Source organism: Bombina bombina, chromosome 8, assembly GCF_027579735.1.
Source record: "Bombina bombina isolate aBomBom1 chromosome 8, aBomBom1.pri, whole genome shotgun sequence".
In the NCBI taxonomy this organism is placed as follows: domain Eukaryota; kingdom Metazoa; phylum Chordata; class Amphibia; order Anura; family Bombinatoridae; genus Bombina; species Bombina bombina.
Genome location: NC_069506.1, coordinates 325,984,755 through 326,056,843, shown reverse-complemented (window position 1 = coordinate 326,056,843; position 72,089 = coordinate 325,984,755). Strand labels below are relative to the sequence as shown.

General features: G+C 41.4%; 1 protein-coding gene across 1 annotated transcript; it reads left to right on the top strand.

Annotated features, from left to right (window-relative positions):
- The first annotated feature begins 15,451 nt into the window (after positions 1-15,451).
- On the top strand, positions 15,452-62,449 carry LOC128639028 (uncharacterized). Its single transcript, XM_053691168.1, has 4 exons — positions 15,452-15,467; positions 16,366-16,922; positions 17,226-17,550; positions 62,304-62,449. The coding sequence occupies exons 1-4, from the start codon at positions 15,452-15,454 to the stop codon at positions 62,447-62,449; spliced, it is 1,044 nt and encodes a 347-aa protein (XP_053547143.1).
- The last annotated feature ends 9,640 nt before the right edge of the window (positions 62,450-72,089 follow it).

The following is a 72,089-nucleotide window of genomic DNA, read 5'->3' as shown; positions in this document are numbered from 1 at the left end:
CTGAGATCAGGGTGCCTCCATAACAAGAGAGACATGCTGAGATCAGGGTGCCTCCATAACAAGAGAGACATGCTGAGATCAGGGTGCCTCCATAACAAGAGAGACATGCTGAGATCAGGGTGCCTCCATAACAAGAGAGACATGCTGAGATCAGGGTGCCTCCATAACAAGAGAGACATGCTGAAATCAGGGTTCCTCTATAACAAGAGAGACATGCTGAGATCAGGGTGCCTCCATAACAAGAGAGACATGCTGAGATCAGGGTGCCTCTATAACAAGAGAGACATGCTGATATCAGGGTGCCTCTATAACAAGAGAGACATGCTGAGATCAGGGTGCCTCTATAACAAGAAAGACATGCTGAGATCAGGGTGCCTCCACAACAAGAGAGACATGCTGAGATCAGGGTGTCTACATAACAAGAGAGACATGCTGAGATCAGGGTGCCTCCATAACAAGAGAGACATGCTGAGATCAGGGTGCCTTCATAACGAGACATGCTGAGATCAGGGTGCCTCCATAACAAGAGAGACATGCTGAGATCAGGGTGTCTCCATAACAAGAGAGACATGCTGAGATCAGGGTGCCTCCATAACAAGAGAGACATGCTGAGATCAGCGTGCCTCCATAACAAGAGAGACATGCTGAGGTCAGGGTGCCTCTATAACAAGAGAGACATGCTGAGATCAGGTTGCCTCTATAACAAGAGAGACATGCTAAGATCAGGGTGCCTCCATAACAAGAGAGACATGCTGAGATCAGGTTGCGTCCATAACAAGAGAGAAATGCTGAGATCAGGGTGCCTCCATAACAAGAGAGACATGCTGAGATCAGGGTGTCTCCATAACAAGAGAGACATGCTGAGATCAGGGTGTCTTCATAACAAGAGAGACATGCTGAGATCAGGGTGCTTTCATAACAAGAGAGACATGCTGAGATCAGGGTGCCTCTATAACAAGAGAGACATGCTGAGATCAGGGTGTCTCCATAACAAGAGAGACATGCTGAGATCAGGGTGCTTTCATAACAAGAGAGACATGCTGAGATCAGGGTGCCTCTATAACAAGAGAGACATGCTGAGATCAGGGTGCCTCTATAACAAAAGAGACATGCTGAGAACAGGTTGCCTCTATAACAAGAGAGACATGCTGAGATCAGGGTGCCTCCATAACAAGAGAGACATGAAGAGATCAGGGTGCCTCCATAACAAGAGAGACATGAAGAGATCAGGGTGCCTCCATAACAAGAGAGACATGCTGAGATCAGGGTGCCTCCATAACAAGAGAGACATGAAGAGATCAGGGTGCCTCCATAACAAGAGAGACATGCTGAGATCAGGGTGCCTCCATAACAAGAGAGAAATGCTGAGATAAGGGTGCCTCCATAACAAGAGAGACATGCTGAGATGAGGGTGCCTCCATAACAAGAGAGACATGCTGAGATCAGGGTGCCTCCATAACAAGAGAGACATGCTGAGATCAGGGTGCCTCCATAACAAGAGAGACATGCTGAGATCGGGGTGCCTCCATAACAAGAGAGACATGCTGAGATCAGGCTGCCTCCATAACAAGAGAGACATGCTGAGATCAGGGTGCCTCCATAACAAGAGAGACATGCTGAGATCAGGGTGCCTCCATAACAAGAGAGACATGCTGAGATCAGGGTGCCTCTATAACAAGAGAGACATGCTGAGATCAGGTTGCCTCCATAACAAGAGAGACATGCTGAGATCAGGTTGCCTCTATAACAAGAGAGACATGCTGAGATCAGGTTGCCTCTATAACAAGAGAGACATGCTGAGATCAGGGTGCCTCCATAACAAGAGAGACATGCTGAGATCGGGGTGCCTCCAAAACAAGAGAGACATGCTGAGATCAGGGTGTCTCCATAACAAGAGAGACATGCTGAGATCAGGGTGTCTCCATAACAAGAGAGACATGCTGAGATCAGGGTGCCTCCATAACAAGAGAGACATGCTGAGATCAGGGTGCCTCCATAACAAGAGAGAAATGCTGAGAGCAGTGTTCCTCCATAACAAGAGAGACATGCTGAGATCAGGGTGCCTCCATAACAAGAGAGACATGCTGAGATCAGGATGCCTCCATAACAAGAGAGACATGCTGAGATCGGGGTGCCTCCATAACAAGAGAGACATGCTGAGATCAGGCTGCCTCCATAACAAGAGAGACATGCTGAGATCAGGGTGCCTCCATAACAAGAGAGAAATGCTGAGATCAGGGTGCCTCCATAACAAGAGAGACATGCTGAGATCAGGGTGCCTCCATAACAAGAGAGACATGCTGAGATCAGGGTGCCTCTATAACAAGAGAGACATGCTGAGATCAGGTTGCCTCCATAACAAGAGAGACATGCTGAGATCAGGTTGCCTCTATAACAAGAGAGACATGCTGAGATCAGGTTGCCTCTATAACAAGAGAGACATGCTGAGATCAGGGTGCCTCTATAACAAGAGAGACATGCTGAGATCAGGTTGCCTCTATAACAAGAGAGACATGCTGAGATCAGGGTGCCTCCATAACAAGAGAGACATGCTAAGATCAGGGTGCCTCCATAACAAGAGAGACATGCTGAGATCAGGTTGCCTCCATAACAAGAGAGAAATGCTGAGATCAGGGTGCCTCCATAACAAGAGAGACATGCTGAGATCAGGGTGTCTCCATAACAAGAGAGACATGCTGAGATCAGGGTGCTTTCATAACAAGAGAGACATGCTGAGATCAGGGTGCCTCTATAACAAGAGTGACATGCTGAGATCAGGGTGCCTCTATAACAAGAGAGACATGCTGATATCAGGGTGCCTCTATAACAAAAGAGACATGCTGAGAACAGGTTGCCTCTATAACAAGAGAGACATGCTGAGATCAGGGTGCCTCCATAACAAGAGAGACATGAAGAGATCAGGGTGCCTCTATAACAAGAGAGACATGCTGAGATCAGGGTGTCTCCATAACAAGAGAGACATGAAGAGATCAGGGTGCCTCCATAACAAGAGAGAAATGCTGAGATCGGTGTTCCTCCATAACAAGAGAGAAATGCTGAGATCAGGGTGCCTCCATAACAAGAGAGACATGCTGAGATCAGGGTGCCTCCATAACAAGAGAGACATGCTGAGATCAGGGTGCCTCCATAACAAGAGAGAAATGCTGAGATCAGGGTGCCTCCATAACAAGAGAGACATGCTGAGATCAGGGTGCCTCCATAACAAGAGAGACATGCTGAGATAAGGGTGCCTCCATAACAAGAGAGACATGCTGAGATGAGGGTGCCTCCATAACAAGAGAGACATGCTGAGATCAGGGTGCCTCCATAACAAGAGAGACATGCTGAGATCAGGGTGTCTCCATAACAAGAGAGACATGCTGAGATCAGGGTGTCTCAATAACAAGAGAGACATGCTGAGATCAGGGTGCCTCCATAACAAGAGAGACATGCTGAGATCAGGGTGCCTCCATAACAAGAGAGAAATGCTGAGAGCAGTGTTCCTCCATAACAAGAGAGACATGCTGAGATCAGGGTGCCTCCATAACAAGAGAGACATGCTGAGATCAGGGTGCCTCCATAACAAGAGAGACATGCTGAGATCGGGGTGCCTCCATAACAAGAGAGACATGCTGAGATCAGGCTGCCTCCATAACAAGAGAGACATGCTGAGATCAGGGTGCCTCCATAACAAGAGAGAAATGCTGAGATCAGGGTGCCTCCATAACAAGAGAGACATGCTGAGATCAGGGTGCCTCCATAACAAAAGAGACATGCTGAGATCAGGTTGCCTCCATAACAAGAGAGACATGCTGAGATCAGGTTGCCTCTATAACAAGAGAGACATGCTGAGATCAGGTTGCCTCTATAACAAGAGACATGCTGAGATCAGGGTGCCTCCATAACAAGAGACATGCTGAGATCAGGGTGCCTCCATAACAAGAGAGACATGCTGAGATCGGGGTGCCTCCAAAGCAAGAGAGACATGCTGAGATCAGGGTGCCTCTATAACAAGAGAGACATGCTGAGATCAGGCTGCCTCTATAACAATAGAGACATGCTGAGATCAGGTTGCCTCTATAACAAGAGAGACATGCTGAGATCAGGGTGCCTCCATAACACGAGAGACATGCTGAGATCGGGGTGCCTCCATAACAAGAGAGACATGCTGAGATCAGGTTGCCTCTATAACAAGAGAGACATGCTAAGATCAGGTTGCCTCTATAACAAGAGAGACATGCTGAGATCAGGTTGCCTCTATAACAAGAGAGACATGCTTGACAATAGGAGCACTATTTATTTAACCTAAGTTCATTGAGCACTCAACAGCACTAATATTTTTGCGCTCCACTTGTAACCTAGGCCATAGTACATTAAACAAGTGCACACTCCTGAGCCTACCTCAGCATAGAATAACATTAGATCAGGGTGCCTCCATAACTAGAGAGACATGCTGAGATCAGGGTGCCTCCATAACAAGAGAGACATGCTGAGATCAGGGTGCCTCCATAACAAGAGAGACATGCTGAGATCAGGGTGCCTCTATAACAAGAGAGACATGCTGAGATCAGGGTGCCTCTATAACATGAGAGACATGCTGAGATCAGGTTGCCTCTATAACAAGAGAGACATGCTGAGATCAGGGTGCCTCTATAACAAGAGAGACATGCTGAGATCAGGGTGCCTCTATAACATGAGAGACATGCTGAGATCAGGTTGCCTCTATAACAAGAGAGACATGCTTGACAATAGGAGCACTATTGATTTAACCTAAGTGCATTGAGCACTCAATAGCACTAATATTTTTGCGCTCCACTTGTAACCTAGGCCATAGTACATTAAACAAGTGCACACTCCTGAGCCTACCTCAGTATTCTGTAATGGAAGGTTGCAACAATTGATATCAAGAGAATGAGGTACATTTGACAAAAAAAAATCATTTTATGCTATTTTAATGCATCAAGTTTAATTTTGACTCCTATCACACTCCACTCTAGCTACACCGTGATCTCTAGTTATTCTTATGATATTCCAGGGATCCATGAAAAGGGTTGCATAGAATAACATAAGATCAGGGTGCCTCCATAACAAGAGAGACATGCTGAGATCAGGGTGCCTCCATAACAAGAGAGACATGCTGAGATCAGGGTGCCTCCATAACAAGAGAGACATGCTGAGATCAGGGTGCCTCCATAACAAGAGAGACATGCTGAGATCAGGGTGCCTCCATAACAAGAGAGACATGCTGAGATCAGGGTGCCTCCATAACAAGAGAGACATGCTGATATAAGGGTGCCTCTATAACAAGAGAGACATGCTGAGATCAGGGTGCCTCTATAACAAGAGAGACATGCTGAGATCAGGGTGCCTCTATAACAAGAGAGACATGCTGAGAACAGGGTGCCTCTATAACAAGAGAGACATGCTGAGATCAGGTGGCCTCCATAACAAGAGAGACATGCTGAGATCAGGTTGCCTCCATAACAAGAGAGACATGCTGAGATCAGGGTGCCTCCATAACAAGAGAGACATGCTGAGATCAGGGTGCCTCCATAACAAGAGAGAAATGCTGAGATCAGGGTGCCTCCATAACAAGAGAGACATGCTGAGATCGGGGTGCCTCCATAACAAGAGAGACATGCTGAGATCGGGGTGCCTCCATAACAAGAGAGACATGCTGAGATCGGTGTGCCTCCATAACAAGAGAGACATGCTGAGATCAGGGTGCCTCCATAACAAGAGAGACATGCTGAGATCAGGGTGTCTCCATAACAAGAGAGACATGCTGAGATCAGGATGCCTCCATAACAAGAGAAAAATGCTGAGATCAGGGTGTCTCCATAACAAGAGAGACATGCTGAGATCAGGATGCCTCCATAACAAGAGAGAAATGCTGAGATCAGGGTGCCTCCATAGCAAGAGAGACATGCTGAGATCAGGGTGCCTCCATAACAAGAGAGACATGCTGAGATCAGGGTGCCTCCATAACAAGAGAGGCATGCTGAGATCAGGGTGCCTCCATAACAAGAGTGACATGCTGAGATCAGGGTGCCTCCATAACAAGAGAGACATGCTGAGATCAGGGTGCCTCCATAACAAAGAGACATGCTGAGATCAGGGTGTCTCCATAACAAGAGAGACATGCTGAGATCAGGGTGTCTCCATAACAAGAGAGACATGCTGAGATCAGGGTGCCTCCATAACAAGAGAGACATGCGGAGATCAGGGTGCCTCTATAACAAGAGAGACATGCTGAGATCAGGGTGTCTCCATAACAAGAGAGACATGCTGAGATCAGGGTGCCTCCATAACAAGAGAGACATACTGAGATCAGGGTGCCTCAATAAGAAGAGAGACAGGCTGAGATCAGGGTGCCTCCATAACAAGAGAGACATGAAGAGATCAGGGTGCCTCCATAACAAGAGAGACATGCTGAGATCAGGGTGCCTCCATAACAAGAGAGACATGAAGAGATCAGGGTGTCTCCATAACAAGAGAGACATGCTGAGATCAGGGTGCCTCCATAACAAGAGAGACATGCTGAGATCAGGGTGCCTCTATAACAAGAGAGACATGCTGAGATCAGGGTGTCTCCATAACAAGAGAGACATGCTGAGATCAGGGTGTCTCCATAACAAGAGAGACATGCTGAGATCAGGGTGTCTCCATAACAAGAGAGAAATGCTGAGATCAGGGTGCCTCTATAACAAGAGAGACATGCTGAGATCAGGGTGCCTCCATAACAAGAGAGACATGCTGAGATCAGGGTGTCTCCATAACAAGAGAGAAATGCTGAGATCAGGGTGCCTCTATAACAAGAGAGACATGCTGAGATCAGGGTGCCTCCATAACAAGAGAGACATGAAGAGATCAGGGTGCCTCCATAACAAGAGAGACATGCTGAGATCGGGGTGCCTCCATAACAAGAGAGACATGCTGAGATCAGGGTGTCTCCATAACAAGAGATACATGCTGAGATCAGGGTGCCTCCATAACAAGAGAGACATGCTGAGATCAGGGTGCCTCCATAACAAGAGAGACATGCTGAGATCGGGGTGTCTCCATAACAAGAGAGACATGCTGAGATCAGGGTGTCTCCATAACAAGAGAGACATGCTGAGATCAGGGTGTCTCCATAACAAGAGAGACATGCTGAGATCGGGGTGTCTCCATAACAAGAGAGACATGCTGAGATCGGGGTGTCTCCATAACAAGAGAGACATGCTGAGATCAGGGTGTCTACATAACAAGAGAGACATGCTGAGATCGGGGTGCCTCCAAAACAAGAGAGACATGCTGAGATCAGGGTGCCTCCATAACAAGAGAGACATGCTGAGATCGGGGTGCCTCCATAACAAGAGAGACATGCTGAGATCAGGGTGCCTCCATAACAAGAGAGACATGCTGAGATCGGGGTGCCTCCATAACAAGAGAGACATGAAGAGATCAGGGTGCCTCCATAACAAGAGAGACATGCTGAGATCAGGGTGTCTCCATAACAAGAGAGACATGCTGAGATCAGGGTGCCTCTACAAGAAGAGAGACATGCTGAGATCAGGGTGTCTCCATAACAAGAGAGACATGCTGAGATCAGGGTGTCCCCATAACAAGAGAGACATGCTGAGATCAGGGTGTCTCCATAACAAGAGAGACATGCTGAGATCAGGGTGCCTCCATAACAAGAGAGACATGCTGAGATCAGGGTGCCTCCATAACAAGAGAGACATGCTGAGATCGGGGTGTCTCCATAACAAGAGAGACATGCTGAGATCGGGGTGCCTCCATAACAAGAGAGACATGCTGAGATCAGGGTGCCTCTATAACAAGAGAGACATGCTGAGATCAGGGTGTCTCCATAACAAGAGAGACATGCTGAGATAAGGGTGCCTCCATAACAAGAGAGACATGCTGAGATCAGGGTGTCTCCATAACAAGAGAGACATGCTGAGATCAGGGTGTCTCCATAACAAGAGAGAAATGCTGAGATCAGGGTGCCTCCATAACAAGAGAGACATGCCCGTTTCGGGGTGCCTCCATAACAAGAGAGATATGCTGAGATCGGGGTGCCTCCATAACAAGAGAGACATGCTGAGATCAGGGTGCCTCCATAACAAGTGAGACATGCTGAGATCAGGGTGCCTCCATAACAAGAGAGACATGCTGAGATCAGGTTGCCTCTCTATCAAGAGAGACATGCTGAGATCAGGGCGCCTCTATAACAAGAGAGACATGCTGAGATCAGGGCGCCTCTATAACAAGAGAGACATGCTGAGATCAGGGTGCCTCCATAACAAGAGAGACATGCTGAGATCAGGGTGCCTCTATAACAAGAGAGACATGCTGAGATCGGGGTGTCTCCATAACAAGAGAGAAATGCTGAGATCAGGTTGCCTCCATAACAAGAGAGACATGCTGAGATCAGGTTGCCTCCATAACAAGAGAGACATGCTGAGATCAGGGTGCCTGCATAACAAGAGAGACATGCTGAGATCAGGGTGCCTCCATAACAAGAGAGACATGCTGAGATCAGGGTGCCTCTATAACAAGAGAGACATGCTAAGATCAGGGTGCTTTCATAACAAGAGAGAAATGCTGAGATCAGGGTGTCTCCATAACAAGAGAGACATGCTGAGATCAGGGTGCCTCCATAACAAGAGAGACATGCTGAGATCAGGGTGCCTCTATAACAAGAGAGACATGCTGAGATCAGGGTGCTTTCACATCAAGAGAGAAATGCTGAGATCAGGGTGCCTCCATAACAAGAGAGACATGCTGAGATCAGGGTGCCTCCATAACAAGAGAGACATGCTGAGATCAGGGTGCCTCTATAACAAGAGAGACATGCTGAGATCGGGGTGCCTCCATAACTAGAGAGACATGCTGAGATCAGGGTGCCTCCATAACAAGAGAGAACTGCTGAGATCAGGATGCCTCCATAACAAGAGAGACATGCTGAGATCAGGGTGCCTCCATAACAAGAGAGACATGCTGAGATCAGGGTGTCTCCATAACAAGAGAGACATGCTGAGATCAGGGTGCCTCCATAACAAGAGAGACATGCTGAGATCAGGGTGCCTCCATAACAAGAGAGACATGCTGAGATCAGGGTGCCTCCATAACAAGAGAGACATGCTGAGATCAGGGTGCCTCCATAACAAGAGAGACATGCTGAGATCAGGGTGCCTCCATAACAAGAGAGGCATGCTGAGATCAGGGTGCCTCCATAACAAGAGAGACATGCTGAGATCAAGGTGTCTCCATAACAAGAGAGACATGCTGAGATCAGGGTGCCTCTATAACAAGAGAGACATGCTGAGATCAGGGTGCCTCCATAACAAGAGAGACATGCTGAGATCAGGGTGCCTCCATAACAAGAGAGACATGCTGAGATCAAGGTGCCTCTATAACAAGAGAGACATGCTGAGATCAGGGTGCCTCTATAACAAGAGAGACATGCTGAGATCAGGGTGCCTCTATAACAAGAGAGACATGCTAAGATCGGGGTGCCTCCATAACAAGAGACATGCTGAGATCGGGGTGCCTCCATAACAAGATAGACATGCTGAGATCGGGGTGCCTCCATAACATGAGAGACATGCTGAGATCAGGTTGCCTCTATAACAAGAGAGACATGCTGAGATCAGGGTGCCTCTATAACAAGAGAGACATGCTGAGATCAGGGTGCCTCTATAACATGAGAGACATGCTGAGATCAGGTTGCCTCTATAACAAGAGAGACATGCTTGACAATAGGAGCACTATTGATTTAACCTAAGTTCATTGAGCACTCAATAGCACTAATATTTTTGCGCTCCACTTGTAACCTAGGCCATAGTACATTAAACAAGTGCACACTCCTGAGCCTACCTCAGTATTCTGTAATGGAAGGTTCCAACAATTGATATCAAGAGAATGAGGTACATTTGACAAAAAAAAATCATTTTATTCTATTTTAAAGCATCAAATTAAATTTTGACTCCTATCACACTCCACTCTAGCTACACTTGATCACACTCCACTCTAGCTACTCCGTGATCTCTAGTTATTCTTATGATATTCCAGGGATCCATGAAAAGGATTGCATAGAATAACATAAGAGCTAAGGAAATTCCAGAGACTAAATAGGACTTAGTGAATCATCTCCACTGTATGTAACACAACACAGCCCATGAAAGAAAGTGTTCCCTCCTCTAACCATAACAACATCCATCCTATCAGGTACAGGGGTTTATGGTTATAAGCTACACCACACAATGGTCTATAATGCTCACATTCACTAATTCCCACTCCAAGAACCTATCATTGCCCCTATTCCTAAAACTCCCAACCCTCAATCACACACTACATCTTCCCAACCACAGTGTTGTAAAACAAACTCATAGGCCTAGATTTGGAGTTTGGCGGTAGCCGTGAAAACCAGCGTTAGAGGCTCCTAAAACTGGTTTTAGGCTACCTCCGGTATTTGGAGTCAGTCAAAAAAGGGTCTAACGCTCACTTTTCAGCCGCGACTTTTCCATACCGCAGATCCCCTTACGTAAATTGCGTATCCTATCTTTTCAATGGGATCTTTCTAACTCCGGTATTTAGAGTCGTGTCTGAAGTGAGCGTTAGAAATCTAACGACAAAACTCCAGCCGCAGGAAAAAGTCAGGAGTTAAGAGCTTTTTGGGCTAACGCCGGTTCATAAAGCTCTTAACTACTGTACTCTAAAGTACACTAACACCCATAAACTACCTATGTACCCCTAAACCGAGGTCCCTCCACATCGCCGCCACTCGATTAAATTTTTTTAACCCCTAATCTGCCGACCGCCACCTACGTTATACTTATGTACCCCTAATCTGCTGCCCCTAACACCGCCGACCCCTGTATTATATTTATTAACCCCTAATCTGCCCCCCACAACGTCGCCGCCAGCTACCTACAATAATTAACCCCTAATCTGCCGACCGCAAAGCGCAGCCACCTACATTATAGCTATGTACCCCTAATCTGCTGCCCCTAACACCGCCGACCCCTATATTATATTTATTAACCCCTAATCTGCCCCCCACAACGTCGCCTCCACCTGCCTACACTTATTAACCCCTAATCTGCCGAGCGGACCGCACCGCTATTATAATAAAGTTATTAACCCCTAATCCGCCTCACTAACCCTATAATAGTATTAACCCCTAATCTGCCCTCCCTAACATCGCCGACACCTAACTTCAAACATTAATCCCTAATCTGCCGACCGGAGCTCACCGCTATTCTAATAAATGTATTAACCCCTAAAGCTAAATCTAACCCTAACACTAACACCCCCCTAAATTAAATATAATTTTAATCTAACGAAATTAATTAACTCTTATTAAATAAATTATTCCTATTTAAAGCTAAATACTTACCTGTAAAATAAATCCTAATATAGCTACAATATAAATTATAATTACATTGTAGCTATTTTAGGATTAATATTTATTTTACAGGCAACTTTGTAATTATTTTAACCATGTACAATAGCTATTAAATAGTTAAGAACTATTTAATAGTTACCTAGTTAAACTAATTACAAAATTACCTGTAAAATAAATCCTAACCTAAGTTACAATTAAACCTAACACTATACTATCATTAAATTAATTAAATAAAATACCTACAATTACCTACAATTAAACCTAACACTACACTATCAATAAATTAATTAAATACAATATGTACAAATAACTACAATGAAATAAACTAACTAAAGTACAAAAAATAAAAAAGAACTAAGTTACAAAAAATAAAAAAATATTTACAAACATAAGAAAAATATTACAACAATTTTAAACTAATTACACCTACTCTAAGCCCCCTAATAAAATAACAAAGACCCCCAAAATAAAAAATGCCCTACCCTATTCTAAATTACTAAAGTTCAAAGCTCTTTTACCTTACCAGCCCTGAACAGGGCACCTTTGCGGGGCATGCCCCAAGAAGTTCAGATCTTTTTCCTGTAAAAAAAAAACATACAATACCCCCCCAACATTACAACCCACCACCCACATACCCCTAATCTAACCCAAACCCCCCTTAAATAAACCTAACACTAAGCCCCTGAAGATCATCCTACCTTGTCTTCACCTCACCAGGTATCACCGATCCGTCCTGGCTCCAAAATCTTCATCCAACCCAAGCGGGGGCTGGCGATCCATCATCCGGTGGCTGAAGAGGTCCAGAAGAGGCTCCAAAGTCTTCATCCTATCCGGGAAGAAGAGTAGATCCGGACCGGCAACCATTATCTTCCAAGCGGCATCTTCTATCTTCATCCGATGAGGACCGGCTCCATCCTGAAGACCTCCGACGCGGACCCATCTTCATCCGGCGACGTCCAACTGAAGAATGACGGTTCCTTTAAGGGACGTCATCCAAGATGGCGTCCCTCGAATTCCGATTGGCTGATAGGATTCTATCAGCCAATCGGAATTAAGGTAGGAATATTCTGATTGGCTGATGGAATCAGCCAATCAGAATCAAGTTCAATCCGATTGGCTGATCCGATCAGCCAATCAGATTGAGCTCGCATTCTATTGGCTGATCGGAACAGCCAATAGAATGCGAGCTCAATCTGATTGGCTGATCGGATCAGCCAATCGGATTGAACTTGATTCTGATTGGCTGATTCCATCAGCCAATCAGAATTTTCCTACCTTAATTCCGATTGGCTGATAGAATCCTATCAGCCAATCGGAATTCGAGGGACGCCATCTTGGATGACGTCCCTTAAAGGAACCTTCATTCGGCTAGTAGGCGTCGGGAGAAGAGGATGTTCCGCGTCGGATGGAAGATGATGGCTCCCGAAGAAAGAAGATTGAAGATGCCGTTGATAGAAGACTTCATCCGGATCATGGACCTCTTCAGCTCCCGCTTGGATGAAGACTTCAGCCGGATCATGGACCTCTTCAGCTCCCGCTTGGATGATGACTTCAGCCGGATCATGGACCTCTTCAGCCCCCCGCTTGGGCTTGGATCAGGACATCGGAGGAGCTCTTCTGGACCGATCGGTGAACCTGGTATGGTGAAGATAAGGTAGGAAGATCTTCAGGGGCTTAGTGTTAGGTTTATTTAAGGGGGGTTTGGGTTAGATTAGGGGTATGTGGGTGGTGGGTTGTAATGTTGGGGGGGGGGTATTGTATGTTTTTTTTTACAGGCAAAAGAGCTGAACTTCTTGGGGCATGCCCCGCAAAGGGCCCTGTTCAGGGCTGGTAAGGTAAAAGAGCTTTGAACTTTAGTAATTTAGAATAGGGTAGGGCATTTTTTTATTTTGGGGGACTTTGTTATTTTATTAGGGGGCTTAGAGTAGGTGAAATTAGTTTAAAATTGTTGTAATATTTTTCTTATGTTTGTAAATATTTTTTTATTTTTTGTAACTTAGTTCTTTTTTATTTTTTGTACTTTAGTTAGTTTATTTCATTGTAGTTATTTGTAGGTATTTTATTTAATTAATTTAATGATAGTATAGTGTTAGGTTTAATTGTAACTTAGGTTAGGATTTATTTTACAGGTAATTTTGTAATTATTTTAACTAGGTAACTATTAAATAGTTCTTAACTATTTAAAAGCTATTGTACCTGGTTAAAATAATTACAAAGTTGCCTGTAAAATAAATATTAATCCTAAAATAGCTACAATGTAATTATAATTTATATTGTAGCTATATTAGGATTTATTTTACAGGTAAGTATTTAGCTTTAAATAGGAATAATTTATTTAATAAGAGTTAATTAATTTCGTTAGATTTAAATTATATTTAATTTAGGGGGGTGTTAGTGTTAGGGTTAGACTTAGCTTTAGGGGTTAATCCATTTATTAGAATAGCGGTGAGCTCCGGTCGGCAGATTAGGGGTTAATAATTGAAGTTAGGTGTCGGCGATGTTAGGGAGGGCAGATTAGGGGTTAATACTATTTATTATAGGGTTAGTGAGGCGGATTAGGGGTTAATAACTTTATTATAGTAGCAGTGCGGTCCGCTCGGCAGATTAGGGGTTAATAAGTGTAGGCAGGTGGAGGCGACGTTGTGGGGGGCAGATTAGGGGTTAATAAATATAATATAGGGGTCGGCGGTGTTAGGGGCAGCAGATTAGGGGTACATAAGGATAATGTAAGTAGCAGCGGTTTACGGAGCAGCAGATTAGGGGTTAAAAATAATATGCAGGGGTCAGCGATAGCGGGGACGGCAGATTAGGGGTTAATAAGTGTAAGGTTAGTGGTGTTTAGACTCGGGGTACATGTTAGGGTGTTAGGTGCAGACGTAGGAAGTGTTTCCGCATAGCAAACAATGGGGCTGCGTTAGGAGCTGAACGCGGCTTTTTTGCAGGTGTTAGGTTTTTTTTCAGCTCAAACAGCCCCATTGTTTTCTATGGGGGAATCGTGCACGAGCACGTTTTTGAGGCTGGCCGCGTCCGTAAGCAACTCTGGTATCGAGAGTTGGAGTGGCGTTAAAAATGCTCTACGCTCCTTTTTTTGGAGCCTAACGCTGACATTATATGGACTCTCAATACCAGAGTTATTTTAAAGGTGCGGCCAGAAAAAAGCTGGCGTTAGCTACACGGGTCGTTACCGACAAAACTCTAAATCTAGCCGATAGTTTCCCCCAGGTCATTGATTACAAAATGTATTTGATACTGCAGCCATTGACTTCCATAGGAAGGCAAAGGGGGTAAATTACTCCACCAGGTTTGAGCATCTGATCCTGGTGATGGGCAATAAAAACCCATGTAACTCAGGGAAGCATGTGACCTTTAATTGCAAAGAGGAATCTGGTCTTTCAGCTGATCACAGGTTGTGTAGCTTGTTAAACAATAGGCTTAAATGAAAGAATATGGAAGGGATGTGATAACTGTACAACTGTGTCTCTCAGCCAGAAACAAATCCCTGTGCTCAGTCATGAGACTACTCTTTCTTCTCTTGGCCCTCTCTATATTACTTGCACAGTAAGAAAATGGCATCTCCCTAACATGTTAGACAGCGTGGTTAAAGTCATAAACGTGCAAGTGCTAATAAACTGTATCTCAGCTAAAAGTAAAGCCAATTACTTAGAATCGAAAACAAATCTGAATTTGTTAAAAAAAACTCTGACCTTCTAGCGAGCACATTGACAAATTGCAATTTCTTAACCCTTTGTGTACCCGGTTTAAAAATAATTAATGAGGGGCAGTGCTGAAATTGTCTCTTTCCAGCAAAAAAATAAAATAGTTAAATGAAATCTTACTACAAAAGAAAATACACTATTGGTAAATGTACTCTATAGATAATATCATATGGATTAGCAAAATGGTGAATATTTAATCTACTAGACACTAAATTTATACTAATAAAATAAAGTGAGGAAACTGCATCACCGTGTTTATCAAACATAAACCAGCACATTGATAGTTCCTCATATGCTTGCAGTAGTAGCAGTAATCATACCATAGGCAAAACCCTGAATGGCCTGTAGATGTGGTAAGGGTGTGACCTTGACAGTGTTGTGTGTGCCAATTGTAGGACTGGGGCATGGCTAGAGAGTCCCTTGTTCCACATATAGAAAGAGCTGCGGTAGTAACATTGGGGAACTGCCAAACTGTGAAAATCTTGCAACATGGAGCATGTTTGATGTAAAAATAACAGTTACTTATATTAATAAATAATTACCAATATTATGTTTCAACATTTTATTGTTTGCTTGTCCCTGGGAGAATTTATGCGGTCACCCAGAGCTGTAATGCTGGCAAACGATAAACTTGAGAAATAATGAGTATAAGAAAGGGATACATCTGCAGATTTATCAACACATTTTCTCCGTGTGTATGTATGCTTATTGCTCATGTTGCTTACTTTTTTTTAATGGAGATGATGTATCAATGTGATTTTATTTTCCCAAATGGAAGATAATAATGAAGCTGCTATGAAGTAATGCTTGCATGTGCTGCCTGTTATGTATAAAACAATAAATAAATCAATACAATTAAATATTTGGTTTAATGTAGATGATGTATCAATGTGATTTTATTTTCCCTAATGTAGTATAATAATGATTCTGCATGAAGTAATGCTTGTATATGCTGCATGTTATTTATAAAACAATAAAATTAAATGTTTGTAGAAGAAATGTTGGTTTAGAGATGTTTTTATCCCCTGCTTATGACAATACATTGTCTATAGAGATTTGCTAGAAGTACAAAATGCCAACTGTCAAGGGTGCAACCATGATTCGACATATTTTGTGATTTACCACAGTTGGCTGCTGTTAATGAACATACTGTAATGGATTAATTTCTTTGTGTAAGCAATACACACAGATAAATTATTTTACTTTACAGTTAGCTGCCAGTATCACATACAAAACAAACCTTTGTGTCAGGCCCGACCGTTTTGTCACAGGCGGTTGAGGCGCAGGTACATAATGTTTCGAAAACGGCCCAGGTTTTAAGGCCTAGTAGCACTTTTGAGGAACAGGCTTATCGGGTGTTAGATGAGAGAGTGGAAGGGGTTGAAGTTAATGAGAGTCAGCATGATACAGAGGTTGATAATGGTGTTGGGGAATTAGCCTTATATTTAGATTCTTCTGAGGAGGATTTTATTCCTCCTTCTCCCAGTGTGGTTAGCCCCCTTCACCAGTTTAGACCTGCAGTCAGGGCATCGGGTGATTTAGTTTTAAGGGGTGAGTTAAGAAATTTGAGGGGTAGGAATGTTGATGCGGTTGAAAATTTACCTGTTTCTAATAATGTTTTTCTTTTAGAAGGGAATGAGATTGGGTCACGGCCTGTGAATTCTCCGGGTTTCTTGGTGGTGGGAAATGACGGCCTGAGTGGGGAAGCTTATGGCCTTCAGGAATCCTGGATGGATAATATCAGGCTTGATATGGAGGAAGGCGTTCCGGGGGCGGGACGTTCTAATGCAAGGGGAGAAGAAGCAGGGGTGAGTACGGCCAACAATTTTAATTTTGGTCATCAGGGGATGGTGGGACGGAGTCATAACAATACATTTAATAGCTCGGTTAATTCTGTTCAACGTCCAAACAGGTCTGGGAATGGGAGAATACAAGGTAGAGGTAGACAACGCAAGAGGTATGGGGACTTAAGGGGGGAAGGGTTTGAGGTTACGTCTGCTAAGAGGGGTAGGGGGGTTTTAGTGGATAGTAGGTTGGGTATGTCTACGGCTAGTAGGGGCATTGGTGTTTGGGCACCTTCAGGGGGTTTGTCACATGTTTCTGTTTTGCAGGCTGAAAGAAGTCAACAATTGATGGCTAATACGGAACCTAGGACTCCTGGGTTCCAGAATAGGGAGAAGGTTACGGCTGCATCTCAAGGGGATCAGTCTGCGGCGGCTCAGGATCTTAGGACAGGTAATGAGGGATCTGGGGCTGTGGATTTGAATGTGGGGGTTGGAAAAGTTGGTGTGAATGTTGATCCTTTATCAATAACTGTTGTAGTGGGTTTAAGGGACTTGTTAGCCAAGTTAGAAGGTGCTAAAGTTTCAGGGGGAGTCGCCAATTCGTGGGTTCCTCCTGGATCTGCACCTCAAAATGGGTCATTAGGGAGTTCTGGTGAGGGAGCAAAAGATGTAGGGTCAGAAATCCAATCTCAAGCGGTTGGTTTGCCCCAGGCAAAAGTGTCTAATGTTGATAATAAAGGGTCTGGGGGTCCTGAACTTAAAATTGCTGACACGGCTTTGGCCAGGTCTTGCTTGTGTTCTATTGGGCCTTTGGGTATGCACTTGACGTTCGAGTTAAGGGAAAAGATATGTAAGAGAGAGTTTATTGAATTATTTTCTCTCCTCCCTCTTGACCAGTCTTTTGAGATACCTGAAGACTCAAAGAAGGATGCGTTTAAGAAGGAAGAGGAGGAAAGGAAAAAACGATACAGAAAGTTACCTAAAACATTTACTAATTGGTTTCAAGCTTTTGTTATTTACGCCAGTGTATTTGCTGGTAAGTTCCCTGACCAAGGCGCGGCACTTTTTTGTTACTTAGATGAAGTAGCCGCTGCTCAGAGAACATATGGGGGTATGGCTTGGTGGGTTTAAGATGAACAATTTAGACAACGTTTGTCGGTTAAGCCTGAGATGAAGTGGGATGACCGTGATATGGGCCTTTGGCTAAAAGTGATGACCCCGTTAAGGTCTTCGCAGCCTTTTCGTGGGGGTGCCGGCGGGTCACTTCAAAGTGGGTCATCGGCAACAGTCAAAAAAGGTTTCTGTTTTGCTTTCAATGAGAAGATTTGCAAATGGGGATCAGCTTGTAAATTCAGACATGAGTGCTCAGTGTGTGGGGGTTCCCACTCTTCCACCAAGTGTTTCAAAAAGAACAAATTGGGAGGAACCCAGGAGCTGTCTGAAAAAGGGATTAACGCCGGTGAGGTTAAGTGGGATGGAGCTGTGGCTCGTACTTTACGCTAAACAGAAGGGCTTTGGTGAAAAAGCTTTGTTATTGCTTCATGGTTTTGAGTTTGGTTTTAAAATTCCATCATCAGGGGGAGTTGTTCACTACAGAGGTAACCTTAAGTCAGCCAGGGAATGGCCAGATGTGGTTAGGAGTAAGCTTGTGAAGGAGGTTTCGCTGGGCCGAATGGCAGGTCCTTTTAAAGTTTCTCCTATCCCCCATTTGCGTATTTCTCCCTTGGGAGTGGTCCCTAAGAAGGAACCTGGTAAATTTCGACTTATTCACCACTTATCTTTTCCAAAGGGTGGGTCAGTGAATGATGACATTCCGGAGGAATTATCGTCTGTGTCTTATACATCATTTGACATGGCAGTTAATTTGGTTAGGGAGGCTTTACTGGCTAAGGTGGATATTGAGGCAGCCTTTCGGTTGCTTCCGGTTCATCCTTCTTCCCATTATCTATTGGGTTGCTGTTTTGATGGCTTTTTCTACATTGACCTTTGCCTCCCGATGGGTTGTTCTATTTCTTGTTCATTGTTTGAGTGTTTTAGTTCTTTTTTAGAATGGGTAGTTAAATTTAAGTCAGGATTCTCTTCTATCGTTCATTATCTGGATGACTTTCTTTTTGTTGGTCCTCCTGAATCGGACGTTTGTTTGAAGTTAAGGGATTGTTTTTATTTAATGGCATCTGAATTTGGGGTTCCTATTGCAATGGAAAAGTCTGAGGGTCCAGTTACGGCCCTTAATTTTTTGGGTATTACAATTGATTCTGAAAAAATGGAATGTAGGTTGCCTTTGGAAAAGATTGTGGATTTGTCAAAAATGATTCAGCATTTTCTGGGGGTCAGTAAGGTGACTCTGCTGGAAATGCAATCTCTGCTGGGAAAATTGAATTTTGCTTGCAGAATCATTCCCATTGGTAGAGTTTTTTTCTAGAAGAATGTCATTGGCTACGTCTGGTGTTTATAAGCCTCATCATTTTGTAAGGGTTAAAAAAGGCCACAAAGATGATTTGAAAGTTTGGTTGGAGTTCCTTAAAAATTTTAATGGAGCTGCAATCTTTATGGAAGCTAGGATCTCTAATGTTGATTTGGATTTGATAACAGATGCAGCTGGTGGCGTTGGTTTCGGGGCTTATTTTCAGGGTCATTGGTGTGCGGAGGTGTGGCCCCAAGAATGGGTGGGGTTGGGTTTAACTCGGAATCTAGTCTTCCTTGAATTATTTCCGATTCTGGTAGCTTTGTTTGTGTGGGAGTATGATTTGGTTAATAAATCCATATTGTTCCACACGGATAATATGGGTGTTGTCTCTGCTATCAACTCATTATCTGCGTCATCATTGCCAGTTTTGCGTTTATTGAGAGTACTGGTCTTGAAATGTTTAAGCATGAATGTTTTTGTCAGGGCAAAACATATCCCTGGTAAGTTTAATTTGATAGCAGATGCTTTATCTCGTTCACAGTGGTGTCGTTTTCGGGAGCTGGCTCCTCAGGCGGATGTAGTCGGAGCAAAGTTCCCGGACCAACTATGGAAGCTTGGGGTGGAGGATTGGCTGAGTTAATTAAGAAATCTTTGGCTCCAGGTACTTGGGCGTCTTATGTATCAGTCTGGAGGGAATGGGAAATGTGGTTAGGTCAGGCTGAACTCAAGGAGGGGTCTGATGATGTCACAGGTTGCTTATTGGAATGGATGTGGCATTGGGGAGCCTTGGGTTTGTTAGCATCTAATATGGAGAAAAGATTGTCTGCCTTAGATTTTAGGTTCCGTTTATTAGGTCTGTCTGACATTACAAAGGTTTTTTGGGTGCGTCAGGTTCTTAAAGGTTTGAAGAAGAAGGCGAAGAGTAGAGACAAGAGAAGGCCTATTACATTTACTTTGCTGGAAAAAATTTGGGTAGTGTTGGCTGATATATGCTCATCAGCATTTGAATTAACATTGTTTAGAACGGCCTTTGTATTGGCCTTTTTTGGGGCTTTTAGGTTATCTGAATTGGTAAGCCCTAGCAGGAAAGTTTCTGGGGGTTTACAAAAAGAAGATGTAATATGGGATAAGAACAGGGTTGAAATTTTACTGAGGAGTAGTAAAACAGACATTTACGGAAAGGGCAAGAATATAGTGCTGTTCCCTAGTGGTTCAGCGATATGTCCTTGTCAGGTAATGATGCATTATGGGTTTATACGGCCTTCGCAGGATGGCCCGTTGTTGATTCACTCAGATGGTTCCTTTTTGTCTCAGTATCAATTTAGAGCCATCTTGAAGGGATCAATTGTTTTATTGGGTTTTAATCCATTAGAGTTTGGGTCCCATTCATTCCGTATAGGAGCTGCTACTGAAGCTTCTATGCTAGGTCTCAAGGAAGATATAGTCAAAAAGATTGGTAGATGGGGTTCAAGTCATTATAAATCTTATGTTAGACCTGATTTGAGGGTATAAAAAAAAAAATAGAATGGGGTGAATGTGTGGGAATGCTTGAGCAGACATCATCCTGAATGTTTTTCTTTTATTTCTTGTATTTCAGGTGTGAGGATCGTATGGGTGATGGGGCATTCATTTATATATTGGGCCAATGCTGAGGCCAGTAAGAAAATGGGCGGCCTGCAGCTTGGGTGTCCAGTTGGTCAATGGGAGGTCAAATGGTTTGGGATTAGGAGTATGTGCTGGGAACTTCTGTTTCCAGTGTTTGTCGATTACAGCAAGATTTTTCATCACCCGGATGTTTTGGTGTTGCATTTGGGGGGGATTGATTTGGGTATGATTCCTCAGAAGGAATTAGTAAGAAGAATAAAAAGGGATTTGGGCAATATTAAAGATCTTTATCCTGGAATAAAAATAGTCTGGTCACAGATTACTCCTCGACTGGTTTGGAGATCAGCGTGGGATTATGATAAGCTGGAAAAGAGCTGTAAAAAGGTTAATAAAATAATTAGCTCTTTCGTAAGAAGGTTGTGGGGGGGGTGTTGTTTTTCACCCAGATTTTGAAGTGGAAGGGGCTGAGGAATTCTATCTAAAAGATGGTGTGCACTTTAATCAATTTGGGCTGCAGCTATTTCTTTTTGACATAAAAGAAGCGTTGGGCAAAATTTAGGGTTTGGCGGGACTGGGCTGTTCGGTCAGTCCAGTCGGTGGCGGGGGTGCTAGTTCCCAGACAAATATGTTAAGCAATATGGCCAAGTGATTTGGAGGATTTTAAGTAGTTGCCTCTCCATGGGGTGAGCGGGCAACTGTTTTTTTAGGGACAAGGGGTTCCCTATTAAAGTGGAGGTGTGCTTGGTACGGACTCAATGGGGATATAGTTGAGTCCAGTTTTTGAATAACGGCCATCTTGTTTTTTGTGGGTTTGGGAACTAGCACCGCTGTGGGGAATTGACAGTATGTTTTGATGTGGAATGTTATTTATGAACATCAGGTATGTTCTGTTTAAATGTTTGAAAATGTTTTATTATCTAATATTTAACTTATGTTATTAATAAAATGGCTGCGGCCAATTTTTATACCAAAGTTGTGTGTAACTCTTATTTATAATAAGTAAGTTACTTGATAAATGTTAGAAGGTTGGGCCGGGGATTGATGACTTTAAAGGTCAGGGAGCCCCTGGGAGTTCGAAGTAACGGGAAGGGGCCTTGACCGTTGGAGGAATAGGCCTAGTGTGTGATTGGTTGGGAGTCTGTAATGGGGCGGGCTTAGCACGCGCTAAAACGCTTTTAAGCAAAAAAGCGGGAGAATCTGTCATCAGATTAATAAGCAAACTTCTGTGGAAAGTGCTCCCTCCCTCCTTCCCTCCCTGAATCTGTGGTGTCCCTTCCTTGTTTTGTGTTCGTCGCAGCAAGGCGGGGGTGCTAGTTCCCAGACAAATATGTTAAGCAATATGGCCAAGTGATTTGGAGGATTTTAAGTAGTTGCCTCTCCATGGGGTGAGCGGGCAACTGGTTTTATAGGGACAAGGGGTTCCCTATTAAAGTGGAGGTGTGCTTGGTACGGACTCAACGGGGATATAGTTGAGTCCAGTTTTTGAATAACGGCCATCTTGTTTTTTATGGGTTTGGGAACTAGCACCGCTGTGGGGAATTGACAGTATGTTTTGATGTGGAATGTTATTTATGAACATCAGGTATGTTCTGTTTAAATGTTTGAAAATGTTTTATTATCTAATATTTAACTTATGTTATTAATAAAATGGCTGCGGCCAATTTTTATACCAAAGTTGTGTGTAACTCTTATTTATAGTAAGTAAGTTACTTGATAAATGTTAGAAGGTTGGCCCGGGGATTGACGACTTTAAAGGTCAGGTGAGATGTGGGAAGGAAGAGAGAGAACGTTTTTTTCCCTTATTTTTTTATTGGGCTGATATCTAGATAAGGTATAATTAAAGGACGGTATATTTGCATAATCGACAAATGCATGATAAAAAGACAATACAATAGTAGATTTTACTGACCAATTTCTAAGGTATGTCTATTTCCACTCCTCCTGTATCATGTGACAGCCATCAGCCAATCACAAATGCATACATGTATTTTCTGTGAATCTTGCACATGCTCAGTAGGAGCTGGTGACTCAAAAAGTGTAAATATAAAAGACTGTGCACATTTTGTTAATGCAAGTAAACTGGAAAGTTGTTTAAAATTGCATGTTCTATCTGAATCATGAAAGTTTAATTTTGACTTGAGTGTCCCTTTAATGCTCATTCTGAAATGACCAATGTTTACTTTGTTGTCAATGATTTTCAGATGAATAAACAATTTTTGCAGAATTATATAAATTCATTTGATCCTCTCTCTGTATATTGTTTTTCTGTACAGTGCTGTTCAACAAAAGGGTAAAATAAACTTTCACACAAAAGTGCACATTCGCCATAACTGTGCATGCAGTGATACTTCTTGCAGTTGCCATCTTTGAAAAGCTGTACATTTTGAAGCTCTAAAAAAAAACATAAACCACATTGTAATCACATGTTTTTTTCTACAGTCTTGTATTAAATTAATATACTGGATGATATTACATTCACAAATAGCCACTATCACCTTGTTTGTTTGTAATGTTCTCCAACAACAAGATAAATTACAGGAAAAGTGGTAAAAAAACACAAGGACGGTAAAAAAAAAAAGACACATTTAGCAAAAGGAAGAGCAAATACATAAACTAATTAACACTGTCCACTTGAATAGAAATAAATGGCATTTAATATCTGGTAGCCAAGAGGGTAATACTACTGATCTGTGTGTGTTATTAGCATTGGGGAGTTTAACCCCTTAATGACCACAGCACTTTTCCATTTTCTGTCCGTTTGGGACCAAGGCTATTTTTAGATTTCTGCGGTGTTTGTGTTTAGCTGTAATTTTCTTCTTACTCATTTACTGTACCCACACATACTGTTTTTCTCGCCATTAAATGGACTTTCTAAAGATACCATTATTTTCATCATATCTTGTAACTTACTAAAATATTTTTATAAAATATGATGAAAAAATGGAAAAAAACACACTTTTTCTAACTTTGACCCCCAAAATCTTTTACACATCTACAACCACCAAAAACACCCATGTTAAATAGTTTCTACATTTTGTCCTGAGTTTAGAAATACCCAATGTTTACATGTTCTTTGCTTTTTTTGCAAGTTATAGGGCCATAAATACAAGTAGCACTTTGCTATTTCCAAACCACCTTTTTTTCAAAATTAGCGCTAGTTACATTGGGACACTGATATCTTTCAGGAATCCCTGAATATCCCTTGACATGTATATATTTTGTTTTTAGAAGACAACCAAAAGTATTGATCTCGGCCCATTTTGGTATATTTCATGCCACCATTTTTACCGCCAAATGCGATCAAATAAAAAAAATCGTTCACTTTTTCAAAAATTTAGGTTTCTCACTGAAATTATTTACAAACAACTTGTCCAATTATGGCATAAATGGTTGTAAATGCTTCTCTGGGATCCCCTTTGTTCATTAATAGCAGACATATATGGCTTTGGCGTTGCTTTTTGTTAATTAGAAGGCCACTAAATGCCACTGCGCATCACACGTGTATTATGCCCAGCAGTGAAGGGGTTACTTAGGAAGACTGTAGGGAGCTTCTAGGGTTAATTTTAGCTTTAGTGTAGTAGACAACCCCAAGAATTGATCTAGGCCCATCTTGGTATATTTCATGCCACCATTTCACCGCCATATGCGATCAAATAAAAAGAAACGTAACATTTTTCACAATTTTAGGTTTCTCAATTAAATTATTTACAAACAACTTGTGCAAGTATGGCATAAATGGTTGTAAATGCTTCTCTGGGATCCCCTTTGTTCAGAAATAGCAGACATATATGGCTTTGGTGTTGCTTTTTGGTAATTAGAAGGCCGCTAAATTCCGCTGCGCACCACACGTGTATTATGCCCAGCAGTGCAGGGGTTAATTAGGGAGCTTGTAGGGTTAATTTTAGCTTTAGTGTAGTGTAGTAGACAACCCAAAGTATTTGATCTAGGCCCATTTTGATATATTTCATGCCACCATTTCACCGCCAAATGCGATCGAATTAAAAAAAATCGTTCACTTTTTCACAAACTTTAGGTTTCTCACTGAAATTATTTACAAACAGCTTGTGCAATTATGGCACAAATGGTTGTAAATGCTTCTCTGGGATCCCCTTTGTTCAGAAATAGCAGACATATATGGCTTTGGCGTTGCTTTTTGGTAATTAGAAGGCCACTAAATACTGCTGTGCATCACACTTGTATTATGCCCAGCAGTGAAGGGATTAATTAGGTAGTTTGTAGGGAGCTTGCAGAGTTAATTTTAGCTTTAGTGTAGAGATCAGCCTCCCACCTGACACATCACATCCCCTGATCCTTCCCAAACAGCTCTCTTCCCTCCCCCACCCCACAATTGCCCCCGCCATCTTAAAGGGACAGTATACTGTAAAATAGTTTTTCCCTTAATGTGTTTACAATTGCTTTTTTTTACCAACTGCAGAGTAAAAAATGTATGAAAATTAGCTTTTTAAGGCTTATTTGTGTATATTAAAGCTCTGAATTTGTGTTTTGAAGCCACAACCTAATAAAATGGGTTGAGCTTGTAGGTATAATCCGATCTCATTACTGTATCACATTGTGCAAATATACCTGCTTCTTTATCTTATATCTGTCCTTAAAACAATCACCAGTACTTTGAGAGAACAATGGAAAATCAGCATTTTATTACCTTATCTCTGCTATATCGCACTGGGAGTGTAATTTCTTCTGCTGGCTGTGTTTACAAAGCTTATCTATAGCTGGTACGCGTGGCCACAAACTTTCAGAATAGGTGGGGATACCACATGCTAAATCAACAATTTCAAATGCCAATATAAGGGTAAAGGAGCTACTTGTAAACAATTTAATACACTCCAGCAGGTAAAGTGGATCATTGGGAACAAATTAAAGGGGAGAACATTTTTGAGTAAACTGTCCCTTTAAGTACTGGCAGAAAGTCTGCCAGTACTAAAATAAGTTTATAAATAAAGATGGGTTACCAGCGCTACAAGACCTCAATTTCGCTTAATGGTTGTGCTATAAATCCCTTGGTCAGATAAATATCTATAAATACTTATATTTCTAATCGTGCTGCTTACAATTGATACAGTGTACCTATAACACTGTTAAGACATGACAATAAACAAGAGAAAATCAATATAAATTAGCGCACAGACAGAATGTTAAAATAGATCTCTTATTCAATACTGTATGGTATTATAAGTCCCAGTAAAGTGCATATGCTGTGGTTAGATAGTGGGTTTCTTCTTACCAGAGTTAACCTCAATCATATGAGGTAATGTTTGTGCCAAAGAATCCGTTCAGACTGTTTTCCCAGGATCCTCTTGTTGCTTTATGTCTGTTCTTTTCAGACCCCGTGTGGACGTGGATAAGAGATTCCTTGATATATGTTCTCCTCTCTTTGTATCCTCCAGGAGTATGGTTGTATGGTAGGAATTCTCAAATATGGTGTCATAGAAAGAAAAAAAGAGACTTGCATAGTGTAATATTTTTACAAAAAGAATTTATTATCTACAAATAAGACAAATTTTACACTCACATGTAGTGCCCTCAATCCGTGATGAGGTAAGCGTTAAAACATGTAAAACAGATTTTTCTCTCAAACAGCTCAGGCTATATAGCGGTCCCCACTGAGATCTTTATGCTGAAGTGTCTCTATGAGTCCCACTGTATAGAGGCTGTATTTTTAATCCTTGTTTCCTTTTATGTATGTCAGACCAGAGGAACGGTTTCGTTCTATACCTTTGAGTAATTTAATGGGGTAGTCTCTATAACAGTCTGTATGTATATATATATATATATATATATATATATATATATATATATATATATATATATATATATATACACAGTGGCCTAGATTTGGAGTTCGGCGGTAGAAGGGCTGTTAACGCTCCGCGGGCTTTTTTCTGGCCGCACCATAAATTTAACTCTGGTATCGAGAGTTCAAACAAATGCTGCGTTAGGCTCCAAAAAAGGAGCGTAGAGCATTTTTACCGCAAATGCAACTCTCGATACCAGAGTTGCTTACGGACGCGGCCAGCCTCAAAAACGTGCTCGTGCACGATATCCCCATAGGAAACAATGGGGCAAAAAAGCAGCGTTCAGCTCCTAACGCAGCCCCATTGTTTCCTATGGGGAAACACTTCCTACGTCTGCACCTAACACTCTAACATGTACCCCGAGTCTAAACACCCCTAACCTTACACTTATTAACCCCTAATCTGCCGCCCCCGCTATCGCTGACCCCTGCATATTATTTTTAACCCCTAATCTGCCGCTCCGTAAACCGCCGCAACCTACGTTATCCCTATGTACCCCTAATCTGCTGCCCTAACATCGCCGACCCCTATATTATATTTATTAACCCCTAATCTGCCCCCCACAACGTCGCCGACACCTGCCTACACTTATTAACCCCTAATCTGCCGAGCGGACCTGAGCGCTACTATAATAAAGTTATTAACCCCTAATCCGCCTCACTAACCCTATCATAAATAGTATTAACCCCTAATCTGCCCTCCCTAACATCGCCGACACCTAACTTCAATTATTAACCCCTAATCTGACGAGCGGAGCTCACCGCTACTATAATAAATGGATTAACCCCTAAAGCTAAGTCTAACCCTAACTCTAACACCCCCCTAAGTTAAATATAATTTAAATCTAACGAAATTAATTAACTCTTATTAAATAAATTATTCCTATTTAAAGCTAAATACTTACCTGTAAAATAAATCCTAATATAGCTACAATATAAATTATAATTATATTATAGCTATTTTAGGATTTATATTTATTTTGCAGGCAACTTGGTAATTATTTTAACCAGGTACAATAGCTATTAAATAGTTACCTAGTTAAAATAATAACAAATTTACCTGTAAAATAAATCCTAACCTAAGATATAATTAAACCTAACACTACCCTATCAATAAATTAATTAAATAAACTACCTACAATTACCTACAATTAACCTAACACTACACTATCAATAAATTAATTAAACACAATTGCTACAAATAAATACAATTACATAAACTAGCTAAAGTACAAAAAATAAAAAAGAACTAAGTTACAAAAAATAAAAAAATATTTACAAACATAAGAAAAATATTACAACAATTTTAAACTAATTACAGGAAAAAGAGAAGATGCAGGCACTGCTGTGGATAGCTTAAAAACAATAAGTCTTTATTTGAAGAGTCATTAAAAATTAAACAGCTACAACCGCTGTAAAGACATGAGAAAAGGTACAAAAAACGACAAAGGCAAGGCAGGGTAGAAAAATAGACAAACAATTGTCTGACTAGTTTCGAGTGCGGACTGCACTCTTATTCATAGACATACAGAGAGAAGGCTAGGCCTGCCTTTTAAAGGGAAACTATTGTCTGAAAATTCAGCTGATGTCCATTACTATTGATTGGGACATAAACTTCAGTTAACCCCTCAAAGACAAGTCATTACCAAAAAGCAACACCAAAGCCATATATGCCTAATCTCTGTGAGAAAGATTAAAAACAAAGAACGAAATTCTCAGTTTATTGTTGTTATTTTAAACAGTGTTTTTCATTGATAATTAACCCTTTAAGGACACAGCTTTTAGTTTGCTCAATTGTTTTATGACGGAAAAATTCCGTCATATGTCCTTAAGAGGTTAAAGTAATATATAAAATACACTAAGAAAAGCTTTTAGACTTTCCTAGTATCTAATACTTTACCAAGTGTCATTCTCTTGTTTTCTTTTTTCTGTTTTCTTTCTTTTTTCTTTTAACATACCCCAAAATATATAATCCTGTATTTAGAGTTGGTTTATAACTTTTTAGGATATATATGTGTTGTACATTTAACATACGTGTCGTCACCAGTCTAGTACATATTCCTTGTTTATATCAAATTATAACCCTAAAATCCATAACAGGATTATTATCTGGCATTGCTTATTAGATACTGTGTATTCAATATTTATGTAACCATTAGTTTAGTATATTTATAAGTTTATGTCTTACATTTTCTTATAACTTGGAAAACTGAAATAGGACATTTATCTAATACTGTTATCTATCCTGTATAATAACAATTTTGCCTTATTGTAACAGACAAGGATACAAGGCATATGTAATTATGGTTCAGTTTCCATGAACTTGGTATTTTACAGGAATAGAATAATAATTTGTTAATGGCACCTAATAGATTGTACATATATTGCCAATTACTTTTGGTTTATGCCTCACCCATCAAAACACGGTCTGATATTGAGTGTAACACTGTTTAAAATAACAACAATAAACTGAGAATTTCGTTCTTTGTTTTTAATCTTTCTCACAGAGATTAGGCATGACTTGTCTTTGAGGGGTTAACTGAAGTTTATGTCCCAATCAATAGTAATGGACATCAGCTGAATTTTCAGACAATAGTTTCCCTTTAAAAGGCAGGCCTAGCCTTCTCTCTGTATGTCTATGAATAAGAGTGCAGTCCGCACTCGAAACTAGTCAGACAATTTTTTGTCTATTTTTCTACCCTGCCTTGCCTTTGTCGTTTTTTGTACCTTTTCTCATGTCTTTACAGCGGTTGTAGCTGTTTAATTTTTAATGACTCTTCAAATAAAGACTTATTGTTTTTAAGCTATCCACAGCAGTGCCTGCATCTTCTCTTTTTCCTATATCTACATAGTGGCTGGGTTTCGCCACTGCTACGGCACTCCGTTGGCTCTCTATGGAAGGACTATACTGATACTGGCGTCACTTCCGGTTGACTCGCTGAGTCCGCAGACGCTGCCAGGAACGCCGCATCTAAATTTAAACTAATTACACCTACTCTAAGCCCCCTAATAAAATAACAAAGCCCCCCAAAATAAAAAATTCCCGACCCTATTCTAAATTAAAAAAGTTAAAAGCTCTTTTACCTTACCAGCCCTGAACAGGGCTCTTTGCGGGGCATGCCCCAAGAATTTCAGCTCTTTTGCCTGTAAAAAACAACATACAATACCCCCCCCCAACATTACAACCCACCACCCACATACCCCTAATCTAACCCAAACCCCCCTTAAATAAACCTAACACTAAGCCCCTGAAGATCTTCCTACCTTGTCTTCACCATCCAGGTTCACCGATCCGTCCTGAAGAGCTCCTCCGATGTCCTGATCCAAGCCCAAGCGGGGGGCTGAAGAGGTCCATGATCCGGTCAAAGTCTTCATCCAAGCGGGGCAGAAGAGGATCTTCCATCCGATTGAAGTCTTCATCCAAGCAGCATCCATCCGGAGCGAAGCGGCAGGATCCTGAAGACCTCCAGCACGGAACATCCATCCGGCCCGACGACTGAACGACGAATGACTGTTCCTTTAAGGGACGTCATCCAAGATGGCGTCCCTCGAATTCCGATTGGCTGATAGGATTCTATCAGCCAATCGGAATTAAGGTAGGAATTTTCTGATTGGCTGATGGAATCAGCCAATCAGAATCAAGTTCAATCCGATTGGCTGATCCAATCAGCCAATCAGATTGAGCTCGCATTCTATTGGCTGTTCCGATCACCCATGTTTAACAAAAGACTTAATTTCCTGTAAGGTAGAATCAGAGCATGTATAAGTAGCAATCACTTTGGAATTTAGATTTACAGGCTGTGGAGGGGTTTCTATGATTTTAGAAGATGTTGTCATGTGATGTACCATTGGTAATCTAGAAAACATATCCACATTCGTATGATCACTGTGGCATCGATATTTAATGGAGTAGTTGTAAGCCGCCAGCTGAAGTGCATAGCGCTGAAGTCGAGCAGCTGTTGTGTTGGAGATACCCTTCTGAGGGTGTAGAATGGACAAAAGTGGTTTATGATCTGTGATCAGAGTAAAAGGTCTGCTATATATATATGAATGTGCAATTTCTTCACAGCCCAAATTATTCCCGATCAATCTGGGCATAATTTCTCTCAGATGGAGTAAGAGATCTGGACGCAAAAAAGACACAGGATGTTCAGACCCATCGGGCATAATGTGTGAAAGTGCTGCGCCTAAACCATATGGTGAAGCATCGCAGGCTAGTACCAAAGGCTTCTTAAGGTCATAGTGGACAAGGAGTCTTGATTCCAGAAGAAGTTGCTTTGAGCGTTCAAATGCTTGTGTACATAAGTCAGTCCAGGCCCACTGGTTTTTACAATCTAAAAGACGGTGTAGTGGATATAGTAAATGAGCCAAATTTGGTAAAAATCTGTGATAGTAATTGAGCAACCCCAAATAAGAACGTAGCTGAGATACATTAACAGGGGTGGGAGCATGAACCAGCGCTTTCACTTTTTCAGCAGTTGTGTGGAGACCAGTCTTGTCCACTACATGTGCACAATATTCTAAACTCTTGCAGAAGAACTCACACTTTTCCATGTTAACTTTCAGTCCGAATTCCTGTAGGCGCTGTAAAACAGCTTCAACATTGGCTTTATGAGCAGCATCATTTTCACCAGTGATAAGCATGTCATCTAACATACAGTGGGTATGTGGAATACCTGCCAAGATCTCATCCATTATCCGTTGCCACACTGCAGGTGCTGGGGCAATGCCAAACACCATCCGCGTATACTGAAAAAGTCCTTTGTGAGTGTTGATAGTTAACAGGTGTCTGGAGTCTGGATACACCTCTAATTGTAAGTATGCTTGATGCAAGTCAATTTTTGTAAATTTTTCACCCCCTGCCAGAGAACTAAACAATTCTTCAATCCGTGGTAAAGGATACTGATCCACAAGTAATTGAGGGTTAAGGCCCACTCTGAAAGCTCCACAGATGCGAATGTCCCCATTCTTTTTTCTGACAGGAACTATTGGGGAAGCCCATTCACTGCTAGACACTGGAACAATAATCCCCTGATTTCGTAGTCTTTCTAGTTCTGCTTCAATTTTAGGTTTAAGTGCAAATGGTACAACTCTTGGTTTACAAAATTTTGGAATAGCAGCAGGGATGCCTCGATATCGAGGCATCCTGATCCTGCAATAACATTCTTTACCAGTCCAGTGCAGAGAGAGCCACTCTGTGGCCCTCTCTGCACCGGACATCGATGGCCGCAATCATTAGTGAGTGGGAGCCGAAGTGTGAGGTGGGTGGGCGGACATCGATGGCTTCTGTGATTAAGAGGGAGGGGCAGGATCGTGGGCGTGGTCATCGAGGGTGCGCACGGGGGATGATGGGTGGGCGTGTGCACGGGGAAGAAGCGGGTGGGAACCGCTGCACTACAGAAAAAAATTATTATTATAAGTGGGAGAAAGGGGGGAGGGAATGGGTTAATAAAATAGCTTAGAGATCTGGTAGGGGGTGGGGGGATGCTACACTACAGAAAAAAAAAAAAGTTAAATAAAAATCTATTTTTCTGTAAACTGGGTACTGGCAGACAGCTGCCAGTACCCAAGATGGCTCCAAATAAGGTAGAGGGGGAGGGTTAGAGAGCTGTTTGGGAGGGGATCAGGGGGTGTTGACGTCACACGTAACACAAAAAGAAAAATTACGTCGACTTCTTGTATCGTTTAAATTCTTAGGCCGGTCCAGCAGTACTGCAAAAATTTCTCCTCTGATGAAGTAAAAGCAAACTTCGAAACGCGTAAGGAGTAACGAAGTGGGGGTACTGTATATGTGATACGTGACCGGCAACCCTACTGGTGTTTTAAATTTTATTATACATAGAACTTTTATGATAACGTACAGCACTGATATATTGCTGTGAATATTTGCGCAATTGTCAGGTGTTCATTTTTTTAAACATATCAACTGTGCAATATTACTATTTTATTTGTATTGGGCAACTATTACACTTTGATCTCCAAAGCAGGACTTAAAGAGATGTGTTTTATGTATCAACTTTTATAGTTGCCACAGTAAGGTACTTGAGTACTTTTTCTTTGTTCTTTGCTACTATTTTTGACCTGTTGTATCTTTTGGACTCTATATTTACAATATACAGGCCATATACTGGCCTAGATTTGGAGTTTGGCGTTAGCCGTGAAAACCAGCGTTAGAGGCTCCTAACGCTGGTTTTGGCCGCCCGCTGGTATTTGGAGTCAGTGATTAAAGGGTCTAACGCTCACTTTTCAGCCGCGACTTTTCCATACCGCAGATCCCCTTACGTCAATTGCGTATCCTATCTTTTCAATGGGGGAGCAGTATTTCTCTGTGATAAGAACTACTGAGTATTAAAAACTGCAATGTATACACTGCATATGGATAATCCAAATCCTACCTTAAAGAGAATGTAAACTTTGATGAATTAAAGGCCAGTATCAAATAACAATCTTAAAAACAGGTGCACTTTAATTCATTAAAATTTACGATGCTTATTTTTTTAAATACTTACCATAACGCCGATTCTCCGCCCGCGGCTCCTGCTTTCTTAAGCAGAACGATGACGAATCTGGCTTCCTCCACTCATTGGGGCCTAGTTATCAAGCCGTCAACCTCAAATATGCTGGAATTCCGCAGCGTATTTGTGGCGAGGCTGATACGCCTTAGTTATCAAAGGCTCGAGACCGGCAAAAGTAGAATTTTGTGACGTAAGCTTCGATCCGCCGGACTCAGTCCGACACAGATCGATTCTTACGTCACTCCAGATGTTCCGCACACAAGTGCGGCACATTCTCACTACTTTTGCTAGTTATCAAATGACTAGCAGGTACACTCGGCACTTTTACGGCCCAGCGTACCTGGTTTTCAAACCCCCACCCCTGGAGGCGGCGGATCCCATAGGAATCAATGGGAGTCTGACCATAGCGAAAGTACAAGTTCGCTGCTGACAGACATCCCATTGATTTCTATGGGAGCTGTCTGCACCTAACACCCTAACATGTACCCCGAGTCTAAACACCCCTAATCTGCCCCCCCTACACCGCCGCAACTAAATAAAATTATTACCCCCTAAACCGCCGCTCCCGGAGCCCACCGCAAGCTACTCTATACATATTAACCCCTAAACCGCCGCTCCCGGAGCCCACCGCAACTATAATAAATGTATTAACCCCTAAACCGCCGCTCCCTGAACCCGCCGCAACCTATATTAAATGTATTAACCCCTATCCTGCCCCCCCTACACCGTCGCCACCTATAATAAATTTATTAACCCCTATCCTGCCCCCCACTACGCCGCCGCCACTGTAATAAAATTATTAACCCCTAAGTCTAACCCTAACCCTTACGCCCCCCTAACTTAAATATTAATTAAATAAATCTAAATAAATTAACTCTTATTAACTAAATGAATCCTATTTAAAACTAAATACTTACCTTTAAAATAAACCCTAATATAGCTACAATATAAATAATAATTATATTCTAGCTATTTTAGGATTTATTTTTATTTTACAGGTACCTTTCAATTTATTTTAACTAGGTACAATAGCTATTAAATAGTTATTAACTATTTAATAGCTTACCTAGCTAAAATAAACAGAAATTTACCTGTAAAATAAATCCGAACCTAAGTTACAATTACACCTAACACTACACTATACTTTAATAAATTATTCCTATTTAAAAATAAATACTTACCTGTAAAATAAACACTAAGATATCTACAATATAATTAATAATTACATTGTAGCTATTTTAGGATTTATATTTATTTTACAGGTAACTTTGTATTTATTTTAGCTAGTTAGAATAGTTATTAAATAGTTATTAACTATTTAATAACTACCTAGCTAAAAGAAATACAAAATTACCTGTAAAATAAATCCTAACCTAAGTTACAATTAAACCTAATACTACACTATCATTAAATTAATTAAATAAACTACCTACAAATAACTACAATTAAATACAATTACATAAACTAACTAAAGTACAAAAAATAAAAAAAGCTAAGTTACAAAAAATAAAAAAAATAAGTTACAAACATGTTAAAAATATTACAACAATTTTAAGCTAATTACACCTAATCTAAGCCCCCTAATAAAATAACAAACCCCCCCAAAATAAAAAAATTCCCCACCCTATTCTAAATTAAATAAAGTTCAAAGCTCTTTTACCTTACCAGCCCTTAAAAGTGCCATTTGTGGGGGCATGCCCCAAAGAAAACAGCTCTTTTGCCTGTAAAAGAAAAATACAACCCCCCCCAACATTAAAACCCACCACCCACATACCCCTAATCTAACCCAAACCCCCCTTACAAAAACCTAACACTAATCCCCTGAAGATCATCCTACCTTTAGTCGTCTTCACTCAGCCGAGCCACCGATGGAACCGAAGTGGACATCCGGAGCGGAAGAAGTTAATCCTCCAAGCGGCCCTGAAGAAATCTTCCATCCGATGAAGTCATCATCCAGGCGGCGCTGAAGAAAAGTCTTCGATCCGGCCGATGTCATCTTCAAAGAGGCGCTGAAGAGGTCTTCTATCCGGGCGAAGTCATCTTCCAAGCCGGGTCTTGAATCTTCCTTCCGCCGACGCGGAACCTCCTTCTTCACCGACGGACTACGACGAATGAAGGCTCCTTTAAGGGACGTCATCCAAGATGGCGTCCCCTCAATTCCGATTGGCTGATAGGATTCTATCAGCCAATCGGAATTAAGGTAGGAAAATTCTGATTGGCTGATGGAATCAGCCAATCAGATTCAAGTTCAATCCGATTGGCTGATCCAATCAGCCAATCAGATTGAGCTCGCATTCTATTGGCTGATCGGAACAGCCAATAGAATGCGAGCTCAATCTGATTGGCTGATTCCATCAGCCAATCAGATTTTTCCTACCTTAATTCCGATTGGATGATAGAATCCTATCAGCCAATCGGAATTGAGGGGACGCCATCTTGGATGACGTCCCTTAAAGGAGCCTTCATTCGTCGTAGTCCGTCGGTGAAGAAGGAGGTTCCGCGTCGGCGGAAGGAAGATTCAAGACCCGGCTTGGAAGATGACTTCGCCCGGATAGAAGACCTCTTCAGCGCCTCTTTGAAGATGACATCGGCCGGATCGAAGACTTTTCTTCAGCGCCGCCTGGATGATGACTTCATCGGATGGAAGATTTCTTCAGCGCCACTTGGAGGATTAACTTCTTCCGCTTCGGATGTCCACTTCGGTTCCATCGCTGCTCGGCTGAGTGAAGACAAGGTAGGATGATCTTCAGGGGATTAGTGTTAGGTTTTTGTAAGGGGGGTTTGGGTTAGATTAGGGGTATGTGGGTGGTGGGTTTTAATGTTGGGGGGGGTTGTATTTTTCTTTTACAGGCAAAAGAGCTGTTTTCTTTGGGGCATGCCCCCACAAATGGCCCTTTTAAGGGCTGGTAAGGTAAAAGAGCTTTGAACTTTATTTAATTTAGAATAGGGTAGGGCATTTTTTTTATTTTGGGGGGGGGTTTGTTATTTTATTAGGGGGCTTAGATTAGGTGTAAGTAGCTTAAAATTGTTGTAATATTTTTTTATTTTTAACATGTTTGTAACTTATTTTTTGTAACTTAGCTTTTTTTATTTTTTTGTACTTTAGTTAGTTTATGTAATTGTATTTAATTGTAGTTATTTGTAGGTAGTTTATTTAATCAATTTAATGATAGTGTTGTATTAGGTTTAATTGTAACTTAGGTTAGGATTTATTTTACAGGTAATTTTGTATTTCTTTTAGCTAGGTAGTTATTAAATAGTTAATAACTATTTAATAACTATTCTAACTAGCTAAAATAAATACAAAGTTACCTGTAAAATAAATATAAATCCTAAGATAGCTAAAATATAATTATTAATTATATTGTAGCTATCTTAGTGTTTATTTTACAGGTAAGTATTTATTTTTAAATAGGAATAATTTATTAAAGTATAGTGTAGTGTTAGGTGTAATTGTAACTTAGGTTAGGATTTATTTTACAGGTAAATTTCAGTTTCTTTTAGCTAGGTAAGCTATTAAATAGTTAATAACTATTTAATAGCTATTGTACCTAGTTAAAATAAATTGAAAGGTACCTGTAAAATAAAAATAAATCCTAAGATAGCTAGAATATAATTATTATTTATATTGTAGCTATATTAGGGTTTATTTTATAGGTAAGTATTTAGTTTTAAATAGGATTAACTTAGTTAATAAGAGAAATATTATTTAGATTTATTTAATTAATATTTAAGTTAGGGGGGCGTTAGGGTTAGACTTAGGTTTAGGGGTTAATAATTTTATTACAGTGGCGGCGGCGTAGTGGGGGGCAGGATAGGGGTTAATAAATTTATTATAGGTGGCGACGGTGTAGGGGGGGCACGATAGGGGTTAATAGGTTTAATATAGGTTGTGGCAGGTTCAGGGAGCGGCGGTTTAGGGGTTAAACTATTTATTTAGTTGCGGAGAGGTGCGGGATCAGCAGGATAGGGGTTAATAACTTTATAATAGAGGGCGACGGTGTGGGGGGGCAGGATAGGGGTTACTAGGTATACTGTAGGTGGCAGCGGTGTCCGGGAGCGGCGGTTTAGGGGTTAATACATTTATAAGAGTTGCGGCAGGGTCTAGGAGCGGCGGTTTAGGGGTTAATACATTTATAAGAGTTGCGGCGGGGTCTAGGAGCGGCGGTTTAGGGGTTAGTAACTTTATTGAGATGCGGGAGGCTCCGGGGGCGCCGGTATAGGGATAGAACAGTGTAGTTTAGTGTGAGTGCTTAGTGACAGGCTAGCAATAAAGCTGGGAAAAAGCCGAAGAGCAGCGAGATCGGATGAGTGATAACTGTCACAGTCCGCTTCTCATCGCCCGCGGCTTTTTGACAGCTTTATTTGATAACTTAGGCGTATTTTTTCAGGTCCGCGGCGGCGAAGGTAGGCGAGCTTAGGTGGGCGTATTGGGCCGGCGAAGCCAGAAAAGTAGACGGCTTGATAACTACCCCCCATTGTGTGCCCCCTTTGGCATCCAGTTCATGGGGCAACGCAGCGATTAGAGGAAGCCAGATCGTCATTTATATGCTAATTAAAGCAGGAGATGCGGGTGGATGACCGGCGTTATGTTTACCATAATGCAATGGTATTTTTTAAAATAAGCGTCTATGTAAACGTTAATGAATTAAAGTGCCCCTGTTTTTAAGATTACTATTTGATATTGGCCTTTAATTCATTAACATTTACTTTAAGAGTGCTATCTGGAAAAATGTGGGCTTATTTAAACATGGAATTCACTCACAATACTTATCTTGATAAAGCTCCCACTATCAATAAGTGACCCATTTAAAAACTTTTGAAAAAGCTACTGAGTTTTGGACCCCTCTGGAGGAAGCCACTGTACCTGTAAATATTTTCCGAACGATCTATAACACTTTGCCTTCTAGTGGATAATTTACAGTTGTGCTCAAAAGTTTGCACCCTGGCAGAAATCGTGACATTTTGAAAATATGACTGATCATGTAAAAAAACTGTCTTATTTAAGGATAGTGATCATATGAAGCAATGTATTATCTCCCAAATAGCCCTGATCAAAAGTTTACATACCCTTGAATGTTTGGCCTTGTTACAGACACCCAAGGTGACCCGCACACAGGTTAAAATAGCAATTAAAGGTTAATGTCCCACATTTGTGGCTTTTTAAAAGGCAATTAGTGTCTGTGTATAAATAGTCAATGAGTTTGTTAGCTCTCATGTGGATACAATGAGCAGGCTAGATACTGAGCAATGGGGAGCAGAAAAGAACTGTCAAAAGACCTGCGTAACAGGGTAATAGAACTTTATAAAGATGGAAAAGGATATAAAAAGATATCCAAAGCCTTGAAAATGCCAGTCAGTACTGTTCAATCAATCACTTATTAAGAAGTGGAAAATTCGGGGATCTCTGGATACCAAGCCAAGGTCGGGTAGACCAAGAAATATTTCAGCCACAACTGCCAGAAGAATTGTTGCCAAGAAAAACCGACAGGTAACCTCAAGAGAAATACAGTCTGCTCTGTGGTTGTTTAAAGGAGCAAAATACAATGATACTTAAACAAAAATTAGCTGCATGGTTGAGTTGACAGAAATAAGCCTTTACTGTGCCAATGCCACAAAAAAGCCAGTTTACAATATGCCCAACAACACCTTAACACGACTCACAGCTTCTGGCACACGGTAATTTGGAGTGGCGAGACCAAAATATAGCTTTATGGTCACAGCCATAAGCGCTATGTTTGGAAAGGGGTCAACAATGCCTATAGCAAAAAGAATACCATCCCCACTGTTAAGCATGGTGGTGTCTCACTGATGATTTGGGGGTGTGTGAGCTCTAAAGGCATGGGTAATCTTGTGAAAATTGATGGCAAGATGAATGCAGCATGTTATCAGGAACTACTGGCAGACAATTTGCATTCTTCTGCACGAAATGGGATGCTTTTGGACTCCCCAAAAACGCTAAGCACAAGGCCAAGTTAACCCTCCAGTGGTTACAGCAGAAAAAGGTGAAGGTTCTGGAGTGGCCATCACAGTCTTCTGACCATAATATCATCAAGCCACACTGGGGAGATCTCAAACGTGCAGTTCATGCAAGAAGACCAAAGATTTTGCATGACCTGGCGGCATATTGCCAAGACAAATAAGCAGCTATACCACCTGCAAGAATCCAGGGCCTTATAGACAACTATTACAAAAGACTGCACAATGTCATTGATGCTAAAGGGGGCAATATATAGTATTAAGAACTAAGGGTATGCAGACTTTTGAACAGGGGTCATTTTATTTTTTATTTGTTGCCCTGTTTTGTTTTATGATTGTGCCATTCTGTTATGACCTACAGTTGAAGATGAATCCCATAAGAAATAAAATAAATTTGTTTTGCCTGCTCACTCATGTTTTCTTTAAAAATAGTACATAATATAATATGAATTCTCCAAGGGTATGCAAACTTTTGAACACAACTGTACCATCAGGGTTGGTAGTAATTTGGTACTAATGAGCACCATGGTATAATACTGCTAAGAACTGCCGCTAACTACATTGGACACTGGATAATAAATACCCTCTATCCCATTAGCACAGAAGAGCGGAGCATCGACTACATTTGCTGTAAGCATAACACGCTGTATGTACAGGTAAATAAACCCATGTGATAGGAACTACTGAGACAGATAACACTTAGAATCGAGCGACAGACAAGCAGAGCACACTGAATATAAGTGGTAAATATACCTACTAATGCAACTTCATTTTTTTGGAGGTACCCAGTATAAATAATTGTTGGTATTAATATTTTATGACTAATGTTTTTGGGAGTCATCCGATGCACAGACATTTTAGGTGGTAAATATTGCCCCATTGGACTTGGATCAGAGACTTTATTTTAGTATTTTTTTTTTAATTGTAACTATAGTTTAAGATGCTGTTCCTGCATTTTTTTTAGTAAAGATAACTAACATATTTGATTCTTAAGAGGAACTTGGGAATTGAGATGAACTAACCTTTTGCTTATTAACTCTCTCAATAACATTCTGTATTCAATTCTATTGTAACTGTCTTTAAAGGGGGATAGTTTATATGGAGTGGCTATATAATGTTCATTAACAACCGCATAGCTCTATTCTTTCCTACTCAAAAAAATACTAATTTATATAAAGTTCACGATCACTTTTCTATTATTATTAGTATTTAAGTCATTCTGTTTTTGTCTCCTGACTAAAGTTTCTCTTTTAAGGGTGAATTTAATAGAAAACAGCTGGCAGTTCATTGTTGCATGCATATTCTTGCCGTCCTAAACATGTAATCAAAAGCAATCAATAATGGCATGTTAAAATAAGCTGTAATAAAATTGCAGATTCTATTAAATATCCTGTTTAATAACATAATTTATGCTTATCTGATAAATTAATTTCTTTCATGATTTGAAAACTACCAACTGTAGTTCCAAAACTACAAGTCAAAGACAAAAAGGAGACTCTTTAAACGTGTCCCTTTCCCCACCTTCTACGACACACATCTGTTTCTCAGATACCTTTCTCTTGGAATTGGTTGGAGAGCAGCCTTACATCTGGTGGGATCGTGACAAACATCATTGATTCTGTGACAACAAGATTCCTTGGACTGCTGGTTCTTTTTGCATTGGACTTTCTTTTTGAGGACTTATTATCAGGCGATTGGTGTGTGTTATGTTTGACACTTCCTGTTGCTATGATACTTTAGAGTACTAACACTCTGACACCCACCCATCCGTTATTCCACCTTGGAACAGCCAGCTGGATTGCTGTGAAATCCAGCCTGTCTCTATGGGCATAATTGATTGCCTTTACCACATGTGAGTATCCTGTGCATATTGGGGTTATGTTGTGCCTTATATCACCATTGATCTGCACCATTGGCGCCTCTATACTTTGTCTCACATGCTATCAAGCTTAGTGATTTGAGACCAGGAAGAAAAAATAGACCTTGAGACAGAAGGACTGGATGCAAAAGCAGAGGACAACTAGACATCTGAACTAGATCCGCATACCAAACTCTGCAAGACCAATCCAGGGAAATTAGAAGCACTCACATAAGCTTGTTGAAATGACCACAAAACTACCAGAATATCCATAAACATTGCTTGAAGATCCATGGAACTTGCACATTATCTGGTAGGTTAGAGATTCAACAAAGTGACCATCGGATCTATCTCTGGGAGACCCCGAATATCCACTATCTGATTGAAAACATCCAGATAAAGAGCCCACTCTCCTGGATGCAAGGACTAATGACTGAGATAATCTGTTTTCCAGTTGTGCACTCCAGAAATATGAACAGCAGAAATTTGACAACAATTGACTTCTGCCCAGGAAAGAATTTGCAATACTTCCCTCATGGCTAGGGAACTGATGAGTTCCCCCTTGAAGATTGACATATGCTACTGCTGAAAAATAGTCTATCTGAAATCGGAGACAAGATTCCCTTTCCAACAGAGGCCAACTCTAAAGGGCTCTGAAAATTACAAAGAGTTCAAAAACTTTAATAGGAAACCTCACCTTTGTGGAGACCAAAACACCTTGCACTCTCAAGACCCCAGATGCCCCCCCCATCCGAATACACTTGCATCTGTTGATAGCACAAGTATGATCCTTGCACCACTGCCAAAGCAAACAAAGGTGAAGAGGCCTTATGAAAAAGCAAACGGAATAGCATCAGAAGCCGCAAATGTGAGACCTAACGCCTCCATGCAAAGAACAAGTGAAAGAAAAACATAATTTATGTAAGAACTTACCTGATAAATTAATTTCTTTCATATTGGCAAGAGTCCTTGAGCTAGTGACGTATGGGATATACATTCCTACCAGGAGGGGCAAAGTTTCCCAAACCTCAAAATGCCTATAAATACACCCCTCACCACACCCACAATTCAGTTTAATGAATAGTCAAGTAGTGGGGTGATAAAGAAAGGAGTAAAAAGCATTAAAAAAAGGAACTTGGAAATATAATTGTGCTTTATACAAAAAATCATAACCACCATAAAAAGGGTGGGTCTCATGGACTCTTGCCAATATGAAAGAAATGAATTTATCAGGTAAGTTCTTACATAAATTATGTTTTCTTTCATGTAATTGGCAAGAGTCCATGAGCTAGTGACGTGTGGGATAGTAATACCCAAGATGTGGGACTCCACAGAAGAGTCACTAGAGAGGGAGGGATAAAAATAATAACAGTTATTTTCCGCTGAAAATTAATCCACAACCAAAAATATAAGTTTTTTCTCATAGTTGAAAAGGAAACAAACAAACAGCTGCCTGAAGAACTTTTCTACCAAAAACTGCTTCCGAAGAAGCAAATACATGAAAATGGTAGAATTTAGTATTAATTGTGATATTTTTGTATAATCCCTGCATCATTGATTCAGTATGCAAAGAAGACCAAGTTGCTGCTTTGCAAATCTGATCAACTGAAGCTTCATTCTTAAAAGCCCACTAAGTGGAGACTGATCTAGTAGAATGAGCTGTAATTCTCTGAGGCGGGGCCTGACCCGACTCCAAATAAGCCTGATAAATCAAAAGCTTTAACCAAGATGCCAAGGAAATGGCAGAAGCTTTCTGACCTTTCCTAAAACCTTAAAAGACAACAAAAAGACTAGAAGTCTTCCTGAAATCTTTAGTCGCTTCAACATAATATTTCAAAGCTCTTACAACATCCAAAGAATAGAAAAAATAAGTCCAGAAAGCTCCCATTTGAAGGTATATAAAAGTCCAAACTTTATTTAAATCCAAAAAGGTTAAAAGCAAATAGAGGTAACATCAAGGATAGGGGGAGAGACAAATACGTATTTGTCTCTCCCCCTATCCTTGATGTTACCTCTATTTGCTTTTAACCTTTTTGGATTTAAATAAAGTTTGGACTTTTATATACCTTCAAATGGGAGCTTTCTGGACTTATTTTTTCTATTTATCGAGAAGGGTAAGGAGCCCTTCTGTCTAATAGTGCCCTGCAGCCGTGAGTTGTTGTATGCGCCCTGGGTGCAGTATGATGTGGAGGATGGTAATGTAGCTGGGATCGCTGTTCACATCTGACATTGGATTACGTCATCAGTGAGTGCCAGCACGCCGGGTCGTGTAGTCTCGAGGATGGAGAAGGCACAGAACGCTGAATTGGCTTACCGGTCAAGGAGTAACCTGGCTATTACTACCTGGAACAGGACCGGCTGAATGCTTTTGGTTCCCCGTCGAGCGGGTATGCCTACATTCCTGTAAGTAACGAACTCCGTTGGTTGTCAGCATCAAGATACAGTATTTTTATGGCTACGATACCCTCCACAATCTAAGTTATTTACTCCCCAGGGTTTGTTTAAATTATTTATGCATACAATGTTGTTTCTATAACCAGCACCAATTTCTGTTTTCTGGAGATTTTCTGTACGTTTGTACTATTTTGCTAACATCCAAAGAATGTAAGGATCTCTCCAAAGAATTCTTAGGATTAGGACACAAAGAAGGAACAACAATTTCTCTACTAATGTTGTTAGAATTCACAACCTTAGGTGGAAATTTGAATGAAGTCCGCAAAACTGCCTTATCCTAATGGAAAATTAGAAAAGGAGATTCACAAGAACGAACAGATAATTCAGAAACTCTTCTAGCAGAAGAGATGGCCAAACAGAACAACACTTTCCAAGAAAGTAGTTTAATGTCCAAAGAATGCATAGTCTCAAAAGGAGGAACTTGTAAAGCCTTCAAAACCAAATTAAGACTCCAAGGAGGAGAGATTGATTTAATGACAGGCTTTATACGGACTAAAGCCTGTACAAAACAGTGAATATCAGGAAGCTTAGCAATCTTTCTGTGAAATAAAACAGAAAGAGCAGAGATTTGTCCCTTCAAGGAACTTGCAGACAAAACTTTATCCAAACCATCCTGAAGGAACTGTAAAATTCTAGGAATTCTAAACGAATGCCAGGAGAATTTATGAGAAGAACACCATGAAATATAAATCTTCCAAACTCGATAATAAATCTTCCTAGAAACAGATTTACGAGCCTGTAACATAGTATTAATCAGAGAGTCAGAGAAACCTCTATGACTAAGCACTAGGCGTTCAATTTCCATACCTTCAAATTTAATGATTTGAGATCCTGATGGAAAAACAGACCTTGAGACAGAAGGAACTGCTAACGCATCAACTGTCTCCGTCTGAGGATCCCTGAACCTGGATAGGTACCTGGGAAGTTTCTTGTTTAGATCGGAAGCCATCAGATCTATTTCTGGAAGACCCCACATCTGAACAATCTGAGAAAACACATCTAGATGGAGCGACCACTCCCCCAGATGCAAAGTCTGACGGCTGAGATAATCCGCTTCCCAATTGTCTACACCTGGGATATGAACCGCAGAAATTAGACAGGGGCTGGATTCTGCCCAAGCAAGTATCCAAGATACTTCTTTCATAGCTTGGGGACTGTGAGTCCCACCCTGATGATTGACATATGCCACATTCTTAAAACAAATGAACGGTTCTCCCTTCAACAGAGGCCAAATCCGAAGAGCCCTGAAAATAGCACAGAGTTGTAAGAACTTACCTGATAAATTCATTTCTTTCATATTAGCAAGAGTCCATGAGCTAGTGACGTATGGGATATACATTCCTACCAGGAGGGGCAAAGTTTCCAAAACCTCAAAATGCCTATAAATACACCCCTCACCACACCCACAAATCAGTTTAACGAATAGCCAAGAAGTGGGGTGATAAGAAAAAAGTGCGAAAGCATAAAAAATAAGGAATTGGAATAATTGTGCTTTATACAAAAAAATCATAACCACCACAAAAAAAGGGTGGGCCTCATGGACTCTTGCTAATATGAAAGAAATGAATTTATCAGGTAAGTTCTTACATAAATTATGTTTTCTTTCATGTAATTAGCAAGAGTCCATGAGCTAGTGACGTATGGGATAATGACTACCCAAGATGTGGATCTTTCCACGCAAGAGTCACTAGAGAGGGAGGGATAAAATAAAGACAGCCAATTCCTGCTGAAAATAATCCACACCCAAAATAAAGTTTAAATGAAAACATAAGTAGAAGATTCAAACTGAAACAGCTGCCTGAAGTACTTTTCTACCAAAAACTGCTTCAGAAGAAGAAAACACATCAAAATGGTAGAATTTAGTAAAAGTATGCAAAGAAGACCAAGTTGCTGCTTTGCAAATCTGATCAACCGAAGCTTCATTCTTAAACGCCCAGGAAGTAGAAACTGACCTAGTCGAATGAGCTGTAATCCTCTGAGGCGGAGTTTTACCCGACTCAACATAGGCATGATGAATTAAAGATTTCAACCAAGATGCCAAAGAAATGGCAGAAGCTTTCTGGCCTTTTCTAGAACCGAAAAAGATGACAAATAGACTAGAAGTCTTTCGGAAATTCTTAGTAGCTTCAACATAATATTTCAAAGCTCTAACAACATCCAAAGAATGCAATGATTTCTCCTTAGAATTCTTAGGATTAGGGCATAATGAAGGAACTACAATTTCTCTACTAATGTTGTTGGAATTCACAACCTTAGGTAAAAATTCAAAAGAAGTTTGCAACACTGCCTTATCCTGATGAAAAATCAGAAAAGGAGACTCACAAGAAAGAGCAGACAATTCAGAGACACTTCTGGCAGAAGAGATGGCCAAAAGGAACAAAACTTTCCAAGAAAGTAATTTAATGTCCAATGAATGCATAGGTTCAAACGGAGGAGCTTGAAGAGCCCCCAGAACCAAATTCAAACTCCAAGGAGGAGAAATTGACTTAATGACAGGTTTTATACGAACCAAGGCTTGTACAAAACAATGAATATCAGGAAGATTAGCAATCTTTCTGTGAAAAAGAACAGAAAGAGCAGAGATTTGACCTTTCAAGGAACTTGCGGACAAACCTTTATCTAAACCATCCTGAAGAAACTGTAAAATTCTCGGAATTCTAAAAGAATGCCAGGAAAAATGATGAGAAAGACACCAAGAAATATAAGTCTTCCAGACTCTATAATATATCTCTCTAGATACAGATTTACGAGCCTGTAACATAGTATTAATCACAGAGTCAGAGAAACCTCTTTGACCAAGAATCAAGCGTTCAGTCTCCATACCTTTAAATTTAAGGATTTGAGATCCTGATGGAAAAAAGGACCTTGCGACAGAAGATCTGGTCTTAACGGAAGAGTCCACGGTTGGCAAGAGGCCATCCGGACAAGATCCGCATACCAAAACCTGTGAGGCCATGCTGGAGCTACCAGCAGAACAAACGAGCATTCCTTCAGAATCTTGGAGATTACTCTTGGAAGAAGAACTAGAGGCGGAAAGATATAGGCAGGATGATACTTCCAAGGAAGTGATAATGCATCTACTGCCTCCGCCTGAGGATCCCGGGATCTGGACAGATACCTGGGAAGTTTCTTGTTTAGATGAGAAGCCATCAGATCTATTTCTGGAAGTTCCCACATTTGAACAATCTGAAGAAATACCTCTGGGTGAAGAGACCATTCGCCCAGATGCAACGTTTGGCGACTGAGATAATCCGCTTCCCAATTGTCTATTCCTGGAATATGAACCGCAGAGATTAGACAGGAGCTGGATTCCGCCCAAACCAGAATTTGAGATACTTCTTTCATAGCCAGAGGACTGTGAGTCCCTCCTTGATGATTGATGTATGCCACAGTTGTGACATTGTCTGTCTGAAAACAAATGAACGATTCTCTCTTCAGAAGAGGCCAAGACTGAAGAGCTCTGAAAATTGCACGGAGTTCCAAAATATTGATCGGTAATCTCACCTCCTGAGATTCCCAAACCCCTTGTGCTGTCAGAGACCCCCACACAGCTCCCCAACCTGTAAGACTTGCATCTGTTGAAATTACAGTCCAGGTCGGAAGAACAAAAGAAGCCCCCTGAACTAAACGATGGTGATCTGTCCACCACGTCAGAGAGTGTCGTACAATCGGTTTTAAAGATATTAATTGAGATATCTTTGTGTAATCCCTGCACCATTGGTTCAGCATACAGAGCTGAAGAGGTCGCATGTGAAAACGAGCAAAGGGGATCGCGTCCGATGCAGCAGTCATAAGACCTAGAATTTCCATGCATAAGGCTACCGAAGGGAATGACTGTGACTGAAGGTTTCGACAAGCTGAAATCAATTTTAGACGTCTCTTGTCTGTCAAAGACAGAGTCATGGACACTGAATCTATCTGGAAACCCAAAAAGGTTACCCTTGTCTGAGGAATCAATGAACTTTTTAGTGAATTGATCCTCCAACCATGATTTTGAAGAAACAACAAAAGTCGATTCGTATGAGATTCTGCTAAATGTGAAGACTGAGCAAGTACCAAGATATCGTCCAAATAAGGAAATACCACAATACCCTGTTCTCTGATTACAGATAGAAGGGCACCGAGAACTTTTGTAAAAATTCTTGGAGCTGTTGCTAGGCCAAACGGCAGAGCCACAAACTGATAATGCTTGTCTAGGAAAGAGAATCTCAGAAACTGATAGTGCGCTGGATGAATCGGAATATGCAGATATGCCTCCTGTAAATGTATTGTAGACATATAATGCCCTTGTTGAACAAAAGGCAGGATAGTCCTTACAGTTACCATTTTGAATGTTGGTATCCTTACATAACGATTCAATATTTTTAGATCCAGAACTGGCCTGAAGGAATTCTCCTTCTTTGGTACAATGAAGAGATTCGAATAAAACCCCAGCCCCTGTTCCAGAACTGGAACTGGCATAATTACTCCAGCCAACTCTAGATCTGAAACACATTTCAGAAATGCTTGAGCTTTCGCTGGGTTTACTGGGACACGGGAAAGAAAGAATCTCTTTGCAGGAGGTCTTATCTTGAAACCAATTCTGTACCCTTCTGAAATAATGTTCTGAATCCAAAGATTGTGAACAGAATTGATCCAAATTTCTTTGAAAAAACGTAATCTGCCCCCTACCAGCTGAGCTGGAATGAGGGCCGCACCTTCATGTGGACTTAGAAGCTGGCTTTGCTTTTCTAGAAGGCTTGGATTTATTCCAGACTGGAGATGGTTTCCAAACTGAAACTGCTCCTGAGGATGAAGGATCAGGCTTTTGTTCTTTGTTGAAACGAAAGGAACGAAAACGATTATTAGCCCTGTTTTTACCCTTAGATTTTTTATCCTGTGGTAAAAAAGTTCATTTCCCACCAGTAACAGTTGAGATAATAGAATCCAACTGAGAACCAAATAATTTATTACCCTGGAAAGAAAGGGAAAGTAGAGTCGATTTAGAAGACATATCAGCATTCCAAGTTTTAAGCCATAAAGCTCTTCTAGCTAAAATAGCTAGAGACATAAACCTGACATCAACTCTGATAATATCAAAAATGGCATCACAGATAAAATTATTAGCATGTTGAAGAAGAATAATAATGTTATGAGAATCATGATCTGTTACTTGTTGCGCTAAAGTTTCCAACCAAAAAGTTGAAGCTGCAGCAACATCCGCCAAAGATATAGCAGGTCTAAGAAGATTACCTGAACACAAATAAGCTTTTCTTAGAAAGGATTCAATTTTCCTATCTAAAGGATCCTTAAAGGAAGTACCATCTGCCGTAGGAATAGTAGTATGTTTAGCAAGGGTAGAGATAGCCCCATCAACTTTAGGGATTTTGTCCCAAAACTCTAATCTGTCAGACGGCACAGGATATAATTGCTTAAAACGTTTAGAAGGAGTAAATGAATTACCCAATTTATTCCATTCCCTGGAAATTACTTCAGAAATAGCACCAGGAACAGGAAAAACTTCTGGAATAACTACAGGAGATTTAAAGACCTTATGTTACGGTTACCCTTAGTCTCGCTGAGAGATGGACCGCTTAGTAGCCTGGATTCCTATTGCTGAAGAGGGGAGAAACTGCTTTCCATAGTATTCTATATGAGTCTCGCAAATGTAGAATAATCCCCCTTAGCTGTAGTACAGCTAGGATACCCTTCTGCCCACAAAAACGAGTCAACGCTGCGATTGAGGGACAACCAAGAACTGAGGACTGGGATGCCCAGCCTGCTTTTTATTTAGGTTACATGTACACAGGGCACTCCCAGGGGGGGAAGCATAAAATCCCCCATCACACATTTAGACAAAGCCCTTGGACAGGCCACCGCAGATAACAAGTACACACAAGAAAACAATTGAGTCCTTCTTATCACCTAGCAGTGAATGCTTATCACAAACTTAATTACAGTACACAATATGCTAGGAAACCTGCCTCAGAAAATAGTTTTCTCAAAACTGAACAGAGTTAACCCTTTATGAAATGATACTTGTTACAGTTTTCTTGGAGCCCTTCTTAGGCGCTGGCTTGGCTGGTTCAGGCATTGCTGCTGGGAAATAAGTTTCTTCACAACAAAATAACTAATGCTTCTGTAACAGTGCTCCCTTTCTGTGGAACACTCTGGCAGACACGGTCTGACCCCTTTTCGGGGCAGACTAAGGCTGTCCAGACCGCTGGTTATGCGGGGCTGAGGTCGGTTTGTCTGGACAACCCGTCGGCGTTGCCATTCTGTTTCCCAGGTCTGTAAGTAATGGTGAAATTGAAGGGTTGCAACGATAAACTCCAACGTAATAGCCTGCCATTATCTCCAGAGACCCGGTTCAGCCACACCAACGGGTTATGGTCGGTGACCAGAGTGAACTCCTGCCCATATAAATAGGGAGTCAATTTCTTTAATGCCCACACCAAAGCCAAACACTCCTTTTCGACCGCTTCATAGCTGACTTCGCGGGGCAGGAGCTTCCGGCTGATGTAGGCAACTGGATGCTCCCCTCCATCTTCGCCTACTTGGCTGAGGACGGCTCCCAGCCCGAACATGGAAGCATCTGTGTGGACGATAAAACGTTTGTTAAGGGCTGGAGCCGCCAAGACAGGAGCGTTAATTAGAGCATTTTTGAGAGCCTGGAAAGCCGTTTCACAGTGGGGAGACCACAGGACCTGTCGAGGTAAGTTCTTCTTGGTCAAGTCAGTCAGGGGTTTGGCAAGTGTGCTGTAGTCTGGTACGAACCGTCTATAGTACCCTGCCGTGCCCAGGAAGGCTAGGACCTGAGTCTTAGTGATGGGGGTGGGCCAATTGGCGACAGCTTCTATCTTGGCCGGCTCTGGTCGCTGCTTTCCACACCCCACCCGGTGACCCAGGTACTGTACCTCGGCCATCCCAAAGTGGCATTTTTCTGGCTTCAGAGTCAGGCCAGCCGCCCGGATCTGATCCAGAACCATTCCTATGTGAGCTAAGTGGTCCTCCCATGACTCACTGTGGATCGCTATGTCGTCCAGGTAGGCGCAAGCAAAACTCTGGAAGCCATCCAGGAGCCTATCCACCAAGCGCTGGAATGTAGCTGGGGCATTCTTCATCCCAAACGGCATTACCCTAAACTGATATAAGCCGAATGGGGTGACGAATGCCGACTTGGGGATATCCTCCGGGGCCAGGGGAATCTGCCAGTAACCTTTGCAGAGGTCAATAGTGGTCAGGTAATTTCCCCTGGCTATACGATCGAGTAGCTCGTCTACCCTGGGCATAGGGTAAGCGTCCGTCACGGTCTTTTCATTGAGCCTCCGATAGTCTACGCAGAACCGGGTGGTCCCATCTTTCTTGGGCACCAAGACAACTGGGGAGGCCCAGGGACTATCGGAGGGCTCAATTACCCCGAGTTGGAGCATCTCATCGATCTCCTTCTTCATTCCTATCCTAACTGCTTCGGGGATTCGGTACGGAGCCTGGCGCAAGGGAGCTTGTCCCGGAGTATCTACCTGGTGGGTGGTTAAAGTAGTGTACCCTGGCTTCGGGGAGAAGGTGAGGTGTTTGGACTGTAGGAGTTGGTTGAGCTGCTCCCTTTCAGTGGGGCTAAGTCGGTCTCCTATCTGAACCTGAGCCACTATACCTGTGAGGAGACTCTTTTCTAATAGGTCTGGAATGGGTAGACTGTCGGGGCCTTCCTGAGGGGAACAACATACGGCCGTCACGTTCTCTGGTCGCTCAAAATATTCCTTGAGCATGTTTACATGGAATGTCTTTCTAAGATTGTTGTCGTGGCAGCTAGCTATCACATAAGTGGTGTCTCCCCTTTTCTCTACGATCTGGTAGGGGCCCTGCCAGGACGCCTGCAATTTGTCTGTCTTCACCGGCTTAAGTACTAACACCTTTTGTCCTATGGTAAAGATTCTCTTTCGGGCCCCCCGATCGTACCATACTTTCTGTCTTCTCTGGGCCGACTGGAGATTAGCCCGCACGGATTTGGCTAATTGCTCCATTCGGTCCCTGAGTTCCAGCACGTATGGCACAATGGGGACACCGTCAGTCTCCATCTCTCCCTCCCAGTGCTCCCGGATCAGGTTTAGGGGTCCCCGTACCTTTCTTCCGTAGAGCAACTCGAAGGGAGAGAACCCTGTCGTTTCCTGGGGCACCTCCCGATAAGCAAAAAGGAGGTGCGGCAGGAAGCGTTCCCAGTCTCGGTATTCCTGAGTGAACGTCTTGAGCATTTGCTTGAGGGTCCCATTGAACCTCTCACACAGCCCGTTCGTCTGGGGGTGGTATGGGGAGCTCAGGAGGGACTTAATTTTGCAAACCTGCCAGAGTTGTTGGGTCAATTCAGCCGTAAATTGGGTGCCTCGGTCGGATAGGATTTCTTTTGGAAATCCTACCCGGGAGAACACCTGTACTAGTGCATTCGCTACCGTATCCGCTTGTATGTTGGATAGGGCGACAGCCTCTGGGTACCTGGTAGCGTAGTCCACTACGGTAAGAATGTAGCGCTTACCGGAGGGACTAGGGGTAGCCAGTGGTCCCACTAGGTCAATAGCAACCCGGCTGAAGGGTTCCTCTACAATGGGCATATTTACTAGATGGGCTTTAGGGTGATCGCCTCGCCTTCCTACTCGTTGACACACATCGCAGGTGTTACAGTAAGTTCTAACGTCGGCGTGTACCCCTGGCCAAAAGAACGTGTGAGTAATGCGGTGTAGGGTACGGGTTACAGCTAGGTGGCCTGCTAAGGGGATGTCATGGCCTATCTTGAGGATTTCTTGACGGTATTTGTGGGGCACTACCAGCTGTCGCCTACGCTGTCCCCTTTTCTCTGTCCAGCGGTATAGTTTCCCTTTTTCCCATAAGAATGTTTCATTATCTGCCCCGCCCCCTCCGGTCTCTGCTCGTTCCCGGTACTTTTGTAAGGTCGGGTCAGTCTTAGACTCTGTCTCGAAAGCATCTGGGGTGTCCCAGGGTATGGGGCCTAACATGTCAGGCAATGTCGGGGTAGGTCTTACCTGTGTCTCCCGCACTGGTGAGAGTTCTCGCTCCGTCCGGGCTTGGGCCCGTGTAGTCACTGGGTCCGCCTCGTTGTTGCATACTGGAGCATAGGCAGAAGTCATGGGGCCCAAATCATTGCCCAGTAGTACTTCGGCAGGTAAATTATCCATTATGCCCACGTTCACAGCCCCCTTTCCCGCTCCCCAATCAAGATGCACTTTAGCTGTTGGAATTTTGTACACATCCCCCCCCCGCTACTCTAACGGCCACAGTCTGTCCAGATCGCTTGTGCTCCGGCACCAAATGACTCTGTACCAGCGTGATAGTAGCCCCTGTGTCTCTCAATCCCTCGGTAGATCGCCCCTCGAGCCATACCTTCTGCCGATGGTGCTGGCGGTTATCTGAGGCAGCATATACAGGGTCCGCCTCGTGAAGCGGCCCCAAATATTCCTCCATAGGGGCCTCTTGGTTAACACAGAGGGTCCGGGCCGGACGATATGCCCCAGAGGGGTAATTGTAATTCCTGGGTGTCTGGTGCGTATTAAGGGGGCAGCTAGCCATGAAATGCCCTGGTTGCTTGCATCGGTGGCAAGTCGGTCTGGGACGCTCAGAGCTGTTATTGGGTGGTCCTGAGTGTCGGGCGGGCCCTGCGGGCACCGGGGCTCGGAATTCAGCACGAGGGGGTGCACGGTAAACCTCTCTGGGTTCGTGAAGACGGGAGTCATAATGTTCATCGGCCAATTTGGCTGCTTCTTCTAAGGTAGAAGGTCGCCTGTCTCGCAGCCATTCCTTCCCTTGCTGTTCCATGCCATTATAAAAATGTTCTAAGAGAAACAATTGTAAAATTTCCTCACCAGTCACCGCTTTACTTCCGCTCATCCAGTGATTTGCCGCTCTCCGCATTCGGTGCGCCCATTCCATATGGGTATCGTTAGGCTTCTTTTTCGTGCCCCGAAACTGTCGGCGATACGCGTCCGGAGTTACTGCGTACCGTCGCAACAGTGTCTCCTTAACTAGCTCATACTGTGTCACTTCCTCAGCACCCAGAGTACGAAAGGCTTCCAGGGCTCGCCCGGATAGTTTCCCAGACAATATCGTGGGCCACTCCCTGTTGGGAATCTGGTGCAGGGCACATTGCCTTTCGAAGTCCGCCAAATATTCATCAATCCCTGTCTCGCTCTCTAGGAAGGGTCGAAATGCTGCATAGGGTATCTTGGGCCTCCCAGCATTTTCGACAGGGATGATTACCTGCGGGGCTTCAGCATTGCGGTGTGCGTTCGCTAGGTTGAGTTCGTGGGCTCGAGTCTCTCGTATATCCTTGTCCGCTTCCGCCATCAACTGCTGTACCAATTCCATGGAGGGGTTCGGCCCGTACAGTGAGAGCCTCTCCCGAACAATCCTGGTTTTTTCGTCACTAATCGTGGTCGGTGTTTCCGCCATTGTGAAGCTCTGATCCAGTTCGGTCAATTCTGCGATCAGCTCTCTCCTCGGCCGGTTGCTGGCGTACCCCCCTCTGCTTTCAAGTAAATCCTTTAGGGTTGTACGCTTCAATTTTTCGTAAGCGCTCTCCATCCGTTCTGTACCTCTCCTAGGAAATCCAGGAAAAATCCCACCGCTGCCGCCAAATGTTACGGTTACCCTTAGTCTCGCTGAGAGATGGACCGCTTAGTAGCCTGGATTCCTATTGCTGAAGAGGGGAGAAACTGCTTTCCATAGTATTCTATATGAGTCTCGCAAATGTAGAATAATCCCCCTTAGCTGTAGTACAGCTAGGATACCCTTCTGCCCACAAAAACGAGTCAACGCTGCGATTGAGGGACAACCAAGAACTGAGGACTGGGATGCCCAGCCTGCTTTTTATTTAGGTTACATGCACACAGGGCACTCCCAGGGGGGGAAGCATAAAATCCCCCATCACACATTTAGACAAAGCCCTTGGACAGGCCACCGCAGATAACAAGTACACACAAGAAAACAATTGAGTCCTTCTTATCACCTAGCAGTGAATGCTTATCACAAACTTAATTACAGTACACAATATGCTAGGAAACCTGCCTCAGAAAATAGTTTTCTCAAAACTGAACAGAGTTAACCCTTTATGAAATGATACTTGTTACAGTTTTCTTGGAGCCCTTCTTAGGCGCTGGCTTGGCTGGTTCAGGCATTGCTGCTGGGAAATAAGTTTCTTCACAACAAAATAACTAATGCTTCTGTAACACCTTATCTAAACGTTTAGATTTAGTATCAAGAGGACCAGAATCCTCAATTTCTAATGCAATTAGGACTTCTTTAAGTAAAGAACGAATAAATTCCATTTTAAATAAATATGAAGATTTATCAGCATCAACCTCTGAAACAGAATCCTCTGAACCAGAAGAATCATTAGAATCAGAATGATGATGTTCATTTAAAAATTCATCTGGATAAAGAGAAGTTTTAAAAGACTTTTTATGTTTACTAGAAGGAGGAATAACAGACATAGCCTTCTTAATAGATTCAGAAACAAAATCTCTTATGTTATCAGGAACACTCTGAACATTAGATGTTGATGGAACTGCAACAGGTAATGGTATTTTACTAAAGGAAATATTTTCTGCATTAACAAGTTTGTCATGACATTTAATACAAACAACAGCTGGAGGAACAGCTACCAAAAGTTTACAGCAGATACACTTAGCTTTGGTAGTTCCAGCACCAGGCAGCGATTTTCCTGAAGTATCTTCTGGCTCAGATGCAACATAAGACATCTTGCAATATGTAAGAGAAAAAACAACATATAAAGCAAAATTGATCAAATTCCTTAAATGACAGTTTCAGGAATGGGAAAAAATGCCAAAGAACAAGCTTCTAGCAACCAGAAGCAATGAAAAATGAGACTTAAATAATGTGGAGACAAAAGCGACGCCCATATTTTTTTAGCGCCAAATAAGACGCCCACATTATTTGGCGCCTAAAAGCTTTTGGCGCCAAAAATGACGCCACATCCGGAACGCCGACATTTTTGGCGCAAAAGAACGTCAAAAATGACGCAACTTCCGGCGACACGTATGACGCCGGAAACAGAAAAGATTTTTTGCGCCAAAAAAGTCTGCGCCAAGAATGACGCAATAAAATGAAGCATTTTCAGCCCCCGCGAGCCTAACAGCCCACAGGGAAAAAGTCAAATTTTTTAAGGTAAGAAAAAATGATTGATTCAAATGCATCATCCCAAATATGAAACTGACTGTCTGAAAATAAGGAATGTTGAACATCCTGAGTCAAGGCAAATAAATGTTTGAATACATATATTTAGAACTTTATAAAAAAAGCGCCCAACCATAGCTTAGAGTGTCACAGAAAATAAGACTTACTTACCCCAGGACACTCGTCTACATGTTGTAGAAAGCCAAACCAGTACTGAAACGAAAATCAGCAGAGGTAATGGTAAATATATAAGAGTATATCGTCAATCTGAAAAGGGAGGTAAGAGATGAATCTCTACGACCGATAACAGAGAACCTATGAAATAGACCCCGTAGAAGGAGATCATTGCATTCAAATAGGCAATAGTCTCCTCACATCCCTCTGACATTCACTGCACGCTGAGAGGAAAACCGGGCTCCAACCTGTTGCGGAGCGCATATCAACGTAGAATCTAGCACAAACTTACTTCAAGTTTGTAAAACTGATTTGTGGGTGTGGTGAGGGGTGTATTTATAGGCATTTTGAGGTTTGGGAAACTTTGCCCCTCCTGGTAGGAATGTATATCCCATACGTCACTAGCTCATGGACTCTTGCTAATTACATGAAAGAAATATTGATTGGTAACCACGCCTCTTGAGATTTCCAAACCCCTTGTGCTGTCAGAGATCACCAGACAGCTCCCCAACCTGAAAGTCTTGCATCTGTTGTGATCACAGTCCAGATTGGGCAAACAAAAGAAGCCCCTTGAACTATACGATGGTGATCTAACCACCAAGTCAGAGAGAGTCGAACATTGGGATTTAAGGATATTAATTGTGATATCTTTGTATAATCCCTGCACCATTGATTCAGCATACAAAGCTGGAGAGTTCTCATATGAAAACGAGCAAAGGGGATTGCATTTGATGCTGCAGTCATAAGACCTAAAACTTCCATGCACATAGCTACTGAAGGGAATGATTGAGATTGAAGGTTCCGACAAGCTGAAACCAAAGAGTCATGGACACTGAATCTATCTGGAAACCTAGATTCTCAGAAACTGATAGTGGTCTGGATGAATCGGAATATGAAGATATGCATCCTGTAAGTCTATTGTGGACATATAATGACCTTGCTTAACAAAAGGCAGAATAGTCCTTATAGTCACCATCTTGAATGTTGGCACTCTTACAAAGCGATTCAAAATTTTCAGATCCAGAACTGGCCTGAATGAATTTTCTTTCTTTGGGACAATGAATAGATTTAAATAAAACCCCAGACCCTGTTCCTGAAACGGAACTGGTATGATTACCCCTGAAAGCTCCAGATCTGAAACACACTTCAGAAAATCTGAGTCTTTACTGGATTTTCTGGGATGCATGAGAGAAAAAAACTTCTCACAGGAGGTCTTACTTTGAATTCTATTCGATACCCTTGAGAGACAATACTCTGAATCCATTGATTTTGGACAGAATCTGCCCAAATGCTTTGGAAAAATCTTAAATCTGCCCCCTACCAGCTGAGCTTGAATGAGGGCCGCACCTTCATGCAGACTTGGGGGCCAGCTTTGGTTTCTTAAACGGCTTGGATTTATTCCAACTTGAAGAAGGTTTCCAATTGGAACCAGATTCTTTGGGGGAAGGATTGGGTTTCTGTTCCTTATTTTGTCGAAAGGAACGAAAATGGTTAGAAGCTTTAGATTTACCCTTAGGTCTTTTATCCTGAGGGGAAAAAACTCCCTTCCCCCCAGTGACAGTTGAAATAATCAAATCCAACTGAGAACCAAATCAATTATTACCTTGGAAAGAAAGAGATAGTAATCTAGACTTAGATTCCATGTTAGCATTCCAATATTTGAGCCACAAAGCTCTTCTAGCTAAACTAGCTAAACTAGCTAAAGACATAGATCTAACATCAATTTTGATGATATCAAAATGGCATCACAGATAAAATTATTAGAATCTTGAAGTTAGCGAACAATGGTAGACAAATCAGGATCCATTTCCTGTTGCGATAAACTTTCCAACCAAAAAGTTGATGCCGCTGCAACATCAGCCATAGAAATGGCAGGCCTGAGAAGATAGCCAGAATATAAATAAGCTTTACTTAGATAAGATTCAAGTTTCCTATCTAAAGGGTCCTTAAAGGAAGTACTATATTCCATAGGAATAGTAGTATGTTTGGCAAGAGTAGAAATAGCCCCATCAACTTTGGGGATCTTTTCCCAAAACTCCAATCTAACTGCTGTCAAAGGATACAATTTTTTAAACCTTGAAGAAGGGATAAAAGAAGTACCAGGCCTATTCCATTCCTTAGAAATCATATCAGAAATAGCATCAGGAACTGGAGAAAACCTCTGGAGTAACCACAGGAAGTTTATAAACCGTTAAAAGTTTACTAGTTTTAGTATCAAGAGGACTAGTTTCTTCAATATCCAAAGTAATCAACACCTCTTTTAACAAGGAACGAATATACTACATTTTAAATAGATAAGTAGATTTGTCAGTGTCAATATCTGAGGTAGGATCTTCTGAATCAGATAGATCCTTATCAGAGGAGGATAATTCAGTATGTTGTCGTCATTTGAAATTTTATCAACCTTATGAGAAGTTTTAAAATACCTTTTACATTTATTAAAAGGCGGAATAGCAGACAAAGCCTTCTGAATTGAATCAGCAATAAAATCTTTTATATTTACAGGGATATCATGTACATTAGATGTTGAAGGAACAACAGGCATAGTACTAGAACTAATTGATACATTCTCTACATGTAAAAGCTTATCATGACAACTATTACATACCACAGCTCAAGATATAATCTCCACAAATCTATAACAGATACACTTAGCTTTGGTAGAACTGTTATCAGGCAGCAAGGTTCCAACATTGGTTTCTGAGACAGGATCAGATTGAGATATCTTGCAAATGTAAGAGAAAAAAAACAACATATAAAGCAAAATTATCAATTTCCTTATATGGCAGTTTCAGGAATGGGAAAAAATGCAAACAGCATAGCCCTCTGACATAGAAAAAGACAAGAGGCATATAGGAAATGGGGTTTTAAATAATTAAATTATTTGGCAACAAGTATGACGCACAACGCAAAATGAATTTTTTTGGCGCCAACAACATCCAAAAATGACACACTCGCGTCATTGCAGACGCAACCTTGTGCAAGAAACTCGGCGTCAACTAAGATACTAGGAAATGACGAATTTGCTTCACTGGACGTACCTTAGCGCCAAAAAAATTCTAGTGACAAAAATGATGCAATAAACATCAGCATTTTGCGACCTCACAAGCCTAATTTTGCCCGCAAAAATTTAATGAGAAAGCAGTCAATTTGAAAAAAGACTAAACCCCAGGAAAGAAAAATATTTTCCTGAATATGTTTTTTCCCAAATATGAAACTGATAGTCTACAAAAGGAAATGTACATAAACCTGACTCATGGCAAATGTAAGTACAAAACATATATTTAGAACTTATATTAATACATAAAGTGCCAAACCATAGCTGAGAGTGTCTTAAGTAATAAAAACATATTTACCAAAAGACACCTATCCACATATAGCAGATAGCCAAACCAGTACTGAAACAGTTATCAGTAGAGGTAATGGAATATGAGAGTATATCGTCGATCTGAAAAAGGGAGGTAGGAGATGAATCTCTACGACCTATAACAGAGAACCTATGAAAATATTTCCCACGAGGAAAACCATAGAATTCAATAGGCGATACTCCCTTCACATCCCTCTGACATTCACTGTACTCAGAGGAATCTGGCTTCAAAATGCTGAGAAGCGCATATCAACAAAGAAAATCAAGCACAAACTTAATTCACCACCTCCATAGGAGGCAAAGTTTGTAAAACTGAATTGTGGGTGTGGTGAGGGGTGTATTTATAGGCATTTTGAGGTTTGGGACATTTTTCCCCTCCTGGTAGGATTGTATATCCCATACGTCACTAGCTCATGGACTCTTGCCAATTATATGAAAGAAATAAAGGAGATGGAAGGTTTAGCAAGATCTGTCAAGGAAAGACTCATGTAAACTGAATCTATCTGAAGCTCCAGTGACAACGACCTTAGTCTGAGGAACCAGAAAAATCTTTGGAAAATGGTTTTCTAACCATGTTATTGAAGAAAGATCAACAAGACTGCTGGTGTGAGTATCTGCTAAATGAAAATATGACGCTATATCATCCAGGTAAGGAAACACTGCAATACCCTAAGTTCTGATCACAGACAAAAGGGTACCCAGGACCTGAAAAATATTCTGGGAGTTGTACCCAAACCAAACGATAAAGCAACAAACTGAAAATGCTAGTCCAGAAAGGCAAACCTAAGAAACATGATGTCCCTTGAGAATAGGAACATGAAGATAAGCATCTGAAAAATCTATAATGTATATAAACTGACCTTGCAAAACAAAAGGCAGTCTCCATTTAGAAAGAAGGAACTCTGAGAAATTAATTCAAAGTCTTTAGATCCAGAACTGGTCTGAAAGTTCTGTCCTTACAGGATTAAAAAAAGAGGTTAGAATAAAAAAAATAAAAAATAATCCCTGTACCAACACAGGAACAATCACTCCTATAGATTCTAGATCCAAAACTGATTCTAAAAGGACTGAGACATCATAGGATTTCTCAGAACACTGGACAGAAAAAAAACCTTCCAGTGGAAAGACTCATTCTAAAAATCTATTTGATAACCCTGGGAGACTATATTTAGAACTGAGGGATCCTGAACAGACTGAAACCAAGCTTCCGGTTATCAGAGCCTCTGGATTGGGAGCCACACCTTTGTGCAGACTAAGATAAGGGAGTGGATTTCTTGAACGGCTCAGACCTGTTTCAGTTAGAACTTGGCTTCCAGGAGGAACCAGAGGAACCTTGCTTCAGAGTGGATGTGCCCTGCTCTGTTGAAAGGGACAAAAATGATAAGGAGTTAAAAATTTACCCCTGGACTTCTACTCCTGAGCTTTTTTACCTTTCATCACAGAAGAGATAATAGAATCTTAACCAGAACCAAATAACATATTTCCCTGAAAACAAAAGACATAAAAGCCTGGATTTAGAAACCATATCAACAAACAACGACTTAACCATAAAGCCCTTTAGAAAATACTGACAAATACAAAGTTAAGCATAAAATTTAATGACAACAAAAAAAGCATCAAATTTGAGAAATTCCAAAAAGATTTAAAAAAATCATCACTAGCAGAATTTTCCAAAAACTGCCCCCAAAAAATATTTAAACATAAGGAAGAAACAGCAGCCACATCAGTGATATAAACTGTTGATCTAAAAAGATAACCCCTGCTGCTTAAAAACCCTTTAATAGAAGGATTTTAACTTCCTTTAAAAAGAACTGTCTTTGAAAAGAATTGTGGTATGTAATAGAAATAGCACCATCCACTATGGGAATAGTTTGCTAAAATTTAACATTGGAGGTTGGAAAGGGATAAACTTCCTTAAAATTTACAGAAGGATTAAAAGGAATAACTGTTTTAGCCCAATCTCTGAAAATAAGCTCAGAGACCGTATCAGGGATAGGAAATACACCTGGGGATTAACCATAGGTATAAAAAAAAATTAAATGGCTAAATGGTTTGTCCCCATTTACTTTAGAACCTTAACCTCTAAAGTAAACAAAAGTTTCTTTAAAAAAAAAAAAAATATGCTCAATTTAAACAAATAACTATATATTTCAGATTCATGTTTAGAAGTAGACCCCTGATCAGAACAAAACCTCTCCCTCTGAGGACATAGCAGCTTCATTACTAGAAGCATTAAACTCAGCAGGCTTAGTTCTAGTAGAAGGTAAATTCTTACATGACCTTTTACACTTACTTGAAGGAAGCAGGGCCACCAACATTTCAGACACAGTCGACTATATAAAATCCTTAACTCCAGGAATGAATAGAATTCTCCTGTAAGAAACAAACAGCGGGAGCAGTAACACCCTGTCAGGGTGCCAGGAATCAGACAGACAAGAAGTGCAAAAATAATCACACCGTTATTAATAGCAAAAAAGAATAAAAAGTCCACAAGTCATATAAGCCAAGAATCAAAACCAGAACTGGTAGTCAGACGAGCCGAGTCAGGAGCCAAAGCTAATAGTCAGACGAGCCGGAATCAGGAACAAGGAGAACAGCATAGTCAGGAACAAGCCAGGGATCAGAAACCAGGAGGGACGTCAGACAGCCAGGTAATACACAGAAGCTCTCACAAACAGGTCTGAGACAACGCAAGGGCAAAGCATACTGAACAGAGGCCCTTTAAAAAATAAGTGATGACATCACAATTCTGAGACTGCTTCCTGTCTCACACGGATGATGTACACCATTCTGGCCATAAAAGGAAGTGCAGGAAATGAGCAGCATCACACAGTATGCACCAGAGTCAGCAAGAGAGGTGAGTAAAATGGCTGCCAGCAGCACATGGCAAGCAGATCAGGGAAAAAACCCTGACACACCCTTAGAAGCAAGATCAGCATTATATAGGTCAGAACGCATTAAAATATTAATACATAGAGCACTGCCTGCTAAACCCCCCCCTCCCCTCAGCACCCCCCAGAGATGTTATCCTATAAATGTTGCACTTTAAAGATAAAGATGACATTATGAAACATGCCAGACAGAAAAAAGATCTGTCACATGCGGGACACAAAATACAAATTTTCACAGATCTGAGCCCGGCCACTTTACAGAAGAGGAGAGACCTCAGCTATATCACCACAACACTACGACATTAAAACATCCAATACCGGTGGGGCTTTCCGGTCAGCATTATAGCTACTAAAGGAGATATAACTGCCATCTATAGAAACCAGGAGGACTTGTCATGTTTTTGTGAAGCTCTGAGGATTACCATCAAACCTCCTGAACTACAAACACGTGACTCAATGGAACATCATTTCCCCTCAGGAAGAAACAACACAATACCAGAAGCACTTCACAGAAAAGATGGCATACCACTACCCACAGGAACAAGCAGAGAGACTACATAAAATGCAATTTTTCAAGCTGGGACTTTTTTGATTCCTTTGCCATAGGCTACAGGTCGTATGTTTTCTTATATCATGCATAGTTATGATCCCAATATGGGATCACAGACGTGGGATATTACCCACCTTTTTACTTCTTGTTATTACTGTTTTTCATTTGTTGATCTTTATTCTTAATTTAGTATAAAACTGTATTTACTGCATTTGCATAAAGTGGATAAGTTTTGTACAGCATTGCTCCATTCTGTCAAACATACTTATAGAAGACACCGTTCACTCACCACTAGAGCACAATCATCTCAGTTACTACAGCTAGGACCACGGTCCCACAGAACAACCACCGCCACTAAACACCTTACCTATAACATATAAGTGGCAGCACTGTTCCAATAAAATGGCAGCGGAATCTGAACCAGGCACTAGACACCTTACACTGATATCTATAAATGCTAAGGGCTTGAATAGCCCAGAAAAGAGATCCGTTGCGTTTAACCAGCAATTCCAACCTAATCAGGTGATAAAAGATCCTAATGGCAGGTATATCAGTCTCTGGCCATCTATATAGCAATCCTGTAACATTTGCAAATATTTACCTTCCAAATACGGAACAACACATACTTTTCAAACTCAGTTACTGCTTGAGCACACAAAGGGTACGCTCTTTCTGGGTGGGGATTTCAATCTTCCGCTAGACCCCACAATTGACACCTCCAGCGAAATATCATGCACATCAAAACGATTTATCAAGACCACACATTCACAACTCCAGCTTCTGAAACTGCACGACATATGGAGAACTGCTAACCCACAAAACGGGATTATACCTTCTATTCACATCCACACCGCACATACACTAGGATAAACTACATATTGAGCAACCAGATAGGTCTATCAATGATAAACAACTCCACTATCCTACCCCTTACATGGTCCGATCATTCCCCAGTGCAATGTAAAATTAATTGGCCCACTACGCCCACGTTGCCACTCATATGGAGACTGGATGAATCCATTCTGGTTAACCCCCTGATCAGCCTAGACATAGATATGACTTTAGGGCACTATTTTCAGGAAAATACAAACAACACTATCTCCCATGTCACACTATGGGAGGCACACAAGTGTGTGATAATAGGGGAATTTATTAAGCATAGAGCCAGGGAAAGCAGGAACAATAGACAATTCCTAAACTCTACACTAGCCCAGAGTAGATATTGAGAGACAGAACACAAGAAAGATCCCACTTCAGCTGACATATTGAGGCCTCTTCTCCAGGTCAGGGAGGACCTCAACATGCACCTCACCAAAAATTACCAGCGCAAAACGTCCTTTCTCAAAGAGAAACATTTTGATCTTAATGATAAAAAAGGCTCATCTCTGGCGAAAGCTCTCAAACGCAAACAACTACACATATACACCATCATGGACAAAGATGACCTGACGCATGAGGACAGTAAGAACATGGCAGAGACATTCAGATCTTATGAGAAACTGTACAATCTGAGTAATGATAGCGGGCAGGAGGACAAATACCGATTCCTAGCACACTTACATCTGAAGCAACTGACGACAGAAAACTTTTTAGATGACCCATTACGATCGAAGAAACCAAGTTGTCCATTAAAAGTATGCCCAATGGGAAGAGTCCAGGCCCAGATGGCTTAAGCATTAAATATTATAAAACATATATGCACCATCTACTAAAACCATTGACATCTATGTTTGACTCATTTTTAGCAGGAGCATTATTTACGGAGCACATGCTGGAAGCACATATAACAGTCCTTCCAAAACAAGGCAAGACCCCAGACAGACCAGAAAATTTTAGGCCCATCTCTTTACTGAATTTGGACATAAAGATATATGTCAAAATCTTGGCCAATAGGATAAATACATTTTTCCCCACATTAATACACCCTGACCAGGTGGGCTTTGGTGCCAGGATGGGAGGCTCGCGACAACACCCTAAAGGCACTCAAACTCATGTCATACGCCCAGGTCCAAGTGCCTATGGCACTAGTATCAACAGACGCCAAAAAGGCGTTCGACAGGGTCCGCTGGCAGTTCCTGAAAGCAGTCCTATCTAAAATGAATTTTAGTAACTCCATAGCAAAAATGTTTCTATTATACACCAACCTAACCGCTCAAGGTAAATGGTCTTCTCTCAAGTAAATTTCTCTCTCTAAAGTTAAGAGGAGAAATCAGAAGGTACTCTGTGAACCATAGGAAAGAGGCAAACAGGAAAGAAGTTGAATGCTCAAGTTATTTAAAAAATAGATCTAATACGTATATTAGCGCTCCGAATAAAGAGAACTGGGACAGATATACCAAAGCAAGAGTAGAATGGGAAATTGTAACGGAACAGAAAGATACCATAAAAGATCTTAGATTTGAGCAAGATATCATAGATTTGGGGATACAATTGGTAAGTTGTTAGCAAATTGTGTTAAGATAAAGGAGAAGCAAAACCTTATTAAAAGGATTAAAGTGGGTGACACAAATATAATAAAATAAAAATTTTCAAAAATCTATATTCCCCTATAGGAATAAATATGACAAATAAATCTATATTTTGGCAGGGTATTCATCTCCCTCATATAGGTCTACAATTTCTAAATACTCCAATCTCCCTTACGGAGGTACAATATGCCATAGATAATATAAAACTTAAAGCTGCAGGACCGGATTTATTGCCGGGTGAATTTGATAAAATTCTAAAGGATCAGATTGCTCCCACTCTGATGGATCTCTTTAATAGCTATTTTATTAAAGGAAAAGCTCCATCAAGGTATTTTGCAGAGTCATTAATAACACTGATACATAAGAAAGGGAAAAACGCAGAAACTATGGATTCTTATAGACCTATTTCACTACTGAATGCTGACTATAAAATATTTACAAGTATTTTAGCTAAAAGACTTAAAAAAATTATTGATCCCTTAATAAATATAGATCAAACCGGATTTATGCCCAATCGTAATCCGTCAGCTAATTTACGGAAAGATTTTTGTTATTAGATGCATGTGCGAATATACCCAAAAATGAGAGAGAGAAAAGGTCACTACAAAATTCAGCTATACTATCAATCGACGCTCAAAAAGCATTCGATTCTATACTCTGGGATCATCTTTTATTTTACTTTAGAACGTTTTGGGATTAAGAATCAATTTCCAGAATGTATAAAAGCTATGTATAATAAAGCATAATCGCCTCTACTAATTAATGGTATGAGGACAAATAGTTTTGAATTAGCAAAAGGGACACGTCAAGGCTGTCCAATTTCGCCTCTGCTCTTTAACCTAGCAATTGAGCCCCTAGCGATTAAGCTCAGGGACATGTTGGAGGGAATATGTTTAGGGAAGCAGAAATTCAAACTTTTACTATATGCAGATGATTTGCTCTTATGTATTAAAGACGTCAGATCCGAAAAACCTAAGGTATTAGATTTAGTACAGATATTCAGCTCCATCTCTGGCTACCAGATCAATGCATTAAAGTCTGAATTATTTTGGATTCGCAAGATATCAAACGTGACATACTGACTCCATTTAAAGAAATAAATACCCAATTTATGTATCTGGGTATAAATATATGCAGTGACCCGAAACTTTGGTACAAAATTAATTATACTCCTATAATTAGTAAAGTAAAGCGGGACCTAGAAAGCTGGGAAAGACTTCCGTTATCCCTCACTGCCAAAATTAATCTAATCAAGATGATATTAATTCCTAAATTTCTATACCTTATGCATAACATACCTGTTTTGATGCCCAAAAAGGATATTGAAGAGGTCCATAAAAATTTTAGATGGTTTATATGGGGAAAAGGACGTAGGAAAATAGCGTTGAATAAGTTAATGCAGGCTAAGTATATGGGAGGATTTACATTCCCCTCGCTTGAGATATATAATACTATTTGTCTCGGGAAAGTGGCATTAGATTGGCTTACTCAGGATAATTATATTGCATCTATAGTGGCTGAGGAACATATTGTATCTATATATTCTCTTCAAGCACTTCTACACTGTCATCCAAGGAATTTTCCAGTTAAAGCAAAAAACCACATGACTATATATGTTATTATTAAAGCTTGGTATTGTATATGCAATTGGTTAAAAGTAGATTACTCAGTCCTAATTGGTTACCAATCGTCGGGAACACCTTCTTTGTCGAATGAATTAACAATAAAATATTTAAAATATGGGCTAATAAAGGCTTAAAATATATTTTTCAATTAAAAGGACCCTGGAGGGTCCAATATTCTCTCATTTGCAGAGGTTAAGTAACAATTTGATCTATCTAACTCAGATTTTTATGCGTATCCACAAATACGACATTGGTATAACTCAATAATTAGGAGACCAAACCATACATGGATAAACTCTGGTATACAATCGGGCATAATCTTACATTCAGCCGGTATTCATTCTTTAAAATACTGGCTCAAACTGATACTAGAGCAGTCAGGAGAGGAGAATCTTCAAAGAATAGTCCTTTCTTGGTCACCAGAGTTACAAGATTTAAATAAGGAAGATGTCATTAGAAGTATTCAGAAAGTAGAAAACGCCACATTGACAGCAAGCTGGCGAGAAAGTCACTTTAAATTAGTCAATAGGAGCTATGTCTCACCCGCCACTTTAAATAAATGGTTCCCCAATCTAGATCACTGTTGTGCTCGATGTGCAAATATTAGTGCCGACATAATTCATATGTTCTGGACATGTCCCAAAATTCAGCAATTGTGGGGCAGGATAAGTTATTGGTTAAGTAAAATATTAGAGGCCCCACTCAAACTGTGAAAAAACATATTTTCTTTTTGGTTGACTGATATCTGTAGACAATTGAATGTACAGTTTATTAACTGTATGATTTTAGGTGGACGCTATCTGATCCTTAACAATTGGAAAAATAAAAAGCCCCCCTCAATACATAATTTAATACATTTAATGATGAAACAAGCTGTAATGGAACAATTTGACTGCTCTGTAGGATCTAAACAGCGCATAAAGAAATAGTGTAACAAAGACATATGATAAAACTATTCAAGCTCAGTTTTTAGCTCCATTCCTTACTTGTAAATATGTGGATTATCTATTGCAGAGGATTTAAAACCGGAATATATTTAAATTTACTGAGGGGAGAGGGAGAGATGTCCATGTTTATATTTATGATCAGTATGGATTTTTTTTAAATTTATCTCTATTTTTATTTTTTTGCAATTGCAACCACGCCAAAGTATAATTTTCAGTATGGTACAAGTTACAGCCTTGTGTGAGGACTCTTTTCAGGATTAGTAGGATAAACCCTAGTCGAATACAGTTTAAATATGAAAGTTAGATTAGAGACATAGATAAATTGTATCAAATTTGAAGTGAGCCTTCTTGATGCCGCGATGTACATATGAAAATAATATATTTAATTTATATGATGAAGTTTTGATTATTACTCAGCTATATTATTTAAAATTCAAATATGACGCAAGAAGGCAAGCTGAAGAGTGGTACATAACTTGGAAGCATGAGGACATATTTTTAGCTGGAAATATGATGAAAATATGGGGATTCCTGTATACAATGATATGATGTCCTAGTCAATGTTAAAATGTGTGGTTTCTGTACAATACATATTATTTACTATCTTTATTGTTTTGTATAATCTTTAATGCGCTAATAAAAACTAAATATATATATAAAAAAAAAAAAAAAAAGTACATTTCTTATACAAAACGGGACGAGACAGGGCTGTCCTCTATCGCCCACTATCACTATCGAAGCCCTAGCACAAAAAATTTGACTGAATGACCAAATCAAGGGAGTCCAAACCAAATCGAGTGATCACAAATTGGCGCTGTAGGCGGATGATGTTCTCCTTACTCTTACAGACATAGACACTTCAGTGCCAAGAGTGCTGAATTTGGTAGGGTCTCGAATTTTCACCTCAATCTTAGCAAATCAGAATTTCTAACTGTCACCTATAAACCGGGCGACCTAACCAATCTATTAGGAAGTTGTCCTCTGAAAAGACAGGTAAAAATGAAATATTTGGGAATATATTTACGCCCAAGTAATTTTTCAAGCCAACTACAAAATTAGTAAATAGCCTGGTCACGGATTTCTCCACTTGGAGAAATACATCTATTTCCTGGCTGGGGCGCATCAATGTAGTAAAAACGAATGTCCTGCCCAGATCTACTCCAAACTATGCCCATCCCCCTTCCAGTAAAATATTTAGATAGGGTACAAGGACTTATAAACCAATATATATGACGAGAGGTCAAACCCAGGGTAGCAAGACGGACACTTTACCTCGGAAGAGACAGGGGCGGGCTAGGAGTCCCACATATAATGGAATATAAGAAAGCTATCATGTTAAATAGAGCTCCCTCACGTTGGTTTGTTTGCTGTTATCCACCGCATCGAGGGTAAGCAGCACGGACATGCTGTATCATTATTGTTTATATTAAAGGTGATATTTCTGCATGTGCTGTAAGCCGTAGCTCTCCCAACCAGCTTTTCTTATGTTTGGACATTAAGGCACAGTGACTGTAATATTAAATAAGGCATTAAATTGAAGTGTATGGTATGGCGTCCGGGGGTTTTGTGTTACAGCAGTTTGCTGACGAAGTGAGTGACAGTGAGGATCTGTTTAATACAGACACCATGGAGCAGGAGGCAAATTCCAATTTGGATAACCTGTTTTTTAGAATGGATGCTTTACTAAAAAAGGATACTCGTTTTGAATTGGATATTAAAAGTTTCCAAATGTATCAGAAAGCACAGCGTATCCCACGTGGTTTACGGATTAGGAAATTTCCTTCCTTCCAGGTGACTGATCAAATATTTATTGATAAGTGGAACAATATCTTAACAACTTGTTCTTTAGCACTCATTGATCTGCTTATTGAATATAAAAAGGCATCAAGACAAGAACTGACTAATGACAAGCTAAAATTACAGTCTTATTTACGCCCACTTACTGAAAATCCTGATTTTGCTAAATATGACACTAAACTTAAGAAAGTCATTACTGATTTTAAAAGGGATCTTTGGCAATTTAAGAAACAAAAAATCCTACGTGATAAGCAGGACTATGAACTTAACAAAGTTTATAAATGGACAGTGTCAGATTCTAGGAGGAGGTACAGAAGGACCAATAAGAGCATAGGTCCTGAACATAAGCAAGTAAGATTTGCAGAGACAGATACCGAATATGACTATGACTCCTCTGACATTGAGGCTATGGGTTCTGTCTCAGCACCCACGATAGGAACTGGTTCTTTTTCTCTTGATACACAGGAGGAGATGTCTACTCCAAGTACATCACAGTCAAAAAACGAGTGGGGCCCCCACAAACCTCATGTAAGACGAAAAAAATACGTAGAGGGGGCCGTGGAAGGTCTCACCAAGGAATCAGGAGTGACACTACCCAGGCGGTATCCACAGAGAAAGAAAGCCACTTGTTACAGAAGCATTAGTTATTTTGTTGTGAAGAGCTTATTTCCCAGCAGCAATGCCTGAACCAGCAAGCCAGCGCCTAAGAAGGGCTCCAAGAAAACCGTAACAAGTATCATTTCATAAAGAGTTAACTCTTTTTTTTCAGCTTTTAGAAACTATTGTCTAATCACCTCTGGAGCCAGACTGCTAATTGATAAGATGAACTTGTAAACGTGTTATCTTAAGTACTGTAACCCTATTGTGGCCTGTCAAAGGACAGTGCTCTCTATCTAAATGTGTGATGGGGGATTTTGTGCTTCCCCCCCTCTCCCCCTGGGAGTGCCCTGTGTGCATGTAACCTTAATAAAAAGCAGGCTGGGCATCCCAGTCCTGAGTTCTTGTTTGACCCTCAATCGCAGCGTTGACTCGTTTTTGTGGGCAGAAGGGTATCCTAGCTGTACTGCAGCTAAGGGAGATTATTCTATATTTGCGAGACTCATATAGAATACTATGGAAAGCAGCTTCTCCCCTCTTTAGCAATAGGGATCCAGGCTACTAAGCGGTCCATCTCTCAGCGAGACTAAGGGTAACCGTAACATTTGGCGGCAGCGGCGGGATTTTCCTGGATTTCCTAGGAGAGGTACAGAACGGATGGAGAGCGCTTACGAAAAATTGAAGCGTACAACCCTAAAGGATTCACTTGAAAGCAGAGGGGGGTACGCCAGCAACCGGCCGAGGAGAGAGCTGATCGCAGAATTGACCGAACTGGATCAGAGCTTCACAATGGCGGAAACACTGACCACGATTAGTGACGAAAAAAACCAGGATTGTTCGGGAAAGGCTCTCATTATACGGGCCGAACCCCTCCATGGAATTGGTACAGCAGTTGATGGCGGAGGCGGACGAGGATATACGAGAGACTCGAGCCCACGAACTCAACCTAGCGAACGCACACCGCAATGCTGAAGCCCCGCAGGTAATCATCCCTGTCGAAAATGCTGGGAGGCCCAAGATACCCTATGCGGCATTTCGACCCTTCCTAGAGAGCGAGACAGGGATTGATGAATATTTGGCGGACTTCGAAAGGCAATGTGCCCTGCACCAGATTCCCAACAGAGAGTGGCCCACGATATTGTCTGGGAAACTATCCGGGCGAGCCCTGGAAGCCTTTCGTACTCTGGGTGCTGAGGAAGTGACACAGTATGAGCTAGTTAAGGAGACACTGTTGCGACGGTACGCTGTAACTCCGGACACGTATCGCCGACAGTTTCGGGGCACGGAAAAGAAGCCTAACGATACTCATATGGAATGGGCGCACCGAATGCGGAGAGCGGCAAATCACTGGCTGAGCGGAAGTAAAGCGGTGACTGGGGAGGAAATTTTACAATTGTTTCTCTTAGAACATTTTTATAATGGCATGGAACAGCAAGGGAAGGAATGGCTGCGAGACAGGCGGCCTTCTACCTTAGAAGAAGCAGCCAAATTGGCCGATGAACATTATGACTCCCGTCTTCACGAACCCATGAACTACAGAGCTCCAGCACGGGTCGAACCCAGAGAGGTTTACCGTGCACCCCCTCGTGCTGAATTCCGAGCCCCGGTGCCCACAGGGCCCGTCCGACACTCAGGACCACCCAATAACAGCTCTGAGCGTCCCAGACCGACTTGCCACCGATGCAAGCAACCAGGGCATTTCATGGCTAGCTGCCCCCTTAATACGCACCAGACACCCAGGAATTACAATTACCCCTCTGGGTCCTATCGTCCGGCCCGGGCCCTCTGTGTTAACCAAGAGGCCCCTATGGAGGGATATGTGGGGCCGCTTCACGAGGCAGACCCTGTATATGCTGCCTCAGATAACCGCCAGCACCATCGGCAGAGGGTATGGCTCGAGGGGCGATCTACCGAGGGATTGCGAGACACAGGGGCTACTATCACGCTGGTACAGAGTCATTT

Excerpts from the sequence above, each read along its gene's own strand:
- LOC128639028 (XM_053691168.1), top strand. Across the intron at positions 16,923-17,225 it reads CAAGGGGAGAAGAAGCAGGG|GCTGAAAGAAGTCAACAATT; the intron begins GTGAGTACGGCC and ends TCTGTTTTGCAG. Across the intron at positions 17,551-62,303 it reads TGGGTCATTAGGGAGTTCTG|ATAAAGATGACATTATGAAA; the intron begins GTGAGGGAGCAA and ends TGCACTTTAAAG.